This window comes from Bubalus bubalis, chromosome 1 (genome assembly GCF_019923935.1).
Source record: "Bubalus bubalis isolate 160015118507 breed Murrah chromosome 1, NDDB_SH_1, whole genome shotgun sequence".
In the NCBI taxonomy this organism is placed as follows: Eukaryota; Metazoa; Chordata; class Mammalia; order Artiodactyla; family Bovidae; genus Bubalus; species Bubalus bubalis.
In genome coordinates, this window is record NC_059157.1 from 94,082,404 (window position 1) to 94,154,492 (window position 72,089).

General features: G+C 36.9%; 1 long non-coding RNA gene across 1 annotated transcript; it reads left to right on the forward strand.

The window, feature by feature from the left end:
* Nucleotides 1–16,228: 16,228 nt before the first annotated feature.
* On the forward strand, nucleotides 16,229–57,024 carry LOC123333955. Its single transcript, XR_006551559.2, has 3 exons — nucleotides 16,229–16,270; nucleotides 53,396–53,591; nucleotides 56,692–57,024. It is a non-coding gene; the product is annotated as an uncharacterized LOC123333955 (long non-coding RNA).
* The last annotated feature ends 15,065 nt before the right edge of the window (nucleotides 57,025–72,089 follow it).

Sequence of the window (72,089 nt, forward strand, 5' to 3'; positions counted from 1 at the left end):
TATAATAGTAATTACTTAACAATGTTGTCAACAATATTTTGAAAGTTTCTAACTCAAAATTTAAAAATAATTTGCCATTTTGAAAATGTTACATAAATATTTTTTTGCAAAATAAAACACTATTTAAAGTAGTACTCCACCTCATCCTTAGACTGAATTACAAACTCAAAAATGAAATAGTATGGCCAAAAATAATAATACCTTTACATTTTAACCTAATTTTATTGATTTATGTAATTAGACTCTTTATACCTGGATAAGTGTTGCTTTTGGTGGCTTCTTGATAAAGAAAAATATTGAAACTTGCTGAGCTTATATAGAATAGTTTTATTTTGTTTACTGTGGTGGTTGAAAAATGAATCCCCTTCTAGTTTCTAAAGTATAATTTTCTACATTAAACTTAGAGTAGTATTAAAAAAATCCCAATCCATGAGTCTTCAGCAATGTCCAAATTTTTATGAAAGATGTGAAGATAATGAAATCAAATCAAGAAATAAATTATTCTAACCAGAAAAAATAAAAATAAAAAATTAATATTATCTTAACAAAACACTGAAATGGCATATATCAAAAAATATCCAAGAATATTTTACATAGAGGGATAAAATTTAATGGCAAAATATTGAATATATAGTAAAAACACTGTGAAATGGAATCCAAAGAATTTATGTTAACAAAAACTAATTGAGTGATTAAAGTAACTAAAATCACATTGACCTAAATGCTTTTCTGTGCAGAAAGGAATTAGAATACTCTAGTTAAAGAAATATAAGTAAAGGAAGGGTTTTCAAATATATATACAATGAATTAAAAGCAGAAGGTGTACCTCTCAAATGTCCTCAGTAGTTAAGAAAGCAACCCAATGACCATGCAGAATAGAAAATAAAGCGACTGCAAAACTACATAAATATGGAAGTCATAAACATAAAGGTATTAGCACATTAATTATTAACATCCATACACATATGTGAAATTGTATTAATATTTTTCAGATTTTATAGACATATTTGCATAGTACTTAAAAATTCTGGAGATAGTAAGTGCTCAGTAGATAATAGTGATGATGATAGTAGTAAGAATGATAATTGTTCTATGATGCTTTTAAAAAGCATACCAAAAATATTCACACACTATATATACATATATATATAATAAATGGAAAATAAGATGGAAACAAGTGTAAATTAAGATCAAACAGATGTGTAATAAATAAGAGAGTGTACTTTTTTATAGTAATTGATGCTTTAGTTTGGGGGATTTTTTTTTCTCTCAGTTTCTAATTTCTGTTTGATATATCTACTATTTATTCAGAGAAAGGATTGTAGAGGAAAACAGAAAAGTCAATGATTAACTCTGTCTTTCAAAAGCCTAAAGGCATTAGTGTAACAGAAATGTTTTTAGGGCATAGGCAATAACTTACAAAGAATTTTAACAAGCTAGAACTTTTCTAACTAAAGAATATGTGCTGTATGTGTGCTGTGCTTAGTCGTTCAGTCATGTTCAAGTCGTTGTGACCCCATGGATTGTAGCCCACCACACTCCTCTGTCCATGGGGATTCTCCAGGCAAGAATATTGGAGTGGGTCGCCATGCCCTTCTCCAGGGAATCTTCCCAACCTAGGTATCGAACCCAGGTCTCCCACATTGCAAGCACATTCTTTACCATCTGAGCCACCAGGGAAGCCCCAAAATACTGGAATAGGTAGCCTATCCCTTCTTCAGCGGATCTTCCCCACTCCAGGAATGAAACTGGGGTCTCCCGCCTTGTGGGTGGATTCTTTACCAGCTGAGCCACCAGGGAAGAGGTTTCTTATTCTGGGGAGGAGGTACTCTAAGGTCCCTGAGATATGGAGCATGTTTGTGAGAGGAGTGGCAGAATTCTCAGATAATTTCCTTCAATCTAGGATTGAAAGACTGCTGTATCATTTTCTATGCTACACTAGTTGCTGTATCAGCATTCTCTGAAAGAAACAGTTCTCAATGTAAAGGGCCTTTAAGTTCACTAAATTGTCTGACTCCCAGTGCTGTGTAAGGACTGAAGATTTCAATATGCCCAATATGCTTAAAGAACCAGAATGCCTTCTAGATTCATAGAAATTGCTACTGGAAACTGTAGCAAAGCAATATGTGTGGTACAGTGACACAAACTCAAATGGTTAGTGTTTTTCTATGTGAAGACAGTGTAGGAAAATATCTAGCAAGAATGAAAAGCTCAGTGTTTCTCACACTACATCTTTATAAAGTCTTTTCATTGTGTTAAGTTCTCTTGGAGAAGCATTGAAGTGACAGATGTTGATGGAGTCCAACAGTGATTTGGAATTAATTTTGTTATCTGGGAGGGATGGAAACTCAGGAATTAGGTTGAGTTTCCAAAAACTTAAAGGAAAAGAGTTTTCATTCTTGTATATTTGAATCCTTGAAGGAAGTTTTGTATCAATGGCAATTATATAAAGATATATGAATGTGTGTTAATCATGTTATGTCAAATTAATAAATGCAAACTATCAAATGTATCAAAGGTGTAGTATTCTACCTATAAAACCCAAGACAGTCAGCAAAAACAATGAATAAAATTGATGAGTTTATGAATATGAGAATTTTAAACACTTTCTAACTTACCACTAATAACTTGGAAAACTTATGAACAAAATATTTAGAACTACCTTAGGGAAAAAAAATGGTGAAATATTTAGGAGTAATTTTAATGACAACAATATATGATTTAAGGAATATTTTAAGAATAGAAATACCAAAGATATGAGTCATAATGATAAAGACATAAGTACTTCAAAAATTAATGTATAAAAATTACTGCAAAAGTAAGAGGCCCAAGGAAATATATTGAGAAATCTACAAATTTAATAAAGTGCTTTAGAAAGTTTGCCAAATACAAAATTAAAAACTATAAAATCACTATTATTCATATATAGAAAAATAACCAAGTAGACAATGTAATTGAAAAAACTCCATTTTAGTAATAGCATAAAGCAAGGTGTCCAGTAAAAAATAGTGATAATTTTGATTTCAGATATAAATAATTATGAAAAAGGTGATGATGTATTAGATGACAAAAAGAAAGTTCCTATTTTCTTCCACTGAATATATAAATAGAAGATAAAATAATGCACTCAAATTTCCAGTTATAAGCAGAATGAGGAAGCTTGGGGCAGACCAACTGACATTATATCTGAGAAGAAATAGAAAATCTGAATAAATTACAGACATTATCTAGATAAAGGGGCACCTGTCTAGAATTATGTAACAACAAAATATATCCTTTCAAAATAAATGAAAAGATATCTCTCAATGATGGGAAAGGTAAACAGCGAGTAAATATAGATGAATATTGACTATCTACAGCAATTATTTTAATATCTTGTCCTTTAAAATATATGCAACAGATATCATAAAGCAAAAAGTAAGGAGGTAAATATGCTTAAAGGCTCTGAACTTCTGGCAGTATCAATAGCAGAACTAAAGTGAAAGAATTGATTATATAGTATTGTTATATAAGTTATATAGTAATCATTCAAGTCATATATTAAATTATTGTTGTTCATTGTTCAGTACCTCAGTCATGTCTCTTTGTGACTCCACGGACTGCCCCATGCCAGGCTTTCCTGTCCTTCACCAACTCCTGGAGTTTACTTAAACTCATATCCATTGAGTCAGTGATGCCATCCAACCATCTCATCCTCTGTCATCCCCTTCTCCTCATGCCCTCAATTTTTGCCAACATCAGTATATTAAAAGTATATTTTCCAATGGATCGGCTCTTCACATACGGTGGCAAAGTATTGGAGCTTCAGCTTCAACATCAGTCCTTCTAGTGAATGTAAGTGTTGATTTACTTTAGGATTAACTGGTTTGATCTCCTTGCTATCCAAGGGACTCTCAAGAGTTTTCCATAACACTACAGGTGGAAAGCATCAATTTTTGATGCTCAGCCTCTTTATGGTCCAACCGAAATAGCTTTGACTACAGGTAACTTTATTGGCCAGAGAAGGCAATGGCACCCCACTCCAGTACTCTTGCCTGGAAATCCCATGGATGGAGGGGCCTGGTAGGCTGCAGTCATGGGGTCGCGAAGAGTCGGACACGACTGAGTGACTTCACTTTCACTTTTCACTTTCATGCATTGGAGAAGGAAATGGCAACCCACTCCAGTGTTCTTGCCTGGAGAATCCCAGGGACAGGGGAGCCTGGTGGGCTGCCGTCTATGGGGTCGCACAGAGTCAGACACGATTGAAGAAAAATAATAAAGGGAAGAGAGGAATAAATATTTACTTTCTAAGTTACCTGTGATAATTGTCTATAAATGAAATATCCTAGACATAGAATGAGATTCCTTGGTGGCTCAGACAAAAAAGAATCTGCCTGAAATGCAGGAGACCTGAGTTCCATCCCTAGGTTGGGAAGATTCCCTGGAGAAGGAAATAGCATCCCACTCCAGTATTCTTGCATGGAAAATTCCATGGACAGAGAAGCTTGATATGGGGTTGCAAAGAGTTGAATGTGACTGAGCTATTAATACTTACTTACTTTACTTAGACATAGAATACAGAGTTGGAATGGAACATGTGTGGGAAAATTTGTTAGTGGAGAAATATATGAATTAATTTTGGAATTTAAGGGGACCACAGAGGATAAGATGGTTGGATGGCATCCCAACTCAATGGACATGAGTTTGAGTAAACTCTGGGAGTTGGTGATGGACAGGGAGGCCTGTCATACTGCAGTCCATGGGGTCTCAATGGGTAAGACATGACTGAGTGACTGAATTGAATTGAACTGAACTGAGTTGCATGTGATTTTAGACATATATATGTTGCTGCCCAGAAGGCAGTTGAATATGTGATAAATTTTGATATGGTTGATTGGAAGAGAGATGAGTTTAGCAAAAGAACAACAAGGATTCTATCTAGGGAAGGGAATTGGGCATGTCTTCTATGAACCATTTAAGCTCATCAACATTGTGATTGTTAGCTAGCCTGTTCCAACAGAGTACTTCATTCATATTTATGAGGAAAGCAGGAGGATCAAGATAACCAAGAAGAGAAAGGCAACCAAAATGCTTTCAAAGGAAAGTGATCTAATTCTAAAAGTAGATATTAAAAGCAGATTTTGTCATTGGTAGAGATTTGACGGGTGTATAATGCTTGCAAAATCAAAAAGTGTCTGCAAAAAAAAGAAAAAAAGAGCAATCTGAGAACAACAAACAAAATGAAATACATTGAGATTAAATATTTTGTTGTATGAATGTATGCATGATTAAGTTAACAAAGGAGTGAATAATCAGCTTTACATCAACAGGCCGGATAAAATCCATATGAGTGGCTGAATTGCTTGTCTGAAAAAAATATATATATATCTTGCTTCTTCTGACTCATTGATAGTATTCCTTTATCTGGGAAAATGCACATAACTTTGAGTTCCACTTACTTCCATGTTTAGCTTTTCATCTTCCATTTTACGTTCTATGCTTTGGAAGTGACCAGCAATTTTTATTTCAGTGAAGTTCTTTTCAAAGAAGCTCTGGTTTTATTTTTCCTGGTGATGGCCTTTCTGGTTACTGCATAACTTTGCTCTCACTATCTTTCTTACATATTACATATTGCCTACCTATGAGAAAAATGTTCTTAAATTCTCACTGACTTTGTAAGAAAAAAAGACAGCAATTATGTGCATTTTCCTCACCTCCAGTTCCAGCGTTTGTAAGTGTCCATTTCTTCATGGATACTTTTCAACCTAGTCCTTTCACTTCTCACCATACAGCCTTATACTGTAGTCTTATTAGAGTCTTATTTCAGAGTTGAAGAAATAGCAGTCTAGTTCAGGTGACATGTTCAGGAACAAAAAGAGATTTTATTACATAATTAGAACTTATAACTCAGATATGATTTGTAAGTCAAAACGTATTTCCTTTTCCAAAGTATGCAGTTCATGTTCACAATAGTTGGATGAGGAAACAACTCAAGGAAGATTAATTGGTTTGCTAAAATGTATGCAAATACAGATAACCCTTGAATAACATGGGGGTTAGGAGTGCTCACTCTCTGCACAGTTGGAAATCCATGTATAACTTATAGTCAACTCTCCGTATCCTTGGTTCCATATCACATATGAAACCTACCTTGGATCCTATAGTACGATAGTATTTACTATTGAAAAAAAAAAAAATCCTTGTATAAGTAAACCCATGCAGTTCAAACTCATGTTGTTGAAAGGTCAATAATAGTAATGTTAATTTAGGGTATAAGGCCTATTGAGAACACCCTAGATCATAAATGATATCATACATGATAAAGGTATACCCTATAAAATTAATAAGCATCTACATCATCATTTCTAATCTCCCTTCCCCCCACTACTCACGTTCCATAAAAATAAAAGTAAAAATATCATTTATGCTCTCCAAAAAAAAGAAACCGTTATTAAATCTTATTTTGTGATATGTATACCTGGCCGTTGGTTTATCTTTTTCACATTTAATATGTGACAGATACCATTTTAAGGATTGTATATATTAATTTAATCCTCATAGCCATCTGGTGATGTAGGTTTTTTTATTATCCTCAATATACAAAAAGGAAGCTGATACGTGGACAGGTTAGGTAATCTTTATAGCTTACATAGCTACTAAGAAGAGCCAGGATTTGAAGTCAGGCTGTTTAACTTCCAAGTCTTTACTTTTAATAACTGTGCTATATTGCCTTTCAGCTATAAATGTCAAATATTTAAATGTAAAAAAGAAAGTTGTTTCCAGTCTTTTAACTCTCTTCACATATCTCTTGATATGATGAAATGCACATAAAGAATGCCATCTTATCATCATCTAAATATCATAAAGAAGATATAATTTGAAATTAAAAATAAAAGAGTCCAATGAAATACAAACTCCTGAGAATGAAATGGGGATTATTTGTTTCTATTATCAATATCATATCTTATCTCTAGAAAATAGATAAGAGCTATCCACTGAGTTAAAAGCTTGAATTGATATCTTCTACATAAATATACCATGCTTAATACCTTCACTGAGTAAAGGAGAAATGATGGATTTGACATTTTCTTGAGATATATTTAACATTTTGGGCTATCCCTCGACTAGAAAGGCCAATGCTTTTAGTTCTAGAGTAAACAAGATAGAGGTTAAGCATATATAGAATAAGATTATATGCTGACACAAAGGCACTGTTCTAAAAGGCAGTGAGTACTCACGAGTTAGTATTCAAGAAATTCTTGCTGTTTGCTTGGCTGAAAGTACATTCCTATCCCATGAGGACCTTATGTATCCCATGAGGTTGTTTGGAAAATCAAGACTAATATGTGTAAAAAGCGGGACATAATACTAAGGTGCTAAAAGAGCTGGAGGCAGGAGGGGTGAAGTGAGAGCCCCAGATCAGAGGGTTTTTTTGTTTTTTTTTTAAAGAATTAACCTCTGGTCTGTGATTGAAACAGGGCTTCCCTTGTAGCTCAGTTGGTAAAGAATCTGCCTGCAGTGCAGGAGACCTGGATTCCATCCCTGGGTGGGGAAGATCGCCTGGAGAAGGAAATGGCAACCCACTCCAGTATCCTTGTCTGGAAAATCTCATGGACAGTGGAGCCTGGTGGGCTGCAGTCCATGGGGTCGCAAAGAGTCGGCCACAACTGAGAGACTAACACTAACACTAGTGATTAGTGCAACAGGAGTCAGTCATATACACTTTATACCCTCTTCATTCTTAAAAGTGAATTATGGAGATTGGTCTTAAATGATGACTGGGATTAGAGCAAGCATGGAAAATAGTGGAGAGAACCTCAGATTTGTAGAAAGGACAATAAAGAAGGTATAGAAATATGCATGAAAGGTAAAGAGCCAGAAGACAATTAGTTTAGGTTTGTAGGCTACAGACAGCCTTTATTGTCATGTATTTTCCTTCTTTTTTCTCCTCAACCATATAAAAATGTGTAGGAAAAAAAAAATGCTCTCTGCTGGAGGACTGTAACCTAAATATTCAATGGGCCAGATATGGCCAGTAAATTACAATGTGACAATGCCCAGTTTAGAATGACAATGTGAAATTCTGCCTGACTAAATTGAAAGTTTAATACTGGACAATAGTGGCAGAGAAAGTTGGAAAGAAAAGATAAAGCCATATTATTGAAAACATCAAAAGTCAGAATGAACCATAGGTCTTGGATTTGATTTTATTTCCTAAATGTAGGCTTAGGGAATATTTATATGCCAGTTAATTTAGCATGGCTTTACCATTAAGCCAGATTGTTCTCATTGATCCCAGGAAATCAGATGGAGTATGTTTATTTAAACAGGACCATTAAACCCGGTTTTGCATTATCTCTTACAAGGTGGAGTCAAAACATTCTCTCTCTCTGTCTTTTTCTTTTTTTTTTTAATATCTATTGCTTCTGAAGGTACACCTTTTAATGAAATCCAATGACTGCTGATGTTGATATGTTGACCTTGGATGTTCTGATGCACATATTAAATGAAGACCATATGTGGCAGTTTTCTTTGGAAATGATGTGTATTTTTGTACTTGTGAAATCAAGGGAACTGTTATTGAAACTCAGATCCTAAGTTTTGTATTTGCTCACAGCTGGGGTTTACCTAAGCCCTGGTAAGTACACAGCACATGCTTAGTTATGAGTTTCCTGGTAAAAACTCAGAGGTCTTGAAAAGTTCCTGAATCTTCCCAACATCTTTATTATCCATACTTGTGAAATCCCAAGACAGTGGCTTTCATAGTATGGTATGTGAGAATGAACATATGTGGTACATATTACAGGTACTACATATGGGAAATACTTTGTTATCATCTGTATTCTTCATCCTGATAAATCAATTTATTATAAGATATATGCAGCTGTTATGGAAATATGGAGAAATGTAGAAATGAGAGCTTCAGCATCAGTCCTTCCAATGAATATTCAGGACTAATTTCCTTTAAGATGGACTGGTTGGATCTCCTTGAAGTCCAAGGGACTCTCAAGAGTCGTCTTCTCCAACATCACAGTTCAAAAGCATCAATTCTTCAGTGCTCATCTTTCTTTATAGCCCAACTCTCACATCCATATATGACTACTGGAAAAGCCATAGCTTTGACTAGATGGGCCTTTGTAGTAAAAGTAATGTCTCTGCCTTTTAATATGCTGTCTAGGTTGGTCATAACTTTCCTTCCAAGGAGCAAGCGTCTTTTAATTTCATGGCTGCAGTCACCATCTGCAGTGATTTTGGAGCCGCAAAATATAAAGTCTGTCACTCTTTCCACTGTTTCCCCATCTACTTAGCATGAAATGATGGGACCAGATGCCATGATCTTAGTTTTCTGAATGTTGAGCTTTAAGCCAACTTTTTCACTCTCCTCTTTCAGTTTCATCAAGAGCCTCTTTAGTTCTTCTTCGCTTTCTGCCATAAGGGTAGTGTCATCTGCATATCTGAGGTTATTGATATTTCCCCCAGCAATCTTGATTCCAGCTTGTGCTTCTTCCAGCCCAGCATTTCTCATGATGTACTCTGCATAGAAGTTAAATAAGCAGGGTGACAATATACAGCCTTGACATACTCCTTTCCCTATTGGGTTCCAGTCTGTTGTTCCATGTCCAGTTCTAACTGTTGCTTCCTGACCTGCATACGGATTTCTCAAGAGGCAGGTCAGGTGGTCTGGTATTCCCATCTCTTTAAGAATTTTCCAGAGTTTGTTATGGTCCACACAGTCAAAGGCTTTGGCATAATCAATAAAGCAGAAAGATGTTTTTTTCTGGAACTCTCTTGCTCTTTCAATGATCCAATGGATATTGGCAATTTGATCTCTGGTTCCTCTGAGTTTCTAAATCCAGCTTGAACATCTGGAAGTTCATGGTTCACATATTGCTCAAGCCTGACTTGGAGAATTTTGAGCATTACTTTACTTGTAGGTGAGATGAGTGCAATTGTATGGTAGTTTGAACATTCTTTGGCATTGCCTTTCTTAAGGATTGAAATGAAAACTGACCTTTTCCAGTCCTGTGGCCACTGTAGAATTTTCCAAATTTGCTGGCATATTGAGTGAGGCACTTTCACAGCATCATCTTTTAGGATTTTAAATAGCTTAACTGGATTCCATCACCTCCACTAGCTTTGTTCGTAGTGATGCTTCCTAAGGCCCACTTGACTTCACATTTTCTTGAAGAGATCTCTAGATTTTCCCATTCTATTGTTTTCCTGTATTTCTTTGCACTGATCACTGAGGAAGGCTTTCTTATCTCTCCTTGATATTCTTTGGAAGTCTGCATTTCAAATGGCTGTATCTTTCCTTTCCTTCTTTGCCTTTGGCTTCTCTTCTATTCACAGCTATTTGTAAGGCCTCTTCAGACAACCATTTTGCCTTTTTGCATTTCTTTCCCTTAGGGATGTTCTTGATCCCTGCCTCCTCTACAACGTCATGAACCTCTGTCCATGGTTCTTCAGGCACTCTGTCTATCAGATCTAATCCTTTGAATCTATTTGTCACTTCCACTAAATAATCGTAAGGGATTTGATTTAGGTCATACCTGAATGCCCTAGTGGTTTTCCTTACTTCAATTTTAGTCTGAATTTGGCAATAAAGAGTTCATGGTCTGTGCCACAGTCAGCTCCTGGTCTTGTTTTTGCTGACTGCATAGAACTTCTCCATCTTTGCCTTCAAGAAATATAATCAATCTGATTTCAGTATTGACCATCTAATGATGTCCGTGTGTAGAGTCTTCTCTTGTGTTGTTGGAAAAGGGTTTTTGCTATGGCCAGTTTACCTCTCCTAATATATAATATTTATATGTGTATGTATTCATGATGAGTTTTTTCTTCTGCAAATTCACTATACTTTGACCAGTACTTTGATTTTGTTTATTATTTCTGATGGGAAAAATTCCCTTTTAGAATAATTCTAGTGAACTCATCAAGCAGAGCCATAACCTAGAGTTATTTCCTGATTGCTTCATAATGTCACTAAGAGTTTATGATAGTTATAGGTCATAAGAGTTAGGGCTGTGAGATTTCATATATCTCAAATTTTGTACTACGTGTGATCATTAGAGGTGAATGGACATGTTTAGTCATAGGCACATTAAAATTCAGTTAGTATAGATTGACTGAGAGATGAGAAGCCAAGGTTATATTTGGAGGCCCTTTCTTATTGTTTGTATTATGAAGGTCTACTTATAGGTAGTTATCCTTTGGGTTTCCTCTTTCTTCTAATTATTCAAATATAAAAATATCAAGAAATTTTCAAAATTTTGTGGCCATGGTGAATAATATATAGGTCTTATGAATAAACAAAACCCAGACTCCTCCAAAAAAGGGGAGAGGGTTATAAAGTAAATAAAAATAAAATACAAAATAAAACAGATGTCATATTAAGAAGAAATTTAGCCACAGAGTTGTCTATAAGTGGTGTGGCATTTGGGGGATGAAGAAAACTACTTCCTTTTAACTACTTGCCCTACGAAATAAATTTGTCCCTTTTAGTGAGATGACTGCTTTATCAACTGTTACTTTGATGAATATATTTTAAAATTGAAACCAAAATGCAATTCTGAACTTTCCAAAGCAAGACATGCGTATCACAGCAGGGGAGAAGGGAGAAGCTGAAGGTCAAAGGGGAAATTCCTCATGCTAGAACTTGTTTTTGCAAGTTGTGCCAATATCCACAATTTCACCATTACTGACCTTCAATGAAGAGGACACAATGAATTAAAAAAAATTGAGAAGAGAGCTTGATAGCTATCCATAATCTCATGTACAAACTACTTGAAAATAGCAACAAAATTCTATCACACCATACAAATTTTTCTTTTCTAAAAAATAATTTTATTTTTATTAACTTCTTTAACAACAAAATAATCTGGATTGAGGAACAGCCAATTAACAATGTTGTGATAGTTTCAGGTGAACTCTGAAGGGACTCAGCCATACATATACAAATATCCATTCTCCCACCAAGGCCCCTCCCATCCAGGCTGGTACATAACATTTTTTCTCATTAAATTAACCATACTAGCATTTCTTAAAGTAATAATTACAAATTAGACTACATTTTTTATTAAAATTCAATGTAATTTGATTTAATTTTTTAATGTTAATGCACTTTGAAATTATCAGCAAAGCCACAAGTTCGAGTATTATTTTAAAAAGACAAGAAATAACCAATGTATGGCAAAAAAAAAAGCAAATATTGGTGTATTTAACAAAGTAGCAGGAGAGATCAAATACAGTTATATTTCATTGAATTTAAATAGAATATTACATTTCATATACTACTTTACTTAATGTCATTTTCCCACAATAAAAATTATAAATGTTTTTAATAAGATGAAGACCTCCTGAGTTTGTCACAGATATATATATATATATATATATATATATATATATATATGCCTTGCTAATCCTTCAAATTCTCAGACATGAGAAGAAAGAGTACTGTTATACAATAGAAAGATCTGTCTACTAAGCATCAAGAAAATTTAGGCTTTAATACAAATACAGTCTCTAATTCACCACATGACCTTGAAAGATTATTTAAATTCTTCCAGCCTTTGTTTTCTTATCTATAGCTTGAAAGCTTTGGGCTAAACTAGTCTCCTCATCTGCAAACTTCTTTCAGAAATTGATGCTGTACTCATGAGAATCTTGAGCAATTTTCAATATTTTAAAGTATTCTAAGAAAGAAAAATATGATATCATTACTTCAAGCTAAAATTTTATAAATTTAATATAATTTCTGAAGACATGATATTAGGGTGTTTGATCAAAGAGAGAAAATAATATATGTGTCTACATGTATGTGTGTTTGTGTGTGTTTTGGTGTTTTTTTGGTAAGTACATATTTTGAAAACATAGGACCTGTGTGGAAGAGAACATTAAAAGCACTTTCTCTAAGGCACTAAAATATTACTTTTTTGTATTTAACTACTTTGAACCAATCCTGCCACAGTTCAAAGGTATTCTTTTACTTTGAAGTGTTGTAAATTGGGGATTTTGTGTTTTTATCTTGTGTGTGTACTCAGTCACTCAGTCTTGTCCAACTGTGATTCTTTGTGTTTTTATCTTACATTGACTATTTTCATTCATGTATTGTCTAACTATAATACATGAAATCAATACTGCAATTAGTTTAGATGTCTAGTACTGTTGTTCAGTTGCTCAGTCATGCTTGACTCTTTGTGACCCCGTGGACTGTAACACACCAGGCTTCCCTGTCCTTCACCACTTCCCGGAGCTTGCTCAAACTCCTGTTCATTGAGTCGGTAATGCCATCCAACCATCTTGTCCTCTGTCATCCCCTACTCCTTCAGTCATCAATCTTTCCCAGAATCAGGGTCTTTTCAAATAAGTCAGCTCTTCACATAGGTGGTCAAAGTATTGGAGCTTCAGCTTTAGCATCAGTCCTTCAAATAGATATTCAGGATTGATTTCCTTTAGGATCTCCTCATAGTTGAAGGGACTCTCAAGAGTCTTCTCCAATACCACAGTTCAAAAGCATCAGTTCTTCAGTGCTCAGCCTTCTTTATGGTCCAACTCTCACATCCATACATGACTACTGGAAAAAACATAGCTTTGACTAGATAAACACTTGTCAGCAAGGTAATGTTTCTGCTTTTTAATACACTGTCTAGGTTTGCCATAGCTTTTCTTCCAAGGAGCAAGAGTGTTTTAATTTCATGGCTGCAGTCATCATCTGAAGTGATTTTGGAGTCCAAGAATATAATATCTGTCACTGCTTCCATTGTTTCCCCATATATTTGCCATGAAGTGATGGGACTGGATGCCATGATCTTCCTTTTTTGAATGTTGAGTTATAAGCCAGCTATTTCACTCTCCTCTTTCACCTTCATCAAAAGTCTCTTTAGTTTTTTTTTTTTTTTTTTTTTTTTTTTGCTTTCTGCCATAAAGGTAGTGTCATCTGCATATCTGAGGTTACTGATATTTCTCCTAGGAATCTTAATTCCAGCCTGTGCTTCATTCAGTCTGGCATTTTGCATGGTGTATTCTGCATAGAAGTTAGATGAGCAGGGTGACAACATACAGCCTTGACATATTCTTTTGCCAATTTTAAACCATTCTGGTGTTCCTTGTCTGATTCTAACTGATGGTTCTTGACCTGCATACTGGTTTCTCAGAGGGCAGGTAAGGTAGTCAGGCTTTCCCATCTCTTTAAGAATTTTCCACTTTTTTTTTTTTTATCCCAAACAGTCTAAGGCTTTAGCATAGCCAATGAAGCAGAGATAGATGGTTTCCTAGAATTGTCTTGCTTTTTCTATGATTCAGTGGATGTTGTCAATTTGATCTCTGGTCCCTCTGCCTTTTCTAAATCCAGCTTAAACATCTGAAATTTCTTGATTCATGTATTGTTGAAACCTAGCTTCAACAGTCTTTGGCATTACTTTGCTGGCATGTAAAATAAGTGCAATTGTTGAGTATTTTGAATGTTCTTTGGCATTTCCCTTCTTTGGTATTGGAAAGAAAACTGACCTTTTCAAGTTCTGTGGCCACTGCTGAGTTTTCCAAATTTGCTGGGATACTGAGTGTAGCACTTTCAAAGCATCATCTTTTAGGACTTGAAAGAACTCAACTGAAATTTTATCACCTCCACTAGCTTTGTTCGTAGTGATGTTTCCTAAGGCCCACTTGACTTCACATTCCAGAATACCTGGCACTAGGTGAGTGATCACACCATCATGGTTATTTGGGCCATTAAGGTCTCTTTATATAGTTCTTCTGTGTATTCTTGCCACCTCTTCTTAATAGCTTCTGCTTCTGTTAGGTCCATACCATTTCTGTCCTTTATTGTGCCCATCTTTGCCTGAAATATTTCCTTTGTATCTCTAATTTTCTTGACGAGATCTCTAATCTTTCCCATTCTGTTGTTTTCCTCTAATTTCTTTGAATTGATCCATTAGGAATGCTTTCTTATTGCTATTCTTTGGAACTCTGCATTTAGATGGGTATATCTCTCCTTTCTCCTTTCCCTTTTGTTTCTCTTCTTTCCTCAGCTATTTGTAAGTCCTCTTAAGACAACCATTTTGTCTTTTTGCATTTCTTCTTGGGGATGGTTTTGATCACCACCTCCTGTACAATGTTAGAAACTTTCACCCATAGTTATTCTGGCAATCTGTCTATCAGATCTAATCCCTTGAATCTTTTTGTCACTTTCACCATATAATTGTTAAGGATTTGGTTTAGGTCATACCTGAATGGCCTAGTGGTTTTCCCTACTTTCTTCAGTTTAAGTCTGAATTTGGCAATAAGGCATTCATGATCTGAGCCACACTCAGCTCCTGGTCCTGTTTTTGCCAACTCTATACAGCTTCTTCATTTTCTGCTGCAAAGAATATAATCAATCTCATTTCAATATTGGGCATCTGGTGATGTCCATGTGTAGAGTCTTCTCTTGTGTTTTTGGAAGAGGGTGTTTGCTATGATCAGTGAGTTCTCTTGGCAAAATTCTGTTATCCTTTGCTCTGCTTCATTTTGTATTCCAAGGCCAAACTTGCCTGTTACTCCAGTATCTCTTGACTTCTAACAATTACATTCCAGTCCCCAGTGATGAAAAGGAGATATATATATATATATATATATATATATATATTTTTTTTTTTTTTGGTACCAGTGGGAGAGTATAGGGGACCAAAATTTGTTACCCCATAAGATGTCTCTTTGGTATGCAGCCTGTTGCAATGAAGGCCCAAAAGATTAAGAAAGATCCATTGACTTTTCCCCTAACTGCCTAAAGGAGTTTGGATAAAGGACCTATTCCAGAAAAGGAGTTCTCAGCATGAATAGCTTGAGTATGATATGAACTAGGTTTGGTAGACAGGGAGGAGCCTAGCAAAGTCTAGTAAAGTTTTTCTCAGTGTCCCGTTATTTATTTATGGCTCAGCAAAAATTCATACATCAAACATTTTCTCTTTTTCTGCTTCCTGTGAATTGATTTCCTTAACTTTGAAGTGCCAAATCCCCAGTCTTTTCCTCTCTCAGATGACATATAAACTTCAATTGCTTTGCTTATTCTTAGGCTCCATATTCTTATTCAACCCCCCACCAGATGTACATAATTAAACTTCATTGTCTCCTGTTAATTTACCTCATGTCATTCCTCCACAGATGGTATGGTTGGTAGGATTAACATCTCTGGATGAACCCTGCTGCAGCTGAGAGATCCTGAGACATCTTATAAGAGTCCACAAAAGGTAGGAATTCTTACCACATCAGTCTTCCAGATTTCTGCCTGCAGGATCTGTTGGAGGTATCATTGGTAACAGCCCTTTTTCTCTTTTCTAAATTTATATTATCAGGAGAAACATGTGAAGAGCTAGTTTCTTAGGCTTAGTTACTCTGGTAAATTTGGTAGTGTTTTATTGGTTTTATTGATCCACTGCCTTCTAGAGAGGGTCACAGTTTTTCTTTGTCTCTGTTGTGTCATTTGTCTTGTTCTATGTCCTGAGAGCTTGATGTTATGACCAGTGGGAATATTCTATCTGCTAACTACCATCTAGAAAATATACTTACCAGGGTGCATTTGGCCATCAGTTGACTAGACTGGGAATCGAAGCAGCTGTAACCAGTTTGTCAGAAGTCCAGACAAAACAACCTGAACTTGTGACTGGCATCTCTTTGTCTCCCCTATGCCAGCCATCAGGAAAATTTATCATAGGGTTCTCAGTCCATAAGCGGTCTTCATTGTCTCAAACTGTATTGTCTCTTTTAGTGGCAACATCCTTACCACTTGTGTGATGAAATTCTTTGCTTTCTTAGACCATGGGACATGGTGCAGCCAAAAAAAAAAAAAAAAGTACTGAAATAATGTAAATAAATGTTGAAAGAGACAGATGAGGAATTGGCAAGGAAGAGCCATAGGACTTGTCCCAGAATGATGCAAATCTTTATATGATTTTTAAGAAATGGGATGGGGCTTTCCTGATGGTTCAGTGGTAAAGAATCTGCCTAACAATGCAGGAGACACAGGTTCAACCCCTGGTATGGGAAGATCCCACATGCCACAAAGCAGCTGAGCCTGTGTGCTGCAACAGTGTGCTGTGAAGCCCTTGCTGCACAACGAGAGAAGCCATCACAAAGAGAAACCCACACCCAGTAATGAAGAGTACCACCCCCCTCTTCACAACTGGGAAAAAAACTCATTACTGCAATGAACTCTCTGCACAGCCTGAAGTAAATAAATTAGGGAAAAAAAAAAAAAAAGAAATGGGATGAGGATGTGGGATGGCCAGCTGGATCTCCCAGATTCTCTGCAGCAGTGAGAGGCAATGAGAAGCTCGTGGTTTGCTGGAGGGCTTAGCCACACTGTCTCACTCCCAGCCACCTGGGCTGATGACTAGGGCCACCTAACCTAGGAGCCACTTGCTCTGAGGATTCACACTTTGCTCTCAGACAGAGGATGCTACCCACTCTGGGCCCCTTAATTTTTTATTTTTTTAAATAAATGAGATAAATAAAATACCAAATGATGGAGTTAAAGTTTTAATACAACACTATCTAAGGTTGGGTGGGCTAAGTGGACCCCCTATTGGTCTTTTAACATTAAAGGGCCTCAAATCAGTCTGCTCTATTTATCTGATTTACAGTAATTTTAAAACAATCCGAAAGGCAAAAATTATGCACAATAAAATTCACTTTTTTTGGCAAGACAAGCAAAATTTAAACATAAAATTTTAAGACTTCCCTGGAAGTGGTTAAAACTAGGTGCTTCTATTTCATGGGGAACAGGTTCAATTACTGGTCAGGGAACTAAGATCCTGTGTGCTGTGAGGCACAGCCAAAAAATAAAAATAAATCAATAAACATAAAATTCTCTCTCTGCCCTTTGACCTCCCTGATCCCCCCTACTGTGCATTGTGTATTTATTTTATACATCAGTTGAATCTCTCTTTTTGGCAGAAATACTACTTAACCAAAAAGAACAATGTTCTCCTAGCATCAACAAAACAACTTCTTAAAAGATCACATTCCTTCTTGATCTTGTAGGAGGTCATGATGATGCTTCCATCAGCATTGTGTAAACTGTCAATAATATGTCATTTCATGTAAAGTCCACTGTCTTGAAACTTACATAACCGTGCCTTGATTTCTCATGAGCAGAATAGTTCTTAGAGCATTCTGAGATGCTCTTCCTGAGCTATAATCCTCAACTTTGGCTCAAATAAAATTTTCCATTTCTTTCTTCCATCAACAGACTAATTTTCATCAACAATTACAGTGAGAAATCTGACCAGCTATTGCTTGGGCTAGCAAGACAATTATTCAGGTTTAAAATTGACAAAAGTGCCTGAGTCCCTTGGTTTAACCCCTCTGGAAATCCAAGGCCTTTTGCACAAAAATGGTGGGGGGAGGGTTGGGAAAGGTGGAGAGCATGTGGAGAGAAGTAGTTTCCAGGACTCCTTTATGTGGGAGCATGAGGTTGATACTAAAATCCACTGGTGGGGCCCTGACTTGGGCATATTGAAAAAAGTGTAAAAGTCTAAGGATTGATGCGATATTCGAGCAGGTATTATATGAATAGGTTATGTCTGTTGCACAAGTGTTTTATAGGAATAAGTGTTATGTCTGTCTGGGAATGCTTTCTCAACCCAGAATTGCGGGGTTGATGATGGGGTCCTAGGAAGTCTATCCCCTTCATGAATACAGTCCTGTCTTGGTAAAAGGGCTTGCATAACTCAATGAAGGATGAGTCATGCTGTGCAGGGCCACCCAAGATGGACAAATCACACTGGAGAGTTCTGACAAAATGTAGTCCATGGGAGAAGGAAATGGCAACCCACTCCAATATTCTTGACCTAGAAAATGAAAAGGCAAAAACATATGACTCCAGAAGATGAGTCTGCCAGGTGACAAGGGCTCCAATGTACTACTGAGGAAAAGCAGAGGGCAATTACTAATAGCTCCAGAAAGAATAAAGTGGCTGGGTCAAAGCAGAAATGATGCTCAGCTGTGAAAGTGTCTGGTAGTGAAAGTAAAGTCTGATGCTATAAAGAACAATATTGAATAGGAACCTGAAATGTTAGGCCCATGAATCAAGATAAACTGGACATGGTCAAGCAGAAGATGGCAAGATTGAACATCTATATTATAGGAATCAATGAACTAAAATGAAATTTTAATTCAAATTAACAATAAAAATAATATATTGAAATAAAAAAAATTAACATTATATCTACTACTGTGGGAAAGAATTCCTTAGAAGAAATGAAATAGCCTTCATAGTCAACAAAAGAGTCTGAAATGCAGTACTTGGCTGTAATCTCTAAAACAATAGAATGATCTTGGTTTGTTTCCAAGGTAAACCATAGACATAAATTGAAGAAAGTAGTGAAAACCACTAGTCCATTCAGTTATGACCTAAATCAAATCCCTTTTAATTATACAATGAAGGTGATGAATAGATTCACAGGATTAGATCTAGTAGACACAGTGCCTGAAGAACTATGGACTGAGGTTCATGATATTGTACAGAAGGCAGTGATCAAAACAATCCCCAGGAGAAAGAAATGCAAGAAGGCGAAGTGGTTGTCTGATGAGGTTTTACAAATAGCTGAGGAAAGAAAGACAAAAGACAAGGGGGAAGGAAAGATATATCCAACTGAATGCAGAGTTCCAGAGAATAACAAGGAGAGGTAAGAAAGCCTAACTGAATGAACAATGCAAAGAAATAGAGGAAAACAATAGACTGGCAAAGATGGAGATATCAAAGAAGAATTTCATGCAAGGATGGGCACAATAAAGGACAGAAATGGTAAGGACCTAACAGAAGCAGAAGAGATTAAGAAGAGGTGGCAAAAATACACAAAACTACTATACAAGAAAGGTCTTTATGACCCAGATAACCACTTTGGTGTGGTCACTCACCTAGAACTGGAAATCCTACAGTGTGAATTCTAGTGGGCCTTAGGAAGCATTATTAAGAACAAAGTTAGTGGAGGTGATAGAATTCTATCTGAACTTTTTATAATCCCCAAAATGATACTCTTAAAGCACTGCACTCAATATGTCAGCAAATTTGGAAAACTCAACAATGGCCATAGGACTGGAAAAGATCAGCTTTCATTCAAATCCTAAAGAAAAGGAATGCCAAAGAATGTTCACATTACCACACAATCACACTCATTTTACATGCTAGCAAGATTATGCTCAAAATCCTTCAGGCTAGGCTTCAGCAGTATGTGAACCAAGAACTTCCACATGTACAACCTGGGTTTAGAAAATGGAGAGGAACTACAGATCAAATTGCCAGCCTTTGAAGGGTCATGGAGAAAGCAAGGGAATTCCAGAAATCCATCTACTTCTGCTTCATTGACTACACTAACTGTGTGGATCACAGCAAACTGTGGAAATTTCTTAAGATGTGAATTTTAAGATCACCTTACCTGCCTCCTGAGAAACCTGTATGCAGGTCATGAAGCAACAGTTAGAACCGGACATGGAACAATGTACTGGTTCAAAATTGGGAAAGGAGTACATCAAGGCTGTATATTGTCACCCTGCTTGTTTAACTTCTGTGCAGAGTACATGAGAAATGCTAGCTGGATGAAGCATAAGCTAGAATTAAGATGGACAGAAGAAATATAAACTCCAGATATGCAGATGATACTGCTCTAATGGCAGAAAGTGAAGAGGAACTGAAGAACCTCTTGATGAGGGTGAAGGAGGAGAGGAAAAAAAGATGGCTTGAAACTCAACATTATAAAAACTAAAGAAAGTGAAAGTGAAAATCACTCAGTCCTGTCCGACTCTTTGCAACCCCATGGACTATACAGTCCATAGATTTCTCCAGGCCAGAATACTGGAGTGGGTAGCCTTTCCCTTTTCCAGGGGATCTTCCCAACCCAGGGATCAAACACAGGTCTCCCATATTGCAGGTGGCTTCTTTACCAGATGAGCCACAAGGGAAGCCCAGAAATGAAAGTAAAATTCCCTTATGCTATGCTATGCTAAGTCACTTCAGTCGTGTCCGACTCTGTGCGACCCCATAGACAGCAGCCCACCAGGCTCCCCCGTCCCTGGGATTCTCCAGGCAAGAACACTGGAGTGGGTTGCCATTTCCTTCTCCAATGCATGAAAGTGAAAAGTGAAAGTGAAGTCGCTCAGTCGTGTCAGACTCTTAGCGACCCCATGGACTGCAGCCCTCCAAGCTCCTCCATCCATGGGATTTTCCAAGCAAGAGTACTGGAGTGGGGTGCCATTGCCTTCTCCGAGGAAATTCCCTTAGTTCTGCCCAACTCTTTGTGACCCCATGGACTATACAGTCCATGGAGTTGTCCAGGCTATAATATTGGAATGAGTAGCTTTCTCCCTTCTTGAGAAGATCTTTCCAACCCAGGAATAGAACTGGGGTCTCCTGTATTTGCAGGTGGATTCTTTACCAACTGATCTATCAGGGAAGCCCCAATAAAAACTAAGATCATGGCAATTGGTCCCATCACTTCATGAAAAATAGAAGAGGGAAAAGTGGAAGCAGTGACAGATTTGATTTTCACAGGCTTCAAAATCACTGTGGATGACGACTGCAGACATGAAATTAAGGGTCTTGCCCCTTGGAAGGAAAGCTATGACAAACCAAGACAGCGTATGAAAAAGCAGAGACATCACTCTGCAGACAAAGGTCTGTCCATATAGTCAGAGCTATGGTATTTCCAGTAGTCACATACAGGTGTGAAAGTTGGGCCATGAAGGAAGCTGAGCCCCAAAGAATTGATTCATTTGAAATATGGTTCTGGGAGAAGATTCGCAAGAGTCCCTTGGACTGCAAGGGGATTGAACATGTCAATCCTATAAGAAATCAACCCTGAATTTTCATTGGAAAGATTGTTGCTGAAACTGAAGCTCCAATACTATGGCCACTCAATGTGAATAGCTGACTCATTGTAAAAGACCTTGATACTGAGAAAAAATGAAGACAAAATAAGAAGAGGGTAGCAAAGGATGAGATAGTTTGATAGCATCACTGATTCAAAGGACAAGAAGTTGATCAAACTCCAGGAGATAGGGGAGGACAGAAGAGCCTGGCATGCCGCAGTTCACCAAGTCAAAAAAAGTAGGGCACAACTTAGTGACTGAAAAACAACCACCAAAGGGAAAACTGTGGTTAGAGACATGAGTAAATGAAATTAAGCTGAAAGTTTATGTGAAAAGTGGAGTATTAGAATGGGCTTGTTTTAGTCTTGCATATCTCTACAAAACGAAAAATGTAGCTGTAGGAGCAATTCAAAAGCTCACCAGTCTTTACCATCTCAAACTTCCCCTACTAATCTCAAAATGCTTGTAGATATTGGGTTGTAAGAACTGTGTCTTTGTGGTGGAGATTTTCTACCTCCATCTTCTCTAGGACTTAAGAGACCTTTGAAAGGCAGATTTTAAGATCTTTCCCATCAGAGGAAATAAAAAAAAAAAAAAAAAGATGGGGGGGTGGGTTATTTGAAAATTGGACAAATGAGAAATCTTTAAAATCTTACCTACAAATATAAGTAAAAATTCTTTGGCCATGTTAAGAGATAATCTTGACTTTTTCCAATTGCCAGAACTGAACTTGTATCTAACTATTAAATTATAAACTAGTGAGTTTTGTCCTGTTTGACCCATCTCCTGACTTTTTTTTTTTTTAAGCAAAAGCTATAAGACCTATATAAAACCTATAAACATTTGTATGTTTATCTATGTATGTAAGGTGTGGATGCATGATTTTTTTTTTTTTTTTTACCTCAGAGTGATATTACTAAAATTAGTTTACAAAAGAACTTCATTTAATTGGCTTACATAAGCAAGTCCTCATGTAAAAATTCTCAGAGATGTAATAGAAACTAATCCAGGTTTTTTTCAAGTTAATGTGATATATAATAATCTGTAATTAAAAAATTAAATTTGTCAGCTTAATTAAAATAGCTATGTTTTAAGAGTTATTGGTAGTGGATATAATGTAGGTATCCAGCTTTTATTTGAGAAAAGTCATACATTGACTCAAATATGACCATATAGCTTTAAGGAACTGAGGCTGGTTTTGTATAGCCAATAACCCCCCCTGGAAAAAATAGCCTTGCACTTTGCTTACACGGTTTCCAGCAGCCTTACCAGGTGAGTAAGGAAAACCACTTCCTGGTAGGTACAGGAACCTCAAGATGCATTAGAGTCCTAGAGAAGAAATGAATGTACTCAACTAAATATTATAGTTGAGTCTGCTGGCAGGTTCTTGGCTTGGTTTTCTGGCTTGAAGAGGCAATGGGAAGTTCAGTCTAAAGATTCTGGATGAAAAGTTCCATCACAGGGGACTCAAAAGAGACTTTATGATCAATTTCTATTTTTACTGTACTTGTGTAAACAATTGGGCCAAGTTTAATTAAACAAAACTCATTTTAGAAACAAATTAGTCTTAAGTTGATTATCTTTGGTAGAAATGAGTGATTTTAGACAGAAAATAGTTTCAGTAATACGTCTTCATGGATAGTAGATTCTAGTGCTGTTCATTGTCTTCTAAGGTTTTGTTTTCTACCGATAAACTGGACTGAATCCTGAATTCCCCTGGTTTCCTCCAATATTTGGCTACAACTCTTCAAGCTAGTGTTTTTAATCTTATCTTCCATCCTTTTTTCTTGGAATCATTAAGAACTAAAATTGCCCTTTGCCAAAGCTATGCAAGCTAAAATTTTACAACTTGATATAAAAATAGAAATCACCCAATAGATCATATACAGACAGTCTTCATGATTGTTGCTAAATGGGCCACTTAGAATGATTATCAGAGACATTCAAACTGCAGACCAGGAAAATCTCTCAGTTTGCCACCACTTACCCTCACTCCATCTGATGATGCTTTAAGCCAGACATCTAAAATTTTTCTTGACTGACTGCCTTAAGAACTCAGCAACTGCGATTATAATTCACTCTAATCACTAAGCATTGCTTTTCTTTTGTTTACATAGAAATTCCTCTTATTAAATACCTGATTGTTTTTACCCTATAAGCAAAACTTTGAGAGCCTACCTACCTCACTACCTTTTGAAATAAGATTGACTGAACTAATCTATTGTCAGGACTAAGAGAGGGGCTCAATGAGATACACAATAATCTATCAACTCAACTTTTGTACCATGAAACTTCTTGGAGAAGTTTCAAAGGCAGAACTGTACTAGAGCAAAATTTGAGTGCCGAGTCCTCAGTGGCTCAGTCATGTCTGACTCTTTGCGACCCCATGGACTTTAACCTGCCAGGCACCTCTGTTCTTTCAATTTTTCAGGTAAGAATACTGGAGCAGGTTGCCATTTCCTCCTCCATGGGTTCTTTCTTACCCAGGGATTGAACCAGTTGACTGCACAGGTGGATTCTTTACCTCTGAGTCCCTTGGGGAGCCCAGGAGTAAAATTTGCCACCGCTGAAATGTGTCTCTCAGGCATGCAGAGTATTTTAATTTGAAAACAATCAAGGCTTGAAAGACTTAGAAAGCACCTTTGATCTTCCCCAACTGCTTAAAGAAATTTAGACAGAGGACCTGTTCCTGGAATGGAGCTATCATAGCTATAGCATGATATGGTAGATAGGGTAGACAGGGAGGAACCTAGCAAAGTCTGTTAAAATTTCTCTCTCTGTCCCATTGTTTTGTTGACTAAAAGATACACAACTTGAGAGTTGCAAATTGAGTTTTATTTGGGGCAAAATGAGGACTGCAAGCTGGGAGACAGCACCTCAGATAGCTCCTAGAGACTGCTCCAAGAGGATGTGGCGGAAGGTCAATATATAAGATTTGGTGAAGGGGAATTTCAATGCAGTGTCGGACATGACTGAGAGACTTCACTTTCACTTTTCACTTTCGTGCATTGGAGAAGGAAATGGCAACCCACTCCAGTGTTCTTGCCTGGAGAATCCCAGGGATGGGGGAGTCTGGTGGCAGCCATTTATGGGGTCGCACAGAGTCGGACACGACTGAAGCGACTTAGCAGCAGTAGCATGCTCTTTACTTTACAAACGGTTTTCTGCTAGTCAACAGGAGCTGATGTCACCATGATGGGATTTAGTGCTTTTCTAGATATGAAGAGATACAAGGATTGGGATCATAAAATTACTTCCTGAAAATATCGAACTATCTAACCACCTGTTTCACCAGCTTCCTGGAGAGTGCCGCCTCACTCTCCCCCCTGAATTCCCCTCAGGAGGTGTTGAAAGTCAGTAGCTGTAGCAGCACAGTGTTCAGTCTCTGCAGAGGCAGGTGGCAAACACCCTTGTTGCTGTTCGGTCACTGGCAAATGCTCTTGGCAAGTGCCAATTTGTAGCTGACTATTTCTTTATGGCCTATCAAATGTTTGTTTACCAATATTTGCTCTCAGGAGCAAAAATATCTTTCCTCTACCCTTCTGTTCTTCTTACTGGTCTGAGAATTAGATATATTAACAGGAGAAAAACAAAACTTTAGTGACATGTATGTCTTCTGCATGCACTTGTGTGTGCTAAGTTGCTTCAGTTGTGTTCAACTCTTTGCAACCTTATGGACTGTAGCCCACCAGGCTTTTCCGTCCATGAGCTTCTCTAGGCAAGAATACTGGAGTTGGTTGCCATGCCCTCATTAGGGCATCTTTGTAATCCAGACATCGAATCTGCTTCTATTGCATCTCCTGCATTGGCAGACAAGTTCTTTACCACTAGTGCCACCTTATGTGACAGAAACTCTGGAAAACTTAGTCATTTTCCAAAACGGCTGAAGCCTTTGCCTTAAATACTGTCTTCAGCTAAAGAGGAAAGAAAATGTTGGGAGTAATACCTTGGAACTTCAAAGAGGAGTAAGGCTATTGACATGGAGATGGAAAAGCAAATGTTTGATAATAAATGTTTGATGGGCCCTGCAGAGACACAGTGGGACTTTGAGTTCCAAGGCCTCCTGTGTTTCCATACCACACATAGCCCATATTCTTTGCAGATATCTTTACTGATAGTAGAGATGCTCCACCTATATCAGGTTCTTTAGCTAAACTCTTTAGATATCTTGCAGAGGAGGGAGGGTGGTAAAACTTTCCTAAGTTTTCTGTTTCTTGAAAATAAACAGCCTAAAATAATTCTCATGCCAAAGAGAACATATTTTGATGTGGCAAATGTTGCTTACTTACAATTTCCCTTACCAAACTAATTAGTTCAGCTGTTTTGTATATATCTTGTTTATATATGTATAACACAATTTTAATTTACTTGATTACATAGGGGTAGATCATTGACAGTTCATTCTGTACTATGATAAAACTTTATACCCAACAAGTGACACATTTTATAATTAGAAATCATTTGCTAAATATAGTAGGTCATTGGTATTTCTCACCAAGTAATATTTTTTTTTCTATTATTTCTATGGCCATGGGCAGTGAAATTTCCTTACCCTAAATGAAAAGCAGATATTTTCATTATGTTTTATCCTCTTAAGGTTTTGAAAAAGTGTCTATTAATGCAGTCTCTATTTTCCATTTTATTTTTGCTTAGTTACTTATATTTTCCTAACATTCCTTCTTAAATATTAAAAACAGGAAGTGGAAAAACATTTGTATTGACTGCAATATATCTTACAGCTTAGAAGGTACAAAAAATTTTTTATCAATACTCAGCAACTACTTATAGTTGCCTCATATTCAATATGGAACATTTTAAATTTGTAAATATTTTACAGTGCAAAACCAAACATTTATTTATTTAATATTTTGAACTGAATTCAGGTAAACTTTTAATATATTTTTACACAAGTGATTTAAGTATTGTTTTTTAAATTAATTGCTGTATATTATTATATCCAGCCTTAAATCCAGCATGATTATATATATGCCCTATATCCACTTCATGTATTGTAAGTAAAAGAACAAAATGTTTTCCTTTGACATTTATTTATAATTTGGTCTTTAATAAAAAGTAATCTGTGTAACTAAATAAGGCAATTTTTATTACTCAGGGAGACAAATGAGTATAGATCATAGGTTTACTGTCAGACAAATTTGGACATTTCCTTTAATTTTGCTAATAAAAACCTAAGACATCTGAGAACATGTTATTTAATATTTCTAATTTCTAAATCCTCATCTATAGAATAAAAGGGGTGCCACTTAATCCAAAGATTGTTTTGAAGATTAAATGATGTTATTTGCAAAACAGCTATTAGAGTTCTGTCATTCAGTAACCAGTAAATAGAAAGTATCAATTATAAATATTTATGTTAATTAGATGACAGTGTTTCTTAGATGGAAGACAAGGATTGTGTAGCTTGTGAAATAGCATGTCTAACAAAACTGTATTAAAGATAATATGTCCCTTCACACTAACATTTAAAATCACTTTGTTATTGCTTTCCTACAATAGCACTTTGTCTTTCAGTTTACTTTAAAGCATACACTGTATTACAATTAACCATTGCAATATTTTATCTTGAAAGAAAGTACCCTTTCACTCATATGTACATTTATGGCTCTTTTCTTAGTGCCTGTGTTTCAGGAAAGAGAGTGCAACCCAAAGGATGGTCATGTCCCAGGTCTTAGGCAAGTCCCTAGGATGGCTGTCTAGTGTGGGTTTTTGACTTTGCACAAGAAAGAGTTCAAGAGTAAGCCAAAGTAAAGTGAAAGAAGATTTATTCAGGGAGAAATACACTCCCTGGACAGAGTGTGGACCATCTCAGAAGTTGAGAGGTTCCATGATATGGAGTTGTCAGTTTTTGTAGGGTGGGTAATTTCATAGGGTGATGAGTGGGAGGAGTACTCCAGCTATTTTAGGAAAAGGGTAAAGATTTCTAGGAATTGGACCACATCCTAGATTTTTACCATATTTGGTCATCCTTGGAACTGATAGCTTACAGTGAACAGTGTCAGATTTATGATGACTGAAGAAGAGAATTTAGCTTCGGGACCAGAGACAAGGCTTCAGGCACTCAGAGCATTGTGTGGCAAAAGTTTTAATAAAGTGAAAAAAGGACTGAAAGCTTCTGACATAGACATCAGAAGGAGGCAGAGAGTGCCCCACTCACTGGTTTGGGTGGGATTTATATACTTTTTCAATTGGTTACTAAGAATAGGTTAAAAGAATGTCTCAAGGTTTTAAAGGTCTTACCAGACCCACTCCCACAGTTCAGTTCAGTTCAGTCGCTCAGCCGTGTCCGACTCTTTGCGACCCCATGAATCGCAGCACGCCAGGCCTCCCTGTCCATCACCAACTCCCGGAGTTCACTCAGACTCACATCCGAGTCAGTGATGCCATCTAGCCATCTCATTCTCTGTCATCCCCTTCTCCTCTTGTCCCCAATCCCACCCAGCATCAGAGTCTTTTCCAATGAGTCAACTCTTTGCATGAGGTGGCCAAAGTACTGGAGTTTCAGCTTTAGCATCAGTCCTTCCAAAGAAATCCCAGGGCTGATCTCCTTGCAGTTTAAGGGATTCTCAAGAGTCTTCTCCAACACCACAGTTCATAAGCATCAATTCTTCGGTGCTCAGCCTTCTTTACAGTCCAACTCTCACATCTATACATGACCACTGGAAAAACCATAGCCTTGACTAGACAAACCTTTGTTGGCAAAGTAATGTCTCTGCTTTTGAATATGCTATCTAGGTTGGACATAACTTTCCTTCCAAGGAGTAAGCGTCTTTTAATTTCATGGCTGCAGTCACCACCTGAAGTGATTTTGGAGCCCAAAAATTAAAGTCTGACACTGTTTCCACTGTTTCCCCATCTATTTCCCATGAAGTGATGGGACCGGATGCCATGATCTTCGTTTTCTGAATGTTGAGCTTTAAGCCAACTTTTTCACTCTCCACTTTCACTTTCATCAAGAGGCTTTTAGTTCCTCTTCACTTTCTGCCGTAAGGGTGGTGACATCTGCATATCTGCGGTTATTGATATTTCTCCCAGCAATCTTGATTCCAGCTTGTGCTTCTTCCAGTCCAGCGTTTCTCCTGATGTACTCTGCATATAAGTGAAATAAGTGGGGTTACAATATACAGCCCTGACATACTACTTTTTGTTTTCCTATTTGGAACCAGTCTGTTGTTCCATGTCTAGTTCTAACTCTTGCTTCCTGACCTGCATTCAGGTTTCTCAAGAGGCAGGTCAGGTGGTCTGGTATTCCCATCTCTTTCAGAATTTCCCACAGTTTATTGTGATCCACACAGTCAAAGACTTTGGCATAGTCAATAAAGCAGAAATAGATGTTTTCCTGGAACTCTCTTGCTTTTTCCATGATCCAGTGGATGTTGGCAATTTGATCTCTGGTTCCTCTGCCTTTTCTAAAACCAGCTTGAACATCAGGAAGTTCACGGTTCACATATTGCTGAGGCCTGGCTTGGAGAATTTTGAGCATTACTTTACTAGCGTGAGAGATGAGTGCAATTGTGCAGTAGTTTGAGCATTCTTTAGCATTGCCTTTCTTTGGGATTGGAATGAAAACTGACCTTTTCCAGTCCTGTGGTCACTGCTGAGTTTTCCAAATTTGCTGGCTTATTGAGTGCAGCACTTTCACAGCATCATCTTTAAGGATTTGAAATAAATAGTTCAACTGGAATTCCATCACCTCCACTAGCTTTGTTCATAGTGATGCTTTCTAAGGCCCACTTGACTTCACATTCCAGGATATCTGGCTCTAGGTCAATGATCACACCATAGTGATTATCTGGGACATGAATATCTTTTTTGTACAGTTTTCTGTGTATTCTTGCCACCTCTTCTTGATATCTTCTGTTTCTGTTAGGTCCATACCATTTCTGTCCTTTATTGAGCCCATCTTTGTATGAAATGTTCCTTTGGTATCTCTAATTTTCTTGAAGATATCTCTAGTCTTTGCCATTCTGTTGTTTTCCTCTATTTCTTTGCATTGATCGCTGAAGAAGGCTTTCTTCTCTCTCTTTGCTATTCTTTGGAACTCTGCATTCAGATGCTTATATCTTTCCTTTTCTCCTCTGTTTTTCGCTTCTCTTCTTTTCACAGCTATTTGTAAGGCCTTCCCAGACAGCCATTTTGCTTTTTTCATTTCTTTTCCATGGGGATGGTCTTGATCCCTGTCTCCTGTACAATGTCACGAACCTCCTTCCATAGTTCATCAGGCACTCTATCTATCAGATCGAGGCCCTTAAATCTATTTCTCACTTCCACTGTATAATCATAAGGGATTTGATTTAGGTCATACCTGAATGGTCTAGTGGTTTTCCCTACTTTCTTCAATTTCTGTCTGAATTTGGCAATAAGGAGTTCATGATTGGAGCCACAGTCAGCTCCTGGTCTTGTTTTTGCTGACTGTATAGAGCTCCTCCATCTTTGGCTGCAAAGAATATAATCGGTCTGATTTCAATGTTGACCATCTGGTGATGTCCATGTGTAGAGCCTTCTCTTGTGTTGTTGGAAGAGGGTGTTTGTTATGACCAGTGCATTTTCTTGGTAAAACTCTATTAGTCTTTGTCCTGCTTCATTCCGTATTCCAAGGCCAAATTTGCCTGTTACTCCAGGTGTTGCTTGCTTCCTACTTTTTCATTCCATTCCCCTAAAATGAAAAGGACATCTTTTTTGGGTGTTAGTTCTCAAAGGTCTTGTAGGTCTTCATAAAACCATTCAACTTCAGCTTCTTCAGCGTTCCTGGTTGGGGCATAGACTTGGATTACTGTGATATTGAATGGTTTGCCTTGGAAACAAACAGAGATCATTCTGTCGTTTTTGAGATTGCATCCAAGTACTGCATTTCGGACCCTTTTGTTGACCATGATGGCTACTCCATTTCTTCTGAGGGATTCCTGCCCACAGTAGTAGATATAATGGTCATCTGAGTTAAATTCACCCATTCCAGTCCATTTCAGTTCGCTGATTCCTAGAATGTCGACATTCACTCTTGCCATCTCTTGTTTGACCACTTCCAATTTGCCTTGATTCATGGACCTGACGTTCCAGGTTCCTATGCAATATTTCTCTTTACAGCATCAGACCTTGCTTCTATCACCAGTCACATCCACAGCTGGGTATTGTTTTTGCTTTGGCTCCATCCCTTCATTCTTTCTGGAGTTATTTCTCCACTGATCTCCAGTAGTATATTGGGCACCTACTGACCTGGGGAGTTCCTCTTTTTGCATCCTATCATTTTGCCTTTTCATACTGTTCATGGGGTTCTCAAGGCAACATACATCTTAAATTAATAGGATTAGTTAGAAGGTTTATGTTAAGAAAGAGAAACATGTCCTTGAGTAAAACACATTGTTGTTATATAATCCTTAGTACAGAGTTCAAGGAAAAACATAACTTTGAGCAAGATGCCTTAATTTGTTGTGTAATCATTAGCTTGGGTTTAAAGAAAGACTTTTTTTATGAAATAGATCGTTGCCATAGCAATTTAGAGCTTAAGAAAAAAAAAATTCTTATGTGACTAAGATGAAAGAATGTAGGGAAAGAGAAAAACAAAGGGTTCTCCTCCTGAACTCCTTTTCAACCTACCTAAGAATTAACTCTCTTAGAATCCTTTATCATCATTGTAAATGGGAATCTGAGTCCTTGTTCACAGAACCGAAGAATGAACTTCATGAACATACAAACACTCACATTAGCAAGCAAATTGGATTTGTTTTAGAGAAAAGAGAAGTACAAAGTTCTCAGCATAGACATGGAGAGGGGTGAAGTGTTCCCCAAAAGGCTGGACTTAACAGCAGTTTATATCCTTACTAGTATTGATCTGTATATTTTTGATTGACTCCTGTCCTTAACCTATGTCATTTCTAACTAATCAGTTTAAAGGTCACAATATTTAACTTAACATCTTTATGGCTTCTCTTGATCTTTGGATTATGTCACCACCTTTTTTCATGCCCCCTGGCTATTTTACAGTGGAAGAGATGTATGGGCTAAAGACTAATGACAACCAGTTGTTTTTCCCTCAGTCATATAGAACAGAAGTTAATTTCTGTCCTTTCCTAGATACAGTGGCTGATACTTTCTCAGACCAAGGACACATTCCAGGATTTCCAGACAAAGGGTATAATTTTAGATTAATGGAGCAAGATGCTTATTGAAAATAAGACAGAGGTCTCAGAGACTTGCACTGACTGCTCAGTAATTTCTACTTCAATCCCATGTCATTTAGACTACTGATGTGTTACAAGGAGTGTATACTGAGGCTCAAAGTCAAGTGGAAGTTTGCTCATCTGCCATCTTGGACCTAGCTGGTTCTAATCAGTTTATGTCATGTCCATGGGCTATGATCTTTTAAATGTTGTGCCCTTCTCTCTTCCTGTCTCATCTGGTATAAGCACTTACAGAGGGAATATATACATGAGTGAGCATGAGCTTGATCTCTGAGTAGTGGACCATCAACTAAGCAGAAACTGAGAAGAAATATGGCATCCAGGATAAAATAGAAACTCATTTGGAAATAAGGAACTCATTTTGAACTGCCGTGTTTGAGGAACAGACATGAGAGTAGTGCATAAAAAATGTGAACAACTGGAATTTACTTCTAAAACACCTATAAGTGGTTGAGGGAAAAAATAAATTTTAATGCCATTATTAGAGGAACTATAATTAGAGAAATAGAAGTAAATTATATTTCAGAAACAATGTGTTTAAGGTGAACAAAGAGAGACAAAGGAATAGCTTTAAGGAATCATAAATTTTAAAGTGTGAGTAGAGAAATGAAGTGAAAGAGGAAGTAAGAGAAAGACTACATTGATTAGAAAGGGAAAATAAGCGAATACAGCATCACTCACACAAGGCAAGGGAGCTTATCAGGGAGAGACTGGTCAACTCTCTGACATTGGACTTGTAATTTCAGTGAGATAAGTTCTAAGAGACCACAAGAATTGGCAAGTAAAAAAATAATTTCTGACTTTCTGTTGAGTCAATTCAGTGGAGTATATTGAGGAACACCTTCTTAGCAAAACTGGAAATAAGGAGGAAGAGTGAGTAATTACAAATTTTCCTTAAAGTATGATGGTAAATGTAAGGGGAAATTAAGAGGAAAATGAAGTTTCATGGTGGTGGTTGTTCAGTCATGTCTTACTTTTTATGACTTCGTGGACTGCAGCACACCAGGGTTCTATGTCCTTCACTATCTACCAGAGTTTGCGCAAACTTATGTCCATTGAATTGGTGATGCCATCCAACTGTCTCATCCTCTGTCATCCCTTTTTCCTCTTGCCTTCTTCTATCTTTCCTAGCATCAGGATTTTTTTCAATGAATCAGCTTTTCACATCAGGTGGCCAAAGTATTGGCGCTTCAGCCTCAGTATCAGTCTTTCCAATGAATAGTCAGGGTTGGTTTCCTTTAGAATTGATTGGTTTGATCTCCTTGCTGTCCCAGGGACTCTCAAGAGTCTTCTCCAGCACTACAGTACAAAAGCATCAATTTTTCTGTGCTCAGCTTTCTTTATAGTCGAACTCTCACATCTATACATGACTACTGGAAAACCTATAGCTTTGACTAGATAAACCCTTGTTGGCAAAGTAATGTGTCTGCTTTTTAATATACTGTCTAGGTTGGTCATAGCTTTTCTTCCAACGAACAAATGTCTTTTAATTTCATGGTTTCAATCAGCATCTGCAGTGATTTTGGAGCCCAAGAAAATAAAGTCTGTCACTGTTTCCATTGTTTCCCCATCTGTTTGCCATGAAGTGAATGGTGGAGACTACGTATATTGATATAAGAAGGGAAAAGGCAGATTTAGTTATTAAAATTAGTTACCATAGCATGGCTACAATATAGAAAGAAAGGAAAGGAATTTAGAGCCCTTCTTTTGAGTTTAATACTAAAAAGTAGCAAAGGCATGAGTTTTGATAGAAAATGTATGTGAGGAAGGAATAATAGGTAGTAATTTCATAATATGCAGAATTAGGAGTAAAATCATTCAGGAAATTAATAACAGAAAGATTTATGGTCTTTGAGACATTTGAAAGTGAAGAGAATTAGCATGGTATTTGAGTACTGAAAATGAAATATATATTAGGAACTATATAAGAATTGAAATATGAAACAATTTGGATTTGAATTTCAGGGTTTACAGGACATATTGAGAAGTCTAGATAAAAATTCTTACATCTCTTATTTACAAAATGTGACATAATTTTTACTGCATAAAATTATTGCCAGGATTTTATAAAATATTTTTGAGGCATCTATATTGACTTATCCCTACATGATGCTGAAAGCTAAGCTTCTGTGTACTGTGGCAAGTCAAATCTGAGAGTAGAGTTTTGGATGAAGAAGGAAAGAGTAGTTTTATTGTTTGCCAAATAAAGAGGAACACAGGCTCCTGTCCTGAAAAACTATGTGTTCCAACCTCGGAGGATTTGATGAGGAGTTTTCTAGCAATGATTCAAGGGTGGGGTGGTTGATAATATTAGGGTGTGTACACTGCCTCCACTTGTCTAATCTTTTTCTAGGTAATCTTGATGAACTTCTCTGGTTCTTTCAATGTAGCCTCAGGTGATCTTTCTCTGGTGTGAAGAGTGCTGGCATCTTAAAGAGCTTAAAGATATGGTTATATGTATCCCTTGAGATGGAACTAGGACCCTGCTTGCACTATGGTTTCCTGGCTACTGCTCCCTTGTCTTTGCATTCCTTCCCTTCTCAAGTTAACTCTTCAGATCTGTCCTTTGGAACTCATGGAATGTCATGGAGGCTGATGTCAAGAAACAAGAGACAAAGAAATAGAACAAAACAGAAACAACTTCTGTCGCTAGGAGCACCACAGACTCCTGCATGGTTTCATGCAAATAAAATTAAAGAAATATGGAGGAGAAGAAAGTGTTTTGTTTCTGTCATGCGAGTGTACATTCCTCGGTTCTTTGTCTCATCACAACAAAGATTTGGAATGACGGACATTAAAGCCCCCTTGGCAGGTCACAGCTCTCAGGTCTTGGATAGACCGTGTTATAGCTCTCAGGTCTCAAATGGACCATGTTATAGCTCTTAGACAAATCAGTGTTACAACTCAGTGTTACAGCTCTATTTTATTTTGAAAATAGCACAAGAATCCATCCTCAAAGTGGGAGGGCATGCCAACCCAAAGATTCAAAGAGAAGAGAGTGGAGAAGAGAAGAGAGTGGAGGAGTGCACAGGGAGGGAGGGGGAGGGGGAGGGGGAGGGGGGGAGGGGGGGGAGGGGGAGGGGGAGAGGGAGAGGGAGGGGGAGGGGAGGGGGAGGGGAAGAGGGAGAGGGAGAGGGAGAGCATGTTGGCTCCTCCTTTTATATGTTTTTTCCTCCACCTGGGCCTGCCCTATGCAAATTGGGCTTAGCCAGGAGTGCTGTTTGTTCTGCCTGAAGTCTTCACTCTGGTCCTCGGACCTTCCTTTGACCTTCCTTGTCTTTTAGCCACCGCCATTTTGGACTCCTTTTCCCTATTCTACCTACCTAACATTTCTTTGACACAAATTGTGTGATGAATGTTTGTGATAAATCATTATTGACTAGAAAAAATAAAGTCATAAAGGAAAGGATAAAAAATGGAGGAAAATAAGGTATCATTGGGATATTGGATGTGAAATTAGTATAAGTGAGGAAAAGATTTAAAAAATAAAAGGAAACAGGAAGATCAGATCCCTAATTGTCATAAAGGGAAAAGTCTAAAAAAAATATTTTTTAGAGGAAGAACTTATGTGTCTGATAATAAGAGTTATCATGTGGCTCTAATAAATCATCAATATTATTACTGGACTGTCTAAATCCTAAAAGGCATATTTGTATGTATAATTTATCTTTTTTTAGCATCTGATCTGAAAAAATATATACCAAAACATTAGTGATATTGCAAGACCTGGTGGAGGCATCATCTCTGACTATTTTGTTTTAAGCATGTAACTTTTTTTTATTACTGAGTTCTATTAAAATATTTTTTAACTTATTTATTTTTAATTGAAGGATATTTGCTTTACAGTATTGTGTTAATTTGTTGAATTCAGTCATGTGAATTGGGAAAAGAAGCATATGACATACTAATACTAATAGTTATACTAATAGTGTAACTAATACTAATACATACTAATACTAACAGAGGCATATAACATACTAATACTGTGCATATAACATTTAAAATTACATTCTAATAGGTAAAGAAATATAAAAATAACCTTACCATAAACCAAACTGGAATTAGTGAAATATATGAAAGAGAAAAGCAATGTGTTGTGGTAATTCAGAAAGAACTACCTATTGTAACTTGGAGAAAGCTTCATGTAGGAAGTAAAAGCACAGCTCTTTCATTTTCATCATTTATTGTTTCTATATTCTTTTGATCTCTTTTGGGATTCTATCTCCATTTTTAATTTTCCCTTTGGAGCACAATCCTAAAAATGTCCCTTGTTATCCCTGGCAGGAATGTTTTTTTCATGTGACTTAGGAAGACTTCATTACCCTTTCCTGTTGTCATTGTTCTTTAATTTTGAGCAGGAAAAGCTATTAAACTATACTGGAACAAATTAGGTAGAGGACCCTTTTCAGGGTAGTGACCTCTCAGAAATAGCTACAGTATGGTATGAACTAATTTTGGAGGAGAGAAAGAAACCTAGTAATATCTGTTTGTTAAAAATTCTTCTCTGTGTCCCTTAGTCTCTTTATGCTGCTGCATTTAGATATTTGTTGACCAAGCATCTGCTTTTCTATCTTTATGTGAATTATTTGCCTCTTCTAAGTCCCAAGTTACTACCCTGACATCCTCTTTTGTATTTCTCTATTTTTCACTGAAGATGGTATACGAGTTGAGGGCTTCAGTCATTTTGGTAAGTTATTCAGTTTTTCTAGGTTTCTCTCATATGTGTATGTCATTGAACTTTTGTTTGATTTTATCCTCTTCATATATTTCATATCAATTTAATTTCTAGGCCAGCCAGAAGAACCTAGAAGGGCAGAGGAGTTGTCCTCACTGACAGGGCAATTCTGCCCCACATTCCTTCTGCCTCTCTCAGATGTACTGTGTGTATTCTAATGATCAAGAGCATTTCTGGGGAAAACTAAGTTGTGGAGAAATTTAAAAGGGGAGATTGTGACACATCCATGAGCGGAGAAAGTAAAAAGTTTTAGTCATTGCCCTGAATTGAGTTTTACATGCATTAGAAAAGAAATAAATCATCTGTGAAAGGATAGCCAGAAAGATAGTTTCAGAGGAACATTTTAGTCATTTATAAAATGGGTATTCAGAGTTTGACTGAGTGATGCCCCTCTACATACTTCCTGAAACCAAGGCCATGGCATACAAGTGTTGTAACAAGGTTACATAAAAGTTATCAACTGCTTACTTGCTTCTAGAGCAGCATGGTCCTATATCTTGATCTGAGATATTTATATATCAAGCCCCATAAAGAAAATTACTCAAAGAAAAGTAGATATTCTAAATGCTTCAACAAATACAGTTGTGGACTAGATGTAAATTGTTAAAAATAAGACAACAGATCCAACACTGAGTTGCTTATACTAAGCCTGACATTACCATATCAAGGTTTAATTAGTTTTGGCTCTTTCAGAAGTGGAATCTTAAGCCAGTCAATCAGGAATCACCTGATTAGCATTAGATAGGTCATCTGTCTAATACACCTCTGCCATTCCCTGATGAAAAGTAACTTTGCAATAACTAACCCACTTTTTTGCCTAGTATAACTTCCTTGTTTCTACACCCTTCCGCCTATTAATTTCTTTCATTTTGTACATCTCCTCAGAGTTTCTTTTCTACCTGATAGATTAGCTGCTGCCCAATTCAAATCGACTTTTTCTCAAACTCTTAAAAATTTTAATATGCCTCATTTTATCTTCTAACAAAGTCAATGAGCCATAGAAGGAATATTTCCAGGAGTCTTTACTGTGCTTATATTGCTTTGCATATGTGCTGTTGTAGACATTTCCAATTCCTCTGAATGAAGAGAGGAAAAATAATTCCTGGCTGAAAAAGAGAAAGCAATAATAAGACGAGAATAAACCTTTTGAGAAGGTCTTACTGCTTATCATCTATAATAAGCATAGGTAGAAAGACAAAGGGATCATCCATTAAAATACTCAGTACTGTGCCATCAATAACATTCTCAATTAATTTTTGTCTTTTTCTTTTTTTCATCTTTTTTCTTAATTAACAATATTAATATAGTATGAGATATAGGGTATTTATAGATGAAGTCATTTTTGCTTTGTGTTTTATTTGAAGGGTAGAAGAGTATGCAGTCCTAAAATATGTCTCTTTGGCATAAGAATTATTTTAACTGGATTATCTTGAAAAACAGCAGACTCAGGAGATGCTCAGAAAACAGAGTAGAAGTTACCTGTCTTGTGCATTTACATTTATAAAGGAAAACTCTATCTCTCATGTTGTCACTCTTTCTCAGAAAGAGAAGGATGCTGTATATCACCAGGGACTCTTATCATAATGAAGAAAGTATAGAGTTAATTTTACATAACAGACCTTATCCTATCTTCCTTGTTTTATCTAGTATTACCCCGTAACTGCACTCCCCCACTCCCCCACATACAACTTTTTTTTTTGTTTCTAATTAAAGATGGTATTTAAGGTGGTGGCTTAGGCCACCTGGGAGAGCTGTTCATTTTTCTTGGGTATCTTCCATGTATAGATAAAGTATACATGTTAATAAACTTCTGTTTGTTTTTTTTTCCTTGTTAACTTATCTTTTATTAAGTTATCATAACCAAGAACTCAGAAGGGTAGAGGAAGAAATTATTTTTTCTCTCCTCCATACTGCTATTTTATAATTCTCTAAGAGATTAGAAATTGCTTTATAAAAAAAAAAAAAAACATATTTCCAAATAATCCTAAAATTACAGGGTAATACTCTTGCAGATTCAACTTATATATTCTTATTTTAACCTTAATGTAATGTCTTATATTATCAAAATTGGATATCTTGTATCCCTGCTTGTATAGAGATTTAAAAATGAACAAACGAAAGTGATTGACATTTTCGTCCTGCCTGTGTGTACATTAGTTGGGAGTTGACATTGAAAATCAAGATTTAAGGAATGTGTAAGGACAAATATAAATCCTGTTTCAAGCCTGACATTTTCCTCTATCAGTGATTTTTTAATGATCTCATCCATGTGGTTTAAAATATTGGAATGATCTAATTTAGAAGATAATTGCATACCAATACATTCATTTTGGAAATAGCTTTTTAAATTGGTCTTGGCACTAATAATTTAACCATAACAAGAGATTTCTCTGGCAAAATGAAGAGATTGTATGATCTCGGAGGTGGCTACATTAATATAAACTTCAACAATTTTCTCTGGAAATATCCTTTTTCTCCCCCTATATAGAGGGGATTTTAAAAATCAATCAAAGAAGAATGAACTGTCTTAGAAGAGATTGATCTCTTGAGAACTAATATCAATAAAGCCTTGAGACAAGTATTACTAGAACAGGCTTTCAAATTGACTTGTTTTGCGGTTGTTTACTGGTTCTTTTGCAAGTAATATTTTGATCTATATTAAAAGATTTGCTGTGATTTTGATGTCATTGTAAATATTTCATCACAAAATAGAATTTTAGCTGTATTGTAGTACACTTTAAAGCATATTGTGTATTAGTCAATTTCCAATAATAAAGGTTAGAAATAGCTATCAGATCAGTGAAATAGCTTAATTATTCTCCTTGCCATAATACGGCAACCAGTAAGGACTGACTTTTATAGTAAATTAGAAAACCAGATAAATTATATGAGAACCAATTTTCAGACATTGTGCAACCATCAGCTCAGCACAAAGTTGTGATCTCTTCTAACAGGAAATTGTGTAAAAAATTAATACACAGAAACCTCAATTAAACAGAATCAGCAGACCAGGAAGGAATGCTTTCATGCCCTGCAATGATAATAGAGCTCATCAGGAACAAGAAAGTCACCTCTTCTTTCCTGGCAAGGACTCAGCTAATGAAAAGCCATGGACTCTCTGTTTATCATAACCTTCCCAACTTCCTTTTCCTTTCTATGTACATATTCTTCTTCCCCTGCCATACAAGGACTTCGAAGTGGCTTGGCATTGTTGCTTACCCCAAATTGCAATTCTCTTTTGATCCTAAATAAACCCATCTTTGCTGGGGAAATATCTGGCGGTCTATTGTTTCAGGTCAACACATGCAAGATGAGATTTAGGCTTGCACTGGCTTCGGCATGGAAGTCCAGTCAGAATGAGGTGTGAGGGTGTTCAGTCCAAGAAGAAGATACAAATACCATGAATAGAGAGAGAACTAGCATGTGAATCCACTGTGGGAGCAAGAATTCAAACGACAGAGTATGAAAAAGAAGAAAGTTACATAAAAAAGAAATTTCCCAAATGTAATAATGTTACATTAAGTCTTTGGACAACTATTAAGCTGTGCTTATACCAGCCAAGATTCTGTGGGCCTGGTGGGACACAGGAGTTATTGATCTGTGAGTTGGCTGGAGACTCTACAGGTCATATGTGTATAAGAGACACAGAACTTCTATATAGCTAGACAAAAGAAAGCTTATTGCACGTTCAAGACAATCAATTTACATACAATAGAGTCATCCTTTATGAAAAGAGCTAGTCTAGTTTTTTATATTTTGTATCTGCCTTAAGATAACTTAAGCTTTTTAAAAAGATGTATCTGATACAGGAACTGCCTGTGAGTTAAAATACGTATTAAGGAGACTCAAATAACCACAGTTCAGTTCAGTCGCTCAGTCGTGTCCAACTCTTTGCAACCCCATGAATCGCAGCACAGAGGTAGGCAAAGTATTCGAGTTTCAGCCTCAGCCTCAGTCCTTCCAATGAACACCCAGGACTGATCTCCTTTAAGATGGACTGGTTGGATCTCATTGCAGTCCAAGGGACTCTCAAGAGTCTTCTCCAACACCACAGTTCAAAAGCATCAATTCTTTGGCCCTCAGCTTTCTTCACAATCCAACTCTCACATCCATACATGACCACTGGAAAAACCATAGCCTTGACTAGATGGACCTTTGTTGGCAAAGTAATATCTCTGTCTGCTTTTGAATATACTATCTAGGTTGGTCATAACTTTCCTTTCAAGGAGTAAGTGTCTTTTAATTTCATGGCTGCAATCCCCATCTGCAGTGATATTGGAGCCCAAAACAATAAAGTCTGACACTGTTTCCCCATCTATTTCCCATGAAGTGATGGGACCAGATACCATGATCTTAGTTTTCTGAATATTGAGCTTTAAGCCAATTTTTCCACTCCTCTTTCACTTTCATCAACAGGCTTTTTAGTTCCTCTTTATTTTCTGCCAGAAGGATGCTGTCATGTGCATATCTGAGGTTATTGATTTTCTCTTGGCAATCTTGATTCCAGCTTGTGCTTCTTCCAGCCCAGTGTTTCTCATGATGTACTCTGCATAGACGTTAAATAAGCAGGGTGACAATATACAGCCTTGAGGTCCTCCTTTCCCTATTTGGAACCAGTCTGTTGTTCCATGTCCAGTTCTAACTGTTACTTCCTGACCTGCATATAGATTTTTCAAGAGGCAGGTCAGGTGGTCTGGTATTCCCATTTCTTGAAGAATTTTCCCCAGTTTATTATGATCCACACAGTCAAAGGCTTTGGCATAGTCAATAAAGCAGAAATAGATGTTTTTCTGGAACTCTCTTGCTTTTTCAATGATCCAGCAGGTGTTGGTAATTTGATCTCTGGTTCCTCTGCCTTTTCTAAAGCCAGCTTGAACATCTGGAAGTTCACGGTTCATGTATTGAAGCCTGGCTTGGAGATTTTGAGCATTACTTTACTAGCATGTGAGATGAGTGCAATTGTGCGATAGTTTGAGCATTCTTTGGCATTACCTTTCTTTGGGATTGGAATGAAAACTGACCTTTTCCAGTCCTGTGGCCACTGCTGAGTTTTTCAAATTTACTGGCATACTGAGTGCAGCACTTTCACAGCATCATCTTTCAGGATTTGAAATAGCTCAACTGGAATTCCATCACCTCCACTAGTAAGGCTTTCTAAGGCCCACTTGACTTCACATCCCAGGATGTCTGGCTCTAGGTGAATGATCACACCATCGTGATTACCTGGTTCATGAAGATTTTTTTGTATAGTTCCGTGTATTCTTGCCACCCCTTCTTAATCTTCTAATCTTCTGCTTCCGTTAGGTCTTCTAATCCTCTGCTTCTGTTAGGTCCATACCATTTCTGTCCTTTATCGAGCCCATCTTCGCATGAAATGTTCCCTTGGTATCTCAAATTTTCTTGAAGAGATCTCTAGTCTTTCCCATTCTGTTATTTTCCTCTATTTCTTTGCATTGATCGCTGAGGAAGGTTTTCTTAATTCTCTTTGCTATTCTTTGGAACTCTGCATTCAAATGGGTGTGCCTTTCCTATTCTCCTTTGCTTTTTGCTTCTCTTCTTTTCACAGCTCTTTGTGAGGCCTCCTCAGACAGCCATTTTATTTTTTTGCATTTCTTTTCCATGGGGATTGTCTTGATCCCTGTCTCCTGTACAATGTCACGAGCCTCCATCCATAGTTCATCAGTTACTCTATCAGATCTAGTTCCTTAAATATTTTTCTCACTTCCACTGTATAATCATAAGGGATTTGATTTAAGTTATACCTGAATGGTCTAGTGGTTTTCCCTACTTTCTTCAATTTCTGTCTGAATTTGGCAATAGGGAGTTCATGGTCTGAGCCACAGTCAACTCCCACTCTTGTTTTTGCTGACTGTATAGAGCTTCTCCACTTTGGCTGCAAAAGATATAATCAATCTGATTTTGGTGTTGACCATCTGGTGATGTCCATGTGTAGAGTCTTCTCTTGTGTTGTTGGAAGACGGTGTTTGCTATGACCAGTGTGTTCTCTTGGCAAAACTCTATTAACCTTTGCCCTGATTCATTCCATATTCCAAGGACAAATTTGCCTGTTACTCCAGGTGTTTCTTGACTTCCTACTTTTGCATTCCAGTCTCCTACAATGAAAAGGACATCATTTTCGGGTGTCAGTTCTAAAATGTCTTCTACGTCTTCATAGAACCACTCAACTTCAACTTCTTCTGCATTATTGGTTGAGGCATAGGCTTGGATTACCATCATATTGAATGGTTTGCCTTAGAAATGAACAGAGATCATTCTGTTGTGAAGAGATACCCCACCTCCAAGGTAAGAGAAACCCAAGTGAGATGGTAGGTTTTGTGAGAGGACATCAGAAGGCAGACAAACTGAAACCATAATCACAGAAAACTAGCCAATCTGATCACATGGACTACAGCCTTGTCTAACTCAATGAAACTAAAGCCATACCATGTGGGGCCACCCAAGACAGATGGGTCATGTTGGAGAGGTCTGACAGAATGTGGTCCACTGAAGAAGGGAATGGCAAACCACTTCAGTATTCTTGCCTTGAGAACCCCATGAACAGTATGAAAATGCAAAATGATAGGATACTGAAAGAGGAACTCCTCAGGTCGGTAGGTGCCCAATATGCTACAGACACCAGTGGAGAAATAACTCCAGAAAGAATGATGGGATGGAGCTAAAGCAAAAACAATACCCAGTGGTGGATGTGACTGGTGATAGAAGCAAGGTCCAGTGGTGTAAAGAGCAATATTGCATAGGAACCTGGAATGTTAAGTCCATGAAGAAGTGAAGTGAAGTCGCTCAGTCATGTCCGATTCTTTGCAACCCCTTTGACTGTAGCCCACCAGGCTTCTCAGTCCATGGGATTTTTCAGGCAAGAATACTGGAGTGGGTTGCCATTTACTTCTCCAGGGGATCTTCCCAACCCAGGGATCAAACCTGGGTCTCCCGCATTGTAGGCAGATGCTTTACCCTCTGAGAATCAAGGCAAATTGGAAGTGGTCATACAGGAGATGGCAAGAGTGAACATCGACATTCTAGGAATCAGCGAATTAAAATGGACTGAAATGGGTGAATTTAACTCAGATGACCATTATATCTACTACTGTGGGCAGGATTCCCTTAGAAGAAATGGAGTAACCATCATTGTCAACAAAAGATTCTGAAATGCAGTACTTGGATGCACTCTGAAAAATGATAGAATGATCTCTGTTCATTTCCAAGGCAAACCATTCAAATACCCACAATATCCAACAATTAAAAATAAGTAAAAAGAGAGAAAGTTTCAAGGAGTATGACTCTTCTTGCATCCTTAAGAGGGCAAAAACTGCTGGCACCAAGACTGGAAAGATAGGTGAATACTGGGAGTCACAGTTACTGAATCAGAGATATATGAGTGGAAGCTTCTGTAGGAACGAGTGTCTGGGTAGGAAAACCTGAATAGTAATTGATGAATAGCTGGAGGTTTACTGTGGAAAAATCTGAGTTAATTCTACTCAGGTGTTATCAGAGCCTAACTGACCTAGAAGAAAAGTAACATCCAATTCAGATAAATACTTAAAAAGCAAACAAACAAAAAAACTATACTTAGCCTATCATTTTCATAATACATAATATCAGAGAGAAAGAAAAAAAATCCTGAAAGAAGCCTTAGGAAAAAACGCATCACTTATAGATCAAAGCCAAGAATTATATTTTACTTCTTAGAAACTATTTAATCAAGAGGAGAGTAGACTGTAATATTTAAAATGACAGACAGGAAAACTACCAACCAGAATTTCTATACCTCAAAAGTATATTTCAAAAGTAAAGGAGAAATACTTTCTCTGATAAAAAATTAAGGGTATTAGTTGCCAGTAGACCAGCTTTTCAATAAATGTTAAAAGAAATCCTTTAGAACTAAAGAAAATAATATAGGTCAGAAACTCAGGTCCAAACAAATACCCACAGAAAAGAGCATTAGAAAGAAATAAGTGAAGGAAAAATTTAAATATATATATATTTTTCTCATTCTTTACTAAACAGATAACAGTTCAAAATAATAATAGCAACAAAGTATTAGGAGAAGTAAACATATGTATATTTCATATATATATATGTGTGTATTTGTATACATATATATGGTTCTGTATGCTTAATACAAGTGAAATAAATTGCATGATAAAAGGAACAATAGGGAGGAATTAGGTTCATTTTGTTGTTACAAGAACACTACATGTGTAGTGTTGTAGTGGTATTTGAAAGATGACTTAAATTACAGTTGACCTTTGAATAACATGGGTTTGAACTATGTGGGTCCATATATACCTACATTTTTTTTTCAGTGAATACACATCACAGTACTCCACAATTCACAGCTGGTTGAATCTACAGTTGTGGATCCATGGATATGGAGGACCAACTGCAGATTTTAAACCATGAGAGGACTGGAGGAGATCAGCACTTCTAATTCCCACTTAGTTCAGGGATCCATTATATTTGTAATGTATACTGCAAACTCTAGGGCAACCAATAAAAAAGTAAAAAATGAAAAAAAAAAAACCAAAAACAAAAACAGAACACAAATCATATGCTGAGAAAGAAGAAAAAATAGAATCATAACATGCTCCAATAAAACCAAAAAAGCCAGAGAAATTGTGGAACATAAAAATAAGAACAATAATCAATGACAACAAAAAGAAAACAGTTACAAATATGGTAGATATTAATTTGACAATATCAGTAATCACACTGAATGTCAGTGGTCTAAATATACCATTTAAAAGACAGAGATTCAAAGTTCATAAAAACACAAGTGCCAACTGTAAGTTGTCTATAAGAAACCCACTTTAAATATAAGGATACATATATATTAAGTGCGAATTAAAAATATTCTCTAACATAAATCAAAAGAAAGCATGAATGACTATAGTAATTTCAGACAAAACCGTCTTTTAGATATATGTATGAGCATTAAGAAAGAGTAAATTCTCCCAAAAAAGCCTAGAAATAACCCTTCACATATATGTACCTAACAACAGAGTGTCAAATCAAATAATGCAAAAAAGAAGATAATTGCAGAGAGAAATAGAATATTCTACTCTGATGGTTGGAGACTTCAATGCCCTTCTATTAGAATTGGTCTTGGATCTGACTGGGGAAAAAAATTGCTATAAAATGATAATTTAGGAAACTCAAATATGGACAGTATATTAGATAATAGTGTTATACAAGGTTACAGTTCCTAATTTTAATCACTGTATTGTAGATATATAACAGAATGCCCTTGTTCCATAAAAAGGAATATTCACTAAATTATGCTCAAGTGTTTCAGGAAAAAAATTGTACACACACATACAGCCAAACTCATACATGAGAAGGAAAAACACAGCAAGAAGAATGGGAGAGTGAGAGAGAGAGAAACATAAAGACAGAGATAAGGAGATATTAGAGTAAATAACACAAGATATAAATATAGGTACATGCTGAGTGACTGAACTGAACTGAACATGCCTGTTTGTTCAGCCGATTCAGTTATGTCTGACTCTGTGACCCAATGAACTGTAGCCTGAGAGGCTCCTCTGCCCATGGGATTTTTCAGGTAAGAATACTGGAGTGGGTTGCCATCCCTCCTCCAGGGGATCTTCCTAACCCAGGGATCAAAATGCATCTCCTGCACTGCAGGCAGATTCTTTACTCACTGAGCCTCTTGTAAAACCCATGAATAGAGGTATATCTGGGCAGTTCAGTTCAGTCCCCCAGACATGTCCAACTCTTTGCGACCCCATGAATCACAGCATGCCAGGCCTCCCTGTCCATCACCAACTGCTGGAGTCTACCCAAACCCATGTCCATTGAATTGGTGATGCCATCCAACCAACTCATGCTCTGTTGTCCCCTTCTCCTCCTGCCCCCAATCCCTCCCAGCATCAGAGTCTTTTCCAATGAGTCAACTCTTCACATGAGGTACTGGAGTTTCAGCTTTAGCATCATTCCTTCCAAAGAACACCCAGGACTGACCTCCTTTAGAATGAATTGGTTGGATCTCCTTGCAGTCCAAGGAACTCTCAAGAGTCTTCTCCAACACCACGGTTCAAAAGCATCAATTCTTTGGTGTTCAGCTTTCTTCACAGTCCAAATCTCACATCCATACATGACCACTGGAAAAACCATAGCCTTGACTAGACAGACATTTGTTGGCAAAGTAATGTCTCTGCTTTTAAATATGCTATCTAGGTTGGTCATAACTTTCCTTCCAAGGAGTAAGCATCTTTTAATTTCATGGCTGCAATCATGATCCTCAGTGATTTTGGAGCCCAGAAAAATAAAGTCAGCTACTGTTTCCACTATTTCCCCATCTATTTACCTTAAAGTGATGGGACCAGATGCCATGATCTTAGTTTTCTGTATGTTGAGCTTAAAACCAACATTTTCACTCTCTTGTTTCACTTTCATCAAGAGGCTCTTTAGTTCTTCTTTACTTTCTGCCGTAAGGGTGGCGTCATCTGTATATCTGAGGTTATGGATATTTATCCCAGCAATCTTGATTCCAGCTTGTGCTTCTTCCAGCCCAGCATTTCTCATGATGTACTCTGAATATTAGTTAAATAAGCAGGGTGACAATATACAGCCTTGACGTACTCCTTTTCCTATTTGGAACCAGTCTGTTGTTCCATGTCCAATTCTAACTTTTGTATATATTCTATATTTTGTTGTTGTTGTTCAGTCCTAAGTTGTGTCTGACTCTCTGGGATGCCATGGACTTCAGCACACCAGGCTCCTCTGTCCTTCGCTGTCTCCTGCAGTTTGCTCAAATTCATGTCCATTGAGTCAGTGAATATTTCATCCTCTGCCACCCCCTTCTCCTTTTACTTCAGTTTTTCCCAGACTCAGGGTCTTTTCCAATGAGTTGGCCCTTCAATTTTGGTATCAAATATTATATAATAATATATATATAATGTTATTGACCAAATAATATTTAAAGTTGATTTCCTTTAGGATTGACTGGTTTGATCTCCTTGTAGTCCAAGGTACTCTCAAGAGTCTTCTCCAGTACTACAGTTCAAAAGTGTCTTTAAGGTTCAGCCTTCTCATAGTCCCACTTTCATATCCATACATGACTACTGGAAGAACCATAACTTTGAGTATATAGGCCTTTGTCAGCAAAGTGATGTTTCTGCTTTTGAATATTCTTTATAGGTTTTTCATTGCTTTCCTTCCAAGGAGCAAGTGTCTTTTAATTTCTTGGCTGCAGTCACCATCTACAGTGATTTTGGAGCCCAAGAAAAGAAAATCTGTCACTGCTTCCACTTTTACCCCATTTTATTTGCCATGAAGTGATGGGACCAGATGCTGTGATATTAGTATTTTTTTTAATGTTGAATTTTAAGCCAGCTTTTTCACTCTCCTCTTTCACCCTCATAAAGAGGCTATTTAGTTCCTATTTACATTCTATTATTTTATATTAAATTTAAATACATCAAAATAAGTTGCAAACATATCAGGTAATCAAAAACAAAATGAAACAATAATTAAAAGAAAAATGGGAAAATTGTTATCATCACTTGCCAAAGACTTTGTGTTAACAGGAATCCTAAAAGTAATTTTACACTAATCCTCTAGCTTCTGGCAGAGGGAACTGATGGATTAGATAAATAATTCATAGTACAAAGCTAGATAGTTGCACAGCCAGACTTATGCTTCAAATCTTTTTACACTCAGTTCATTATCCTTTTCCCCTTAAATATATTGTCTCTCCTCGCAAATTAGAGCATAGATACTAATCAGTTGGGCTTCCCTGGTGGCTCAGATGGTAAAGAATCTGTCTGCAGGAGATCCTGGTTCAACTCAGACCCTGAGTTGGGAATGGCTGCCCATTCCAGTATTCTTTCCTGAAGAGCTCCATGGACAGCAGAGCCTGGTGGGCTACAGTCCATGGAATGCAAAGTGTTTGATAGGACTGAGGTACTAACACTTCTACTCTTCACATGCAAATGGAGAGGCATCTTGTGAAATGCAAAAGAGCCAACATCATCTGCACTTTTCTCCCATCTTATTTGCCTTTTTCATAGTGATAGTTAAAAATACAAAATTCAGAAAGGATCCCTGGCAGTAGTTGTTGTTGTTGTTTTTCCCATTGTTAAATTGATCTCCATTAATTCTGCATGTTCTCCTACAGAGAGATTTTATTCTTTCTAAAAATGAAGCTCAATTTGCCATAACAAAATTGTCTTTTCTCTAACACTGCAAGGCAATATTTCACTTTTCTACATATACATGAGTATTTCCCCAATATTTAAGGGCTCAAATTATCCATTAGAATAGAGGATAGTGGATATAGAAAACACATCTGGTCACATACACAAAATCATATAATGCATTTTGTGGACTATGAGCATGCGTGCATGGTCAATTGCTTCAGTTGTGTCCTACTCTTTGCAACCCTATGGTCTGTAGCTGTCCAGGCTCCTCAGTCCATGGGATTTTCCAAGCAAGAATACTGGAGTGGGTTGCCACACCCTGCTCCAGGGAATCTTCCCAACCCAGGGATCAAACTTACATCAACTACAACTTCTGCATTGCAGGTATATTCTTTATTACTGAGCTACTGATATAAGTGAAATATGTAAAAATACATATGAAAGTGGAATATGTAAAAAAGCACAGACGTTACTTTGCCAAAAAAGATCTGTCTTGCTAAAGCTATGGTTTTTCCAGTAGTCATGTGTCAATATGAGAGTTGGACCATAAAAAAGGCTGAACGCCAAAGAATTGATGCTTTTGAGGTGTGATGTTGGAGAATTCTCTTGAGGGTCCCTTGGACAGTGAGAAGATCAAATCAGTCAATTATAAAGGAAATCAATCCTGAATATTCATTGGTAGGACTGATGCTGAAGCTCCAATACTTTGGCCACCTGATGCAAAGAGCTGACTCATTAGAAAAGACCCTGATGCAGGGAAATATTGAAGGCAGGAGGAGGGGATGACAGAAGTTGTGATGGTTGGATGACATGACTGACTCAATGGACATGGGTGGGCTCCAGGAGATGGTGAGGGACAGGGAGGCCAGGCGTGCTGCAGTCTATGGTTTTGCAAAGAGTCAGACATGACTGAGTGACAGAACAACAACCAATATAAATTGTCATATTTCCCACTTTGTTTTACTTGTGTATTTTGCTTTATTTGGATAACATTTGTAAAATGAATTTGAAAATTGTGCTGTGCTTCATCATGTCTGACTCTTTGCAACCCCAGAGGTGCCCATCAGGCTCCTCTGTCCATGGGGATTTTCCAGGCAAGAATACTAGAGTGGGTTCCCAACCCGGGGATCAAACCCAGGTCTCCCATATTGCAGGTGGATTCTTTGAGGTCTGAGCTACCAGTCATATTTCCCACTTTGTTTTTCTACAGCACTTTACTTTATTTGCATAATATTTTAAAAATGAATTTGACGATTAGACCTTTAATAAATCTATAATAGTCTCGCTACTTTGTTAAGTTCAACAGACTGGATTTAAAACCTAAACCATGGCACTTGAATGTAATGTAAAAAAATAAAAATTCTACATATTGCTTTACATGTTGATATTTTATAGTATGCATGCCTGTTTATTAAAAGAATAAAACAGTCACTCTCCAAGAACAAGAACTAGAAAAAATTATTCAATTTAAAAGTTTTAATTGTTTTTATTATTTTAATTGAAGTTTTCTAATCTGTATTAAATAATTTCTAAGAAATATTCCTCAATTTGTAATTTGAGTATAAAAAACTGTGGAATGTAAATGATGAAGACTAGAACTGTGCCGGAGAAGGCAATGGCAACCCACTCCAGTACTCTTGCCTGGGAAATCCAATGGACGGAGGAGCCTGGTAGGCTACAGTCCATGGGGTCAGGAAGAGTCGGACACGACTGAGTGACTTCACTTTCACTTTTCACTTTCAAGCACTGGAGAAGGAAATGGCAACCCACTCCAGTGTTCTTGCCTGGAGAATCCCAGGGATGGGAGCCTGATGGGCTGCCATCTATGGGGTCGCACAGAGTCGGACACGACTGAAGCGACTTAGCAGCAGCAGCAGCAGCAGCAAAACTGTGCCTGATTATTATGTTTTAAAAACTTTCTATTATTTTCATTATCTACATTTTTTAATCGTCCATTTTCAAAATTCTTACTATTTTCTACCAAGAATGGTCTTAATATTTGTATATTCCCTTCAGTCTGGAGTTTTGTTGCTAATATTAATTAGTATTTTCAGTTTCTCTTGATCAGTCTTGCAAAATCATATCTATATGAATCTTCCTATGTAGATTGTTGTTGTTGTTGTTGATATGGAGCTTTTTGTTCTTCAGTTGTATTAATTCTTCAATTTATGATTGTTAACTTTATCCTGTTTCTTACATTTATTTTGCATGTTTTTAACTTTGATAATTAATTATCTAAATTTTAAAATAATTTTCTTAATTATAATTATGGTTATTACAAAAAGTTATCTATGAGTGTTATTTGACTTCTGAAAAGTTTGTATTATAATGTTTTCTGCTTTTATTTCATAATAATCTATCATTTCAGTTTCTATTTTCTTTTCTGGCTCAAGTTGTTTTCATATATATGATTCAAAAAAAGTCATCATTAAAAAAAAAAAAGCAGAACACAACACTGCTCATTTTTATATTTAAACTACTAATTTAATTGCAAAATGTTCAGAAAATATTGCCTTTACACAATTTCTAATTTTTAGAAATTTTTAGTATCTCTCTTCTTGTATACAAATTCATAGTTTTTATAAGTGAATGTTTCAGAGAGACTTGAAGATCAAATAACTCAGCTATTTTAATAAAAAGATGCACTTATCACTTATTGTATTCTACAAATATCTTGTAGCTTTATTTAATTTTATATAGATAGTAAAATGAGCACTGTAGAGAAATAAGAAATAGCATGTCCTGAAAATAATTAGTTTGTTAATTCTCTCAATTTTGCTTAATTTTTCTCAGTATGTAAAACTCATCAGTGTTATATTTTCTTGGTGGCTTATAACTTTTATGAATATTGAATATTTCTTCTTCCTTATTTTGTTAACATTTCATATTTTTCCAAATTTCATTAATATTTTCATGCTTCCTTTCTTTCTACAGCATCTTTGTAATGTATTGTCAATCAATTTTGCTATTTGTTATCGATGCTTCTTTTGTAAGCTTGATATTTTTAACATAAACTGAAAAACCTATGTCTTTCTTGGAGAAATGTTTCTAATTCCACTTATTATAAACCATGATTTTTTGTTAACTTGATTTTGGGCATGGTGTTCCATGTAGAGAAAGGTGAAATATGTAGTTAATTTTTATAAATAATTTATCTCTTTCTTGTTTGACAGTGTACCTACTTTTCCTATGCTGCTTCTTATATATAAATTGTGTCTTTGTGCTCAGTCCTGTTGACTCTTTGCAACTTCATGGGACTGTAGCCCGCCAGGCTCTTCTGTCCATGGGATTATCCCAGCAAGAATACTGAAGCAGGTTGACATTTTCTCCTCCAGAAGTAAAGTGAAGTGGTTCAGTCCTGTCCAACTCTTTGTGACCCCATGGACTATAGCCTACCAGGATCCTCTGTCCATGGGATTTTCCAAGCAAGAGTACTGGAGTGGGTTGCCATTTCCTTCTCCAAGGAAATTGGAAATATATAAATATATATATATGTGTGTATATATATATATGTAGAGAGAGAGAGAGAGGAGAGTTCCCCACCTTTTCTGAAACTAATTAATTAATGATTAATTAATTAATAAACTAATCAATACCCTTAAGATGTTATCATACAAAATTACACATACAAAATCTGATCATTTACAAAATTTTATGGAAATTACCTGCAATTTTAATCTCAGTTGATACAATTGTATTTATTTTATTCCTCTATGTTTTGGGGAAGTACTTCTTAGTATTTATTTTAAATTTTACAGTTACACTATTTATTATGTTTAAACAAAGTTATAAGTAATAGTAGTTTCTAACTCAAATTGCTTATCTAACCATCTTTATAATCTGAATCACACTTGTTAGTTCATTTGTTTGTTTATGTTATTTACTTATCTTTCTTATTTGTTAGTAGTTTTATGATGACTGAATCATTATAAGTGTTATAATTGAATCATCACAAATTTGAAAATATGACTAGTAGAGATTTTGGTATATAAATAATTTATATTAAATATAATCATACCCTTATTTTTGTTATGGTTGAATTGGGTCATAAATATTTACACTCAACTGTAACAGACTTAAAACAGTGTTCTCAACCTAGACAGTTCCTTCCTTCTTTGCTCAGACTGAGGAGATCAAATTTAAAGATCTGAGTTCTTAGGGTGGGATTATTTAAAGATAAACTTAAAGAAATACATTCAATGATAGAAAAAAATTATTATAGTGATGTGATGGCAATGCTGCAGTCATGGTAAATCATGCAGATATTCAAACTACTATTATGACTTGGGGAAATCTCTCCCCACAAGTAATAGCGGTTTTGTTGCCTCATAATTCTTTCTAAATATTTACAAGTTATGGGACTTGAGCAACAGAAGGTAAACTGAAAAGAAAATCTAGAGCAAAGCTTATGTACCATATTGCTTATGACCTTTCATTTCTCGTCACTCTACATCTTTTTACAGGCCCATTTTCAGGTCAGCACATCTATAGAACACTGCATGAAGTGACGGCGATAAATTGAATAGTATTGCTGTTAGTGTGAAATGGACTGACTATAGTGTAATCAATGAACATCTTGGAAGCATGAACCAGTTCACTATTGATAGATATGAAGATAAAGATGTGGAATTAAATCTCCTCATGTATAAGCAATCAACAGTATGTAAAACTATCTATTTGAAACCGACTAATGTATAATACTTTTTGCCTTAGTAGAAAGTCCAAAAGCAAGATGAGTCAAAAAAGAATATATATATATATATATATATATATATATATATATATATATATGTATTCTTTCAGTAATTTTAAAGAAACTCATGTATTTTTTCACAAATAATATTATTTCTTCTTCATGTAGCTTATTCTTTAGCCTTGTCATTTAATTGTGAAGTAATCATAAGCATTGATGTCATAGTTGGATTTTAACTTATTTTAAAAAAAATACTTGTATTTGCACTCTTTACACATTAGCCATGAGCTACAATTTTAACTCATTGCAATTAATGGAATTTGCATCAGTATTACAATTAAAATGGTCATCAAATGATAACAGATACATATATAAGCATATATTTTTGCATAGTTTCTTGAAATAATATTTTCTTATGTAATCTCGAAGACCTTATAGTAAAATAAATATAAAAGTAAATGGATCAAATAACTAAATTCAGCTATACATTATTCCATGAACTTTGAAACAACACAGGCAACCTAGGTGATATGAAATTTCAAGGTGGACACAACACAACTTGAAGAAAGTGACACAGATGATTAGAATCACAAGAATTTGGAACATGAGCCAGGGATGAGACTGTGATGCTTATAAATTTGTGATTGGCATTAGGGCACTTGATTTCTTAATGAAATTAATTGTATTTCTTAAAGAACATGTAAAAATAGAGAAGAATATGTGTGATAAATTGTCACAGAAAGTAAATTAAAAATTGAATGCATTAGAGCCTTAACCAGGTGTGACACGAAACTGAAAGCTGAAGGTTGCAGTTCGGTCATGAACATAACAGAACAAAATCCATTGGTTGATAACGTTCACTTTGTGACCTGTGAATGATTTTTATTCAAAGTACTTCATCATCACACACAAAGGCTAGAGACCAGACCCATTATATGAGTTCTAGCATCGAAACTTTGTTGAAAATGAATAGTCCTACTCATGGAAACATAAATGAGTCATAAAGTATCAACCAGCATTAAAAATTTTAAATCCAGATGGTGATAAAAATGACAAATATAATCTTGACTGTTAACAGGTGATAGATGCAGATTTTGTTTTGTTTTGGATCCATTGAATCTTTTCCACATCCTTTCACTTTTTCTGCTGTATGTGTTTTCTTGAATGGATCATAAAGATTAAAATCAAAACCAGGTACAACTCTTATTATCATTATCTGCTATTTTGACTCCCACATTCACATTTTCTTTTGTTTTATGTACTATTACCACAGATTCTTCTAATAGATATATTTCCAAATTTATAGTACATGTGTTTTGTGATGACATGAAATATAGATATGACATTGATATGACATTGGGTTTTCCACTCCTAAAATTTTGGTAGAAGATGGGGTTGTAATGAATGAATTAAGCTAGAATTAAATGTCTGGTCAGCATATAGTTTTGTGAAATAATAGCCTGATATATAAATCTTTTTATCTGTTCTCTCATATTTAATCTCATAGGCTTCCTGTATACATAACTTAAATGCACACTATAAAATATGGATATACCTAGAAGCAGGAGGTACTAGACAAGGCCCTGAGGGATCTTTGCTACAGCTAGGACAGGAGATAAAGACCTGAATTAATTTCACTTCTCTTCTCATAACTTAGACTTCGACAAATTTGACACAGATAATTAAGAAAGAAAAACAGACTTTCAACCATCTTATCAATATTAATTCAGCCTTTCTCCAGGTGCTTTTCTGTCATATGTTTGTTACATTTCTCCTCTCCTTTTCTCTTTTTTCTTCCATCCATCTCCTTATAACCTTGGCTCCTGCAAAGGGCAACATCATTATAGTGAAGTGATAAAGAAAATCCATTCAAATGCTTGTTTTCTCAACTCAAGCTGAAGTTGAATCTCTGTTACTAGACTTAATGACAAAATATGGTCTTACAGGTGACTATTTGTGTAAAATAAGACCAACAAGCAATGCTGGCATTACCAAAGTCTGTGCCTCCCCATGGGAGGAAAGAGATGAATGTTTTCTGTGGAGGATTTTCTTGCCTGTCTCTCCTTAGTTTCTCCACAATTTGCTTAGTGACATTAGCTTTATTTAATAAGGTGATTGGAAATAACTCACGTACTTAGCAATGAATGATGAGTTCTCAAAAAGGTAATAGGCTTTCGTAAACTTAGGAAAATAAGAGGCAGATTAATGTCATGTTAGCTTGAGGATAAACCTGCCATTGTGAATAAATGACTGTCCTTTACCCACACTGATACTGCAGGTTGTTTCCATAAAAAAATGTATAAAGCCTATTTTCAAACATTGCAGTAGAATATTCTCACTGTAAACATCACTTAGTTTTTGTTTTCATCTTTTTTTAAACACATTCTTAAAGTCTATAGCTTTTTTCAATGTAAGTGTTGAACCCAGGTCTGAAAGAGAATATATAAATAGAGAAAGAGTGATGTGTTATAAAGTTTTATTATGATTTCAGGCACATATTAAAAAACCTATAAGGTAACATTAATCACTAATAATATACTACTAGTGGTTATATGAGAGTGAAAGAGGAGATAGAGAAGTGATGATTTGCATCACTGAAAATTCTGTACTTTGAAGCTGACAGTAATATGACTAAGTACTAAGTTCAGTGCTGTTGGCAATACAAACACTCCACCCATTAAGGGTGAATTCATTTTTCTGAGTTCCAAGAATCATGACCGAAATACAGTAGGGGCAAACTTGATACATTCTGTGTCTTATTATTAGTTATCCTTTTAAAGAATAATCTTTGAAGCAGAGGAAGGACAAAATTTGTGAATTATTAAAATATTTTAACTCAGACTTTTGATTAAGTCTGCTCACCACTGAAAGGAAAATATGCTACCTATTTGGGATAATTTTTTTAAAGGCTATTTAGCTGTTAACCATATTTTTAAATCATTGAGAAGAATCTTGATTCATTTTCTGGGGACAAATATCACTGTACCTGCCACTAATTCTTCCTTTCTGAATCTAAGTGTTCAGAAGCCTCACATGGTTCTGTGTGTTCCTCTGTACTCTTACAAGTGCATACAAGAACATGCCCTGGATGGTCTGCTGACTCAAGAGGACAAGAGACTTGGGAAGCCGACCAGAACCCATAGATCCTCAGCGTGGAACAGAACTGCCCTTCTGAAGTAGACGACCCCCATTTGACTCTCAGGATCATAAGGAACATAGTTAAAATCAACTGAGCTGCAAAACTGAGCCCTGCCTTGGTCAGCCACTCATACCTAATGCTTAAGTGCAGGATTAAGTCTCTCATTCTTGAGTTAGTTTGATATGAAGATATATTTTTGTTTGTTTCTTTTGTTTTGGCAATAATTAATACAAGCTACTTTTAAAAACAGATATTCCCATATGTCTCTTCTGTTGCCCTTTTTTTCTGAAATAGGTAACTAAAATAATTTAATAAAGTACTAAGTAGGCCACATGAAGGAGTACATCAAGGCTGTATATTGTCACCCTGCTTATTTAATGTATATGCAGTTAAACGCTGGGCTGGAAGAAGCACAAGTTGGAATCAAGATTGCCGGGAGAAATATCAATAACCTCAGATATGCAGATGACACCACCCTTATGGCAGAAAGTGAAGAGGAACTAAAAAGCCTCTTGATGAAAGTGAAAGAGGAGAGTGAAAAAGTTAGTTTAAAGCTCAAAATTCAGAAAACTAAGATCATGGCATCTGGGTCCCATCACTTCAGATGGGACTTCACTTTCAGGGAAATAGATGGGGAAACAGTGGAAACAGTGTCAGACTTTATTTTGGGGGGCTCCAAAATCACTGAAGATGGTGATTGCAACCATGAAATTAAAAGACGCTTACTCCTTGGAAGGAAACTTATGACCAACCTAGATAGCATATTCAAAAGCAGAAACATTACTTTGCCAACAAAGGTCCATCTAGTCAAGGCTATGGTTTTTCCAGTGGTCATGTATGGATGTGAGAGTTGGACTATGAAGAAAGCTGAGTGCCGAAGAATTGATGCTTCTGAACTGTGGTATTGGAGAAGACTCTTGACAGTCCCTTGGACTGCAAGGAGATCCAACCAGTCCATTCTAAAGGAGATCAGTCCTGGGTGTTCTTTGGAAGGACTGATGCTAAAGCTGAAACTCCAATACTTTGGGCACCTCAAGCGAAGAGTTGACTCATTGGAAAAGACTCTGATGCTGGGAGGTATTGGGGGCAGGAGGAGAAGGGGACGACAGAGGATGAGATGGCCGGATGGCATCAGCGACTTGATGGCCATGAGTTTGAGTGAACTCCGGGAGTTGGTGATGGACAGGGAGGCCTGCTACTGCTGCTGCTGCTGCCAAGTCGCTTCAGTCGTGTCCGACTCTATGCGACCGCATAGACAGCAGCCTACAAGGCTCCTCCATCCCTGGGATTCTCCAGGCAAGAACACTGGAGTGGGTGGTGTGCTGAAATTCATGGGGTTGTAAAGAGTCAGACACGACTGAGCAACTGAACTGAACTCAACTGAAGGAAATCACAGTTTATATTCCATGAACAGTAGACTGACTAACAAATCACATAGAAATATTTAAGTTCAGTTTGTCCCAGATATTCACAATAGTAATGCTTTGTGAGCTTTAGCATGTGTCTTTTAGGGTTACCAAGATCCCCTGGAGTAGAAAATAGCAACCCACTCTAGTAATCTTGCCTGAAAAATTCCAAGGACAGAGGAGTCTGATAGGCTATAGTCCATGGGGTTGTGAAGATCAGACATGACTGAGCGTGAACTCAGGCACACACCTTTCTTTTTAATCATTGAACTTTTTTTTTTTCTTTTTCTTTTTTCTTTGATGGCTTCCCAGATGGGCCTAGTGGCCTATGCAATGCAGGAGAGGTAAGAGACACAGTTCTATCCTGGGTCAGGAAGATCCACTGGAGGAATGCATGGCAACCCACTCCAGTATTCTTGTCTGGAGAATCCCATGAGCAGAGGCGCCAGGAATGCCATGTTCTATAGGGTTGCAAAAAGTCAGACAACTGAAGTGACTTAGCACACATGCACACACTCTTCTTTGATGCAGTTATAAACGCTTGAAAAGTGAAAGTGAAAGTGAAAGTCACTCAGTTGTGTCCGACTCTTTGCGACCCCATGTACTATACAGTCCATGGAATTCTCCAGGCCAGAATACTGGAGTGGGTAGACTTTCCCTCCTGATAATAGCTCAAAAGCATACTCTACAAAGCCACTTAAATCTAAATCTTGAAGTTTCATTCTCCCTTAATACCTACTTAAAATATCTTAAAACTCTCTTTCCCTGGATGTTCTCTATCTGGAAAAATTCTTCTAAATGTTGCTTGTTGCTCCCAAGACATCTATAATTGGTCAACATCATCCTCTTAAAGGTGAAGATGCTACTGAGTAGTCTTCAGCACTAACATTCCCATAAAGTTTCCCCTTGTCTTAACTGTGCTATGGCAAACATTTACAAGATTGTTGACTAAAGCAAGTTCAATCCAAAATATAAATGACTCATAAAGAATTAGATCTATATTCATTCATCAGTACAGCAACCCTGCTGGGGAACCCAGAAATCACCTTATTGAGACAGAATTGGTATCTCAGTGGCAAAAGAAATCAAATTACCTATGTCATAAATAGTGTAACAGTAGCAAAATATGACATAGTGTTGCATATATATTTTGAACATCTAGTGAGGCAAAAATCAAAGACCAATTTGGATATAAAATCAATGTAAAATTGGTTCACTATCCTGGACAAGAATGTATTTAATCTTGCAGCATAAAAAGCAGAAGCATCATTTTGCTGACAGAATCTATATAATCAAAGCTACAGTTTTTCCAGTAGTCATGTATGGATATGAGAGACCATAAAGAAAGCTGAGCATCAAAAAACTGATGCTTTCAAATTGTGGTGCTAGAGAAGACTCTTGAGAGTCCCTTGAACTGCAAAGAGATCAAGCCAATCCATCCTAGAGTAAATCAGTCCTGAACATTCATTTGAAGGATTGATGCTGAACCTGAAGCTGCAATACTTTGGCCACCTGATGCAAAGAACTGACCCATTGGAAAAGATCCTGATGCTGGGAAAGATTGAAGGCAAAAGGAGAAGATGGCAGCAGAGAATGAGGTGCTTATATGTTAATATCATCACTGACTCACTGGACATGAATTTGGACAAGCTTCAGGAGATAGTGAAGGTGAGGGGAGCCTGGTGTGAAGACCATGGACTCGCAAAGAGTTGGATATAACGACTGAAAAACAACAAAAACAACAATACTGCTTGCAGTGCTACTGTGAACAACTGTCATTTTTGATTAGAATAACTAGATTTAGACAAGTTACTGAGGGAATAGAAAAAATAATTAAATTTTAATGGCATTCCTATTGTAGAAGTAATCTGTAAAAGAAATAATCAAAATATCACTTTTGAGTAGCTAGGACTTCATGAATCCCTACAAAAAATTATGTTTTCTAGTAGAAACGAACTAAAAAGAGTATAATGCAGAATGTGTATGTGTGATATAATAAAACTATGTGTATGTAACATCACACTATTCTTCCTATTCATCTATAAGTCATGGAAGAACTGAAATTACTATATATGGTAGGATTTAGATTATAAATGCTAGACACATATTTTCAGTTACTGGGTTGGAATGCCCTCTTTGAATGTAATTGAGTAACTTTATCTGCCAAGTGTCTTTCAAGGAATTGGTAGTATGTTGGTTATACCAACTGAATCATCTTTCTTGTGCCAATAAGAAATGACTTAACATGAGACCCATAGCATGCAAATTTCAATTTTTATTTCTTATGAAGATGCAACATCAGAAAGTGAAGCTTATAAAGTTAAGTGTCGGAACCATTTACACTACAAATTATGCTAAAGGAAACACTATGGACATCTTATTAGTATAGATCCCAAATCAGGAGGATAAGAGGTTTTTGAAGGTGGTGAATTTTAAATGCTTTTTAAAAAGTAAAAAGGATCTAGAATGACTATCTAGTTTTTGTTGAAAACTATTGTTCTTAAAAATGTGGTTTCAAGAGGTCTAGAGGTTCAGAGTATGTGTTCGAGAAAAACACTACCCTCAGTTTTTGTTTCCTACACTCAATTTTATCACAAGGATTTTAGAACATGCCCATGGAATTAATGAACTTACCAGGTAACTTATTACCACGTAGTGGCTGGTCTAATGAGTGGCTTACTGAAGATTCAAGCATGGCATTAGTTGGGAGACAATATATTAAAAGAATGGGGATATCCTTTACAGGATGTATTTTATGCTTTGGATTAGAGACCATCGTATGATACTTTCAGCCCTTAGACAGAATACAGGAATCAGGAAACCAAGGAGTAATCAAGGGATTGTCTTTTCTCACTATTATTCCTATACTCAATAACTCTTCACTTTTTGTCTGGCAGCTTCAAGCTCCACTTGTAATACAGACTGAAGTCTCAAGTGGGGAATGCTTCCTTTATGAGAGGGCAACACTGATACTATTGAACTGGAAAACAAACTTGCCACCCACAATTTTGTTTCCATATTGATTGAACAAATAGAAAAATGTTACTCTAAATGGCTGAGGTGATTACTACTCATTACCAATAGATAAAGATTTTGCTTCTATATGGTAGGAACACAGAGGACTTTTAAGACTTTTATGTATAGTAGTAACGGAGAAGGCAATGGCATCCCAGTCCAGTACTCTTGCCTGGAAAATCCCATGGACGGGGGAGCCTGGTGGGCTGCAGTCCATGGGGTCGCTAAGAGTCGGACACGACTGAGTGACTTCACTTTCACTTCTCACTTTCCTGCATCGGAGAAGGAAATGGCAACCCACTCCAGTGTTCTTGCCTGGAGAATCCCAGGGAAGGGGGAGCCTGGTGGGCTGCCGTCTATGGGGTCGCGCAGAGTCGGACACGACTGAAGCGACTTAGCAGCAGCAGCAGCAGTAAAGGTAAAAGGAAAACTAGAGCATCCAAAAAAAGGATAACTATTGAGAACCCAAATCCTGCAAAAATGAAGGTTTTGAGTTTCACAGCTGGTAAAGAACACCACTTAACTGACGTTCTAGCTGAAAGCAAATACAACATGGGCTCAGTAACAAGAGAATAATTTTCAGATATCAAAGACAGCCTCATAATCAATTGCATAAGTGAGGATTAAAGCTACCAATTCGCAATTGATTATGAGGCTGTCTTTGATATCCAAAAATTATTCTCTTGTTACTTAGCCCATATAGTATTTGCTCAGGAGAAATATCAATAAATTCAGATATGCAGATGACACCACCCTTATGGCAGAAAGTGAAGAGGAACTAAAAAGCCTCTTAATGAAAGTGAAAGAGGAGAGTGAAAAAGTTGGCTTAAAGCTCAACATTCAGAAAATGAAGATCATGGCATCTGGTCCCATCATTTCATGGGAAATAGATGGGGAAACAGTGGAAACAGTGTCAGACTTTATTTTTGGGGGCTCCAAAATCACTGCAGATGGTGATTGCCGTCATGAAATTAAAAGACGCTTACTCCTTGGAAGGACAATTATGACCAACCTAGACAGCATATTCAAAAGCAGAGACATTACTTTGCCAACAAAGGTCCATCTAGTCAAGGCTATGGTTTTTCCAGTAGTCATATATGGATGTGAGAGTTGGACTGTGAAGAAAGCTGAGCCTCGAAGAATTGATGCTTTTGAAGTGTGGTGTTGGAGAAGACTCTTGAGAGTCCCTTGGACTCCAAGGAGATCCAACCAGTCCATTCTAAAGGAGATCAGTCCTGGGTGTTCTTTGGAAGGACTGATGCTGAAGCTGAAACTCCAATACTTTGGGCACCTCATGCAAAGAGTTGACTCATTGGAAAAGACCCTGACACTGGGAGGGATTGGGCGCAGGATGAGAAGGGGACGACAGAGGATGAAATGGCTGGATGGCATCAGCGACTCGATGGACATGAGTCTGAGTGAACTCCGGGAGTTGGTGATGGGCAGGGAGGCCTGCTGCTACTGCTGCTAAGTCGCTTCAGTCGTGTCCGACTCTGCAACCCCATAGACGGCAGCCCACCAGGCTCCCCCATCCCTGGGAGTCTCCAGGCAAGAACACTGGAGCGGGTTGCCATTTCCTTCTCCAATACATGAAAGTGAAAAGTGAAAGTGAAGTCGTTCAGTCGTGTCTGACTCTTAGTGACCCCACGGACTGCAGCCTACCAGGCTCCTCCGTCCATGGGATTTTCCAGGCAAGAGTTCTGGAGTGGGGTGCCATTGCCTTCTCCTGGTGTGCTGCAATTCATGCAGTCACAAAGAGTCAGACACGACTGAGCGACTGAACTGATATATTTTTTTTTACTTATTATCTATACATATTTGTTTTCCTACATGTATTGCCTATATTCTTCTTATTCTTTGCTAATATTGTTAAATAGAAATATTATTGAAAGTTTGAAAGTGAAAGTGAAGTCGCTCAGTCGTGTCCGACTCTTTGCGACTCCATGGACTGTAGTCTACCAGGCTCCTCCCTCTATGGGATTCTCCAGTCTAGAATACTGGAGTGGTTTGCCATTTCCTTCTCCAGGGGATCTTTCTGACCCAGGAATCTGGGTCTCCCGCATTCCAGGCAGACGCTTTAACTTCTGAGCCACCAGGGAAGCCCCTGTAACTTAGAAATATCATAACTAAAATCTGAATGATTCCAGACGCCTAAAATATGATTCCTAATGCTTTCCCAAGAATATACGGAATCATTCACTTGTAGAGGTGTAACGCACATCCATTTAAATTCAGCATGGCACCTTAAAGACAACTTAATTTTTAAATTCGTAATTTCTTGACCAATAAGCAGGACTGCTTCTTCTAAAGCATTGACCTTATTTTCTATTTTCAAGCTCTCATTTTTTCTTAGGTAACAAATATTCAGTGAAATGATGACTGGATTGGAGTGCTAAGTAATATAGTCAGTGATGGGATCCAATGACAATTAGGATTTTGTGTCCTCTCACTTTGGGAGAAGGTGAGAATTTCATCCTTTGTATAAGGAATAACTGTATGTTGTTAGGTAGAAACATGAAGTTGCCTTTGTTGCTTTATGGAAGTTCAAACTTTTGTATGAAAGTGTATATCGAATTCAGCATAGAATGTAAGTGTTATCAATTTATTAACTGCCAGCTTCAGATCAATCTTTTCTTCATATGCTTCATATGTGATTACTAGACCTGGACATTAATCTTTTGACACATGATTTTGATATTCAGTTTTTTCAAGAAAGGGTCCTAGAGGGAAATTGCAAAGGTCAAGCAGGTGAAGGGGTTGAGCTGTTTTCCACCTGACAGGCAGTGGACTGGAATGTTAATGTAAGGATGTTGGTGAAATGGCCTGGTAGTGTTAACCTCAGAGGCCCTTGTGAACCATCTGAAGACTAAATACTCTAATGGGTTTCTCTGCACCCAGCAGGCTTCTGCTGTGGACCAGCTACAGCTCACACGGTTGCACAAGTTTCTTCACCACCTGGAGGTTTGCCCACACCTGTCAGCTAGTTTACTTGTCATTAGAGTCTGTGTCCCTTTCCCACACTTCAGCCCAGCCTTGAGTCTGTCTCTATCATAAGTTTTCTTTTACTTTATTTTAATATTTATTTATTTGGCTGCCTTGGGTCTTAGTTGTGGCACCTGGGATCTTTGTTGCAGTGCTCAGAATCTCTCTCTAGTTGGGTTATATGGGCTTAGTTGTTCCATGCCAAGCGGGATCTTAGTTCCCTACCAGGGGTTGAACCTGGGTCCCCTCCATTGCAAGGTGAATTTTTAACCATTGGACCACCAGGAAAGTCCATAAAATAAGTTATTAAATTCCTTTCTTCTTTACTTTTCCTCAGCCCTAGAGCTAGGAACAAATTTATATATCTGCTGTTTCTGTACTCCTGAAAGTTTTATTTATCCTATTTAGTAATCTCTTTATATTAGTCAGCAATTCTTAATATTAAATTCCCCCTGTTCACATTATTGATGTAATTTCTGTCCTCTGAATTGATATATAACTGTATTTCTTGTTGTACCTGTGTTTTTTATTTCTACTGACATTTCTTTGCCTTTATTTTTTCTATTTCTATTATTCCAATCCAATTACTGTCTATAACATTTAAAAACTTGGACAATAATAATGTTTATTAAATATTGCATTTTTAACTTTTAAAGTAAGATAAATTGAGTCTTTTTATTTCTCTAGGGAAAAATTGTATTTTTAAAAGTGTTAGCTATATTTATCTTCTTATGCAAATCAAGCCTTTGGCTATTAAAATTCTGAAGTCAGTATCCAAATTCAAGCTTAATGTACTGGCATGCCCTTTATGTATAACTACCATCTCCCCAAATCTAGGTGAATCTCAAAAGATATCTCCCATACATATAATACATGTAAATGAATGAGCATCAGAGTATGAAACTATTAATTCTTATGCTTTTCAAAAATAAAATTTAGCTCAGTATGGTAATTTTATGGGTAAACTGAGGAAAAAGAAATATTAAGCTATAAATACGATTTGATGGGAGATAAAGGATGAAGACATCACTGGTTATATGACTCCATTTTCAGCAAATAGAAGAGGTCCAAATAACAACCTTAACCCTTAAATGTAGTCAATATCTAAAGCCAGGAAAACAAAATTGTCATTGAATAATAACTAGCTTTTTAATATTCATTGTCTATCTATGTGATTTTGTTTTGGTTCATTCATCTATTCTCTATTTATTACATTCAACCAAAAATTTAATCTATCTAAAAATGTTAGAATTTCACAATGCAATGATCATGGCAGGGAAATATGTTATATTATAGGAAACAATCTCCCTAAATATCTGAAGGTGAATTTACTTTCAATTTTTCTTCCACTGAAGAAGCAGGATAGAAATTTAAACAAAAATACACAGATTTATCAAGTGGAGAGGATATTGCTAATCTTAGCTTCAGCCAATGAGGTTGGCTTTGATTTGGAATGATAGTCAGTCTTTACATTATAATATATAAGTAGAAGCATATTAAAATTAATTTGATAAGTAACAGCTTTTATTAAAATTTTAAGCACAGTAAATGTGAAAAATCCTTTTTTCCCTTTATCAGACTATATTCATTTTTAGATTACTCCTTTAGATTTCAAAATGAAGATATTTTACTTCCCTTTAGATGCAACCAAATGAAGGCCTGTAGAACAGATGGAGGGCACAACCTGGGACGGAGCCTTATGGTGACAGATTTGTCATAAAATCTCTACAAATCACATTTTACCACTTCATGTGGTGTACACCCGTGGCTGCTTGATAATGTAGTTTGCTGCCACACAGAAGACAGCTATAGTCTTGCAAATGCTTATCTTGTTGTCCCTATAATGTGCCTTAAAACAATAATAAAATAAAGGAACTAGGGTGTCATAGGGAGATAATGACCACAGGAAGTGCATAAGATGCTTTAATAAGACTTCTTCCTGCCAAAATTCCTATATTTTGTGTTCTAGCCCCGTGTTCCTCTGGGGTGAAAATGAGAATTTGCCATTGAAGATTGCTTTTCTGCTTCTTATGATTATAAAACACACCTGTTTGAAATAACTTTACGATGACAAAGAATTCCTTTTATCCCTTTATCAGACTAATTCGTTTTTAGATTACTCCTTTAGAGTTGATGACTAAAGAAATTTTGTACTGTTTCTTTGCGTATGCCCCGTGTTTTGCTTAGATCAGGAATTGGTCTTTTGATACTGACTGTTGAAACAGCAAGTTGTTCAAGAGGTGAAATATGTAATATTTCATAAACATAGAGTCGCAGTTTATTTATTTTAGTATTGAAACCTTGAATGATCCCACTGATGCCTAGCTTCTTTTATGGTTTGAGGACAATCTGAATTCTGAATATTAAATATTATATCATATTTAAGCATATCTTTATATTTTACTATATCTCATATATAATGGGACTCTTGGTCTAGTTTCATGGTATTTTAGGTCAGTGTGACTGTAAATCCTCAATTCTTTATTCATAGTAATAAAAATTGTGACTGTATAACAAACTAGATCCACAGTCTCTGTGAAATTTTCTCAGTATTAAAATGAAACTGAGTAATAACTTTGCACTTCTAAAATGTAAAAACAATAGAAAATATTAAGGAACACAACATATTTCTTCAAAGTTTTAAACATGTAAAAATGCCCCAAATGCAAGTAATACAAAGAAACAGAAGGCTTACATTTGAAACATATTTTGAAATTAAAAGTATTAAGACAATTGGTAGCTTAGTATTAAAGGTAATTTTTATAAGCTCTATTTCAGTTCACAGAAGGTATCAGTTGAAATAGAATAGAAATGTACAAACACATCTTAAAAAGTTGAAAACTCAGTCTCTCTCTATGGTCCAAAGATCTCTAAAAACTGCTGATTTCTGATGCTAGCCCTCTGTATGTCTTATTTTTCTTATTCTACAAACTTTTTTGGTTCTATTTACACATGGTTCAGTTTGCATAACCCCCAACACCTGTCCCATGCCAAATAGCAGCCATAGACCTTAAATTTTTGTTAAATAATTTCTTTATCTAAATTCTGAATCTCAGAAAAATAGAATTTCACTTGTCCAATTTGGGGAAGTAGGACAGCAATTTTCACATGCTTCTTTTATATTATTGCATATTTTTAAAAAGTGGAAATCAGTGATGAAATAATAATAACCATCTAATAAAGTATTGGCATTTGGTAAGAATTGGGTAAATTAATGGGGTAGATTTATAATAGCCAGGTTTTTGTTTAGTGAAATGTAAAAACAACTTTTGTGTTTACTCCATAAACAAGCCCTTATTCATTACTGTGAGGCCAGTTTCTTTTCTCACAATTCACCCAACATTTCGTATTGAATTCTGTTTCCAATGCAATTGGCATTCTTCATTTCTTAACACTTTCTGGAAGCTTCTCTACTGAACTTATCAAATGTCAGCACATTTGTAACACAATCAGCATGTTAATATACCATTCAATTTTCTAATTGTGTCACATATATTTACTGTTCACACTTTACATACGTTCATGTGTGCACCTGGTCACACCTGCACAATTATAGAATTATTAAAGTCACACTGCTTCTTATACATATTTCTCCAATACTATATCCACATTGTCTATTGTAAAATTCTGTAATTAGAGTTTGATGATAGCCTCTTGTGGCCAAAGACCATACATTATTCCTCTTTAAAATCCCAGAGAGAGCTTAGGACTAGAATTATAGTTATGATTCAGTAAAAATGTACTATAAAGAGCTGGATTTGACTGAGTTACTGAACAGCAACAACAATGTGTGGTCAAATTATAGTAAGAAATCATATAAGCTAGTTCCAGAATGGTTTGAGAGTATTTACTTTCATACCTTCATTGATAAAACATGTGAACGATCAGAACCAAGAGGACCTATAATTTATGGAGGGCTCACATATAAAAATAAATTGATCACAGGTTAAAAATGGAAAATTCAGGCTTAAATTTCACTTACCTGGATAGAATGACATTGTTTTTTTTTAACTTTTCTGAAGAAATAGAATTCAGTTTTGGTTAATTAGACTATCATTGTTCAAATAAGAAGTAAATACATAAAAAAATCAATAAATATGGTTTAATTTTTCATGCTGTTTTTCTAATAATAAATTTTAACATTTATTAAAATATAATTTATGTTTTATAAATGGATTTCTATGCAGTGTATTCATGCTTTCCTGGAGGCTAGAGGTTCAAGTGTCTGCCTGGAATGCTGGAAACCCGGGTTCGATCCCTGGGTCGGGGAGATCCCCTGGAGAAGGAAAAAGCAACCCACTCCAGAACACTTGCCAGGAGAATCCCATAGACAGAGGAGCCTCGTAGGCAACAGGCCATGGGGTCCCAAAACTCAGACACGACTGAGCGACTTCACTTTCACTTTCATGCCATGTATTCAGTGTGGGGTCAAAAGACCAGCTGCCAGATCACAGACTATTACTATATTCAGTTCAGTTCAGTCACTCAGTCTTGTCTGACTCTTTGCAACCCCATGAATCGCAGCAGGCCAGGCCCCCCTGTCCATCACCAACTCCCGGAGTTCACTCAGACTCATGTCCATTGAGTCGGTGATGCCATCCATACATCTCATCCTCTGTCGTCCCCTTCTCCTCCTGCCCCCAATCCCTCCCAGCATCAGAGTCTTTTCCAATGAGTCAACTCTTTGCATGAGGTGCCCAAAGTACTGGAGTTTCAGCTTTAGCATCAGTCCTTCCAAAGAACACCCAGGACTGATCTCCTTTAGAATGGACTGGATGGATCTCCTTGCAGGCCAAGGGACTCTCAAGAGTCTTCTCCAACACCACAGTTCAAAAGCATCAATTCTTCGACGCTCAGCTTTCTTCACAGTCCAAATCTCATATCCATACATGACTACTGGGAAAACCATAGCCTTGACTAGACGGACCCTTGTTGGCAAAGTAATGTCTCTGCTTTTCAATATGCTATCTAGGTTGGTCATAACTTTCCTTCCAAGGAGGAAGCGTCTTTTAATTTCATGACTGCAATCACCATCTGCAGTGATTTTGGAGCCCCCCAAAATAAAGTCTGACATTGTTTCTGCTGTTTCCCCATCTATTTCCCATGAAGTGATGGGACCAGATGCCATGATCTTCATTTTCTGAATGTTGAAATTAAGCCAACTTATTCACTCTTCTCTATCACTTTCATCAAGAGGCTTTTTAGTTCCCGTTCACTTTCTGCCATAAAGGTGGTGTCATCTGCATATCTGAGGTTATTGATATTTCTCCTGGCAATCTTGATTCCAACTTGTGCTTCTTCCAGCCCAGCGTTTAACTGCATATATGTTAAATAAGCATTGTGACAATATACAGCCTTGACATACTCCTTTTCCTATTTGGAATCAGTCTGTTGTTCCACGTCTAGTTCTAACTGTTGCTTCCTGACCCGCATATAGGTTTCTCAAGAGGCAGGTCAGGTGGTCTGTTATTCCCATCTCTTTCTGAATTTTCCAGTTTATTGTGATCCACAAAAAGGCTTTGGTATAGTCAGTAAAGCAGAAAGATGTTTTCCTGTAACTCTCTTGCTTTTTCCATGGTCCAGTGGATGTTGGCAATGTGATCTCTGGTTCCTCTGCCTTTTCTAAAACCAGCTTGAACATCTGGAAGTTCACGGTTCACATATTGCTGAAGCCTGGCTTGGAGAATTTTGAACATTACTTTACTAGCGTGTGAGATGAGTGCACATGTGCTGTAGTTTGAGCATTCTTTGGCATTGCTTTACTTTGGGATTGGAATGAAAACTGACCTTTTCCAGTCCTGTGGCTACTGCTGAGTTTTCCAAATGTGGTGGCATATTGAGTGCAGCACTTTCACAGCATCATCTTTCAGGATTTGAAATAGCTCAACTGGAATTCCATCTCCTGCACTAGCTTTGTTCGTAGTGATGCTTTCTAAGGCCCACTTGACTTCACATCCAGAATATCTGGCTCCAGGTGAGTGATCTCACCATCATGATTATCTTGGTCGTTAATATCTTTTTTGTACAGTTCTTCTGTGTATTCTTTTGCTACCTCTTCTTAATATCTTCTGTTTCTGTTAGGTCCATACCATTTCTGTCGTTTATCGAGCCCATCTTTGCATGAAATGTTCCCAAGGTATCTCTAATTTTCTTGAAGAGATCTCTAGACTTTTCCATTCTGTTTTTTTTCCTCTATTTCTTTGCATTGATTGTAGAGGAAGGCTTTCTTTTCTCTCCTTGTATTCTTTGGAACTCTGCATTCAGATGCTTATATCTTTCCTTTTCTCCTTTGCTTTTCATTTCTCTTCTTTTCACAGCTATTTGTAAGGCCTCCCCAGACAGCCATTTTGCTTTTTTGCATTTCTTTCCATGGGGATGGTCTTGATCCCTGTCTCCTGTGCAATATCACAAACCTCCATCCATAGTTCATCAGGCACTCTATCTATCAGATCTAGTCCCTTAAATCTATTTCTCACTTCCGCTGTATAATAAGCGATTTGATTTTGGTCATACTTGAATGCTGTAAGTCATTTCAGTCGTGTCTGACTCTGCGTGACCCCAGATGTAGCAGCCCATCAGGCTCCCCCGTCCCTGAGATTCTCCAGGCAAGAACACTGGAGTGGGTTGCCATTTCCTTCTCCAATGTAAGAAAGTGAAAAGTGAAAGTGAAGTCGCGCAGTCGTGTAGGACTCTTAGCGACCCCATGGACTGCAGCCTACCTGGCTCCTCTGTCCATGGATTTTCCAGGTAAGAGTACTGGAGTTGGTTGCCAGTGGTTTTCCCTACTTTCTTCAATTTAAGTCTGAATTTGGCAATAAGGAGTTCATGTTCTGATCCACAGTCAGCTCCCAGTCTTGTTTTGCTGACTGTATGGAGCTTATCCATCTTTGGCTGCAAAGGATATAATCAATCTGATTTCAGTGTTGACCATCTGGTGATGTCCATGTGTAGAGTCTTCTCTTCTGTTGTTGGAAGAGGGTGTTTGCTATGACCAGTGCTTTCTCCTGGCAAAACTCTATTAGCCTTTGCCCTGCTTCATTCCATATTCCAAGGCCAAATTTGCCTGTTACTCCAGGTGTTTCTTGACTTCCTACTTTTTCATTCAAGTCCCCTATAATGAAAAGGAAATCATTTTGGGGTATTAGTTCTAAAAGGACCTGTAGGTCTTCATAGAACCATTCAACTTCAGCTTCTTCAGGGTTACTGGTTGGGGCATAGACTTGGATTACTGTGATATTGAATGGTTTGCCTTGGAAATGAAGAAAGATCATTCTGTCATTTTTGAGATTGCATCCAAGTATTGAATTTCAGACTCTTTTGTTGACCATGAAGGCTACTCCATTTCTTCTAAGGGATTCCTGCCCACAGTAGTAGATATAATGGTCATCTGAGTTAAATTCACCCATTCCAGTCCATTTTAGTTAGCTGATTCCTAGAATGTCGACATTCACTCTTGCCATCTCCTGTTTGACTACTTTCAATTTGCCTTGATTCATGGACCTAAAATTCCAGGTTCCTATGCAATATTGCTGTTACAGCATCAGACCTTGCTTCTATCACCAGTCACAACTGGGTATTGTTTTTGCTTTGGCTCCATCCCTTCATTCTTTCTGGAGTTATTTCTCCACTGATCTCCTGTAGCATATTAGGCATCTACCGACCTATGGTGTTCCTCTTTCAGTATCCTATCATTTTGCCTTTTCATACTTTCATGGGGTTCTCAAGGCAAGAATACTGAAGTGGTTTGCCATTCCCTTCTCCAGTGGACCACATTCTGTCAGACCTCTCCACCATGACCCACCCATCTTGGGTGGTCACACACGGCATGGCTTAGTTTCATTGAGTTAGACAAGGCTGTGGTCCATGTGATTAGATTGATTAGTTTTCTGAAGATTATAGTTTGTGTGTCTGCCCTCTGATGC